Source organism: Pan troglodytes, chromosome 15 (genome assembly GCF_028858775.2).
Source record: "Pan troglodytes isolate AG18354 chromosome 15, NHGRI_mPanTro3-v2.0_pri, whole genome shotgun sequence".
NCBI classification, from domain to species: domain Eukaryota; kingdom Metazoa; phylum Chordata; class Mammalia; order Primates; family Hominidae; genus Pan; species Pan troglodytes.
This window is the reverse complement of record NC_072413.2, coordinates 8,463,123-8,535,211: the sequence shown is the minus strand read 5'-3', so window position 1 is coordinate 8,535,211 and position 72,089 is coordinate 8,463,123. Positions and strand designations below refer to the sequence as shown.

Genomic DNA, 72,089 nt, shown 5'->3' with positions numbered 1-72,089 from the left:
TGCACTGATCACCTAAGTGATGTAACTCTTGTGTTGGCACTGCATACAGGGGCATTTTCACATATCTCTGCACTGTTGAACGAGTTGATGTAACTCTTGTCTAGGTTGTGCCCACAGGGGGATTGAGACATATCTCTGCACTGATCCCAGGGTGATCTAACTTTTGCCTGGTCTCTGCCTACTTTGGATATTGTGACATATCTCTGCACTGATCCCCCAGGTGCAGTAATTTTAGTCTAGGCTCTGGCTACACGTCATTGTGACATACTACTGCACTGATCACCCAGGTGTTATAACTCTTGTCAAGGCTCTGCCTAGAGGGGCTTGTGACATATATCTGCACTGATCACCCAGGTGATATAACTGTTCTCTAGGATCTGCCTACAGGGTGCTTTGTGACATATCCCTGCAATGATCACCAAGGTGATATACCACTTGTCAAGGCTCTGCCTACAGGGGCATTGCGATGTATATCTGCAACGATCACTTAGGTCATGTAACTTTTGTCTAGGCTCTGCCTACAGTGGCATGGTGACATATATCTGCACTTATCACCCAGATGATGTAACTCTTTTCTAGGATCTGCCTACAGGGTGCTTTGTGACATAACCCTGAAATGATCACCCAGGTGATATAACACTTGTCAAGGCTCTGCATACAGGGACATTGTGATGTATGTCTGCACTGATCAACTAAGTCCTTTAACTCTTGTCTAGCCTCTGCTTACAGTGGCATTGTGACATATGTCTGCACTGATCATCCAAGTGATGTAACTCTTGTCTAGGATCTGCCTAAAGGGACTTTGTGGCATAAATCTGCACTGATCATCCAGGTGATGGGGCTGTTGTCTAGGCTCTGGAGTCATTGTGACATATCTCCACAATGATCACCCAGCTGATGTCACTATTGTCAAGGATATGGCTACAGGGACATTGTGACATGTCACTTCACTGATCACACAGCTGATGTAACTCTTGTCTAGGCTCTGGCTACAGGGTTCTTGTGACACATCTCTGCACTGATCACCAAGGTGATGTAACCCTTTTCTAGGCTCTGCCTACAGGGGTATTGTGACATATATCTGCAGTGATCACGTAGGTGATGTAACTCTTTTCTATATCTGCCTACTGGTGGCATTGTGACATATTTCTGCACTGATCACCCAGGTGACGGACTCTTGTCTTGGATCTGCCTATGGGGGCATAGTGACATATCTATGCACTGATCACTCATGTGATGTAACGCTTGTCTAAGCTGCGCCTAAAGGGGAATTGTGACAGATATCTCCACTGATCACCCAGGTGAGTTAACAATTTTCTGGGATTTGTCTACAGGGACTTTGTGACACATCTTTGCACTGATGACCCAGGAGATGTAACTCTTGTCTAGGCTCGGCCTACAGGGGCTTTGTGACATATTTCTGCACTGATCACCCAGGTGGTGTAACCATTGTTTTGGCTCTGCCTACAGGGGATTGGTGACATATCTCTGCACAGATCACCCAAGTGATGTAACTCTTGTCTAGGCTCCACCTACAGGGGGTATTGTGACGTATCTCTGCACTGATCATCCAGGTGATGTAACATTTATCTAGGCTCTGCCTCCAGGGGCGTTTTGACATAGCTCTGCACAGATCACCTAGGTAATGTTATTCTTGTCCACTCTCTGCCTACAGTGGGCATTGTGATTTACCTCTACACTGATCACCAGGTGATGGGACTCTTCTCTATACTCTGAGTAGAGGGGGATTTGTGACATATCTTTACACTGATCACCCAGGTGATGGAAGTCTTATCTAGGCTCTGTCTATGGGGTCATTGTGTCAAATATCTGCACTGATCACTCAGGTAATGTAACTCTTGTCTAGGCTCAGTCTACAGTGATTTTTGTGACATATCACTGCCCTGATCACCTAGGTGATGTAAGCCTTGTGTGGGCTTTGCCTACAGAAGGCTTTGTGACATATCTATGCACTGATCTCTGAGGTGATGCTACTCTTGTCTATGCACTACCTACAGCGGACATTGGTACATATCTCCGCACTGATCACCCAGGTGATGGACCTTGTCTTAGATATGCCTGCATGGGCATTGTGACACGTCTCTGAACTGATCAACGAAGTGATGAATCTCTTGTCTAGGCTCTGACTACAGGGGCTTTTTGAGACGTCTCTGCACTAATCACCCTGAGGAGGGAACTCTTGTTTACGTTCTGCCTACAGAAGGCTTTATGACTTATACCTGCACTGATAACCTAGGTGATGTAACTCATCTCTAGGCTCTGCCTACACGGGAATTCTCAAATATCTCTTCACCGTTCATCCACGTGATGCAACTCTCCTCTATGCTCTCCCTACAGGGGACATTGTGACATATCTCTGCACTGATCACCCAGGTGATGCAACTCTTCTCTATGATCTGCCTACAGGGGGCATTGTGACATATCTCTGCCGTGATCACCCAGGTGACGTAACTCTTTTCTAGTCTCTGCCTACAGAAGGCATTGTGACATCACTCTGCAAGGATCACCCGGGTTATATAACTCTTTTCTAGGCTCTGCCTATGGGGGCATTGTGACTTACATCTGCACTGATCACCCAGGAGATGTGACTCTTGTCTAAGCTCTGCCTAGAGGTACATTGGGACATATATCTGCACTGATCGCTGAGGTGATGTAAAATTTGTCTAGGCTTTGCCTACAGTGGGATTTATGACATATCTCTGCACTGATCACCCAGGTGATGTAACTCCTCTCTAGCTTCATCCTACAGGAGCGTTTTAACATATCTCTGCACTGATCACCCAGGTGATGTAACCCTTGTCTAAGCTCTGCCTACAGGGGCATTGTGACAGATCTCTCCACTGCTCACCCTGGTGATGTAACAGTTGTCTGGTCTTTGCCTACAGGGGGCTTTGTGACATACATTTCCACTGATCAAACAGGTGATGTAACCTTTGTCAAAGTTCTGGTTAGAGGGGCTTTGTGACATATCTCTGCACTGATCATCCCAGGGAGGAAACACTTGTCTACACTCTGCATATAGGGGGCTATACAACTTATCCCTGCACTGATCACTAGGTGATGTAACACTTGTCAAGGCTCTGTCTACACAGGGATTTTCACATATCTCTACACTGATCACTGAAGTGATGTAACCCTTGTCTAGGTTCAGCCTACTGGGGATATCTGATATACCTATACACTGATCACCGAGGTGATGTAAATCATTTCCAGGCTTTTTGTACAGGGGACATTGTGATATATCTCTGCACTGATCACCCAAATGATGCATATATTCTCTGATCTCTGCTGCGAGGGGGTATTGTGACATATATCTGAACTGATCATCCAGATGTAACTATACTCCAGGCTTTGACTAAAGAGCGTCAGAAGGTGTTGGGAGAGCCTCAGCCAGAATGTTACAGACGGACAAGGGCAGAGAGAGGCCACTGGGCTCCCTTGCACGTCAGCCAGGGTGCACAATGAGTGCAGGTCTAGAAAGGAGGCTGAAAAAGAGAGCGAGAAGTCTGCGTTCTGCCACCAGGCGCTCCATGGTGGCAGCTGGGAGGCAACAGGTTCACGGGCAGGCGGGCGATGGTGGCGCGGAGTCGCAGAGGAGGCGAGCCGCCGGAGGGGTGTCAGGCCGGGAGGCTACGCGGGCACGGTGTTTCGAGGGATGGGGGTTCCCTCCCAGCCCAGGGGAGGACGCATTTTCCGGGTGTGGGGGGTGGGGGTTTGGAGGGGGTGGTCAGGCGGAGGTGGGGTGGTGGAAAGGCATGAGAGTTCTGCCCGGGCTGCTCCCACAGCCCAGGCGGCAGCCCACAAACCCGCACATGCGCAGTAGGTGGCCCACTTGCTGGTATCTGGGCCGGTACCAGCTCTGGGATTCCCGGGATGCTGAGGAAAGAAAGGTGATCAGTGCAGAGATATTTCACAATGCCCCCTGTAGGTGCAGCCTAGACAAGAGTTACTTCACGTGGGGGATCAGTGCAGAGATATGTCACAAAGCCCCTGTAGGCAGAGCCTAAACAAGAGTTACATCATCTGTGTGATCAGTGCAGAAATATGTCACAAGCCCCTGTAGATCGTGCCTAGACAAGAGTTACATCTCCAGGGTGATCAGTGGAAAGATATGTCACAAAGCCTCCTGTAGACAAATCTCAGAACATTGTCACATCACCTGGGTGATCAGTGGAGATATCTCTCACAATTCCCCTTTAGGTGCAGCTTAGACAAGCATTACATCACATGAGAGATCAGTGCAGAGATATGTCACTATGCCCCTGTAGGCAGACCCAAGAAAAGAGTCCATCATCTTGGCGATCAGTGCAGAAATGTGCAATAATGCCGGCAGTAGGCAGATATAGACAAGAGTTACATCACCTGTGTGATCACTACAGAGATATGTCACAATACCCCTGTAGGTAGAGCCTAGACAAGGGTCCCATCACCTGCGTGATCAATGCAGAGTTATGTCACAATGCCCCCTTTTGGCAGAGCCTAGACAAGGGATATATCACCTGGGTGATCAGTGCAGAGATATGTCACAAGCCCCTGTAGCCAGAGCCTAGACAAGAGTTGCATCAGCTGTGTGATCAGTGCAGTGACATGTCATAATGTCCCTGTAGCCATATCCTTGAGAAAAATGGCATCACCTGGGTGATGAGTGTGGAGATATGTTACAATGTCTCCAGTAGGCAGAGACTAGACAATAGTTACATCACCTGGGTGTTCAGTGTAGAGATATGTTACAAAGCCCATGTAAGCAGAACCTTGAAAAGGGTTACATCACCTGTTTGATCAGTGGAAATGTATATCACAAAGCACCCTGTAGGCAAAGCCCAGACAATTGTTACATCACCTGGATGAGCAGTGGAGAGATCTGTCACAATGACCCTGTAGGCAGAGCTTTGACAAGGGTTACATCACCTGGGTGATCAGTGCAGAGATATGTCAAAACGCTCCTGCAGGCTGAACCTAGAGAGTAGTTACATCACCTGGGTGGTCAGTGCAGAGATATGTGAGAATTCCCTTATAGGCAGAGCCTAGACAAGTGTTACATCACCTAGGTTATCAGTGCAACTATAAGTCATAAAGCCTCCTGTAGGCAGAGCGTAGACAAGAGTTCCCTCCCCAGGGTGATCAGTGCAGAGATGTGTCACAAAGACCCTGTAGGCAGAGCCGAGACAAGAGTTTCATCATTTGTTGATCAGTTCAGAGATATGTCACAATATCCAGGTAGGCAGATCTAAGACAAGTGTCCATCACCTGAGTGATCAGTGCAGAGATAAGTACCAATGTCCCCTGTAGGCATTGCCTAGCCAAGAGTTGCATCACCTCAGAGATCAGTGCATAGATACGTCACAAAGCCTTCTGTAGGCAAAGCCCATGCAAGGCTTACACCAACTAGGTGATCAGTGCAGTGATATGTCCCAAAAATCCCTGTAGACAGAGCTGAGAAGAGAGTTACGTCAGCTGGGTGATCAGAGCAGATATTTGACACAATGCCCCCATAGACAGAGCCTACAAAAGACTTCCATCACCTCGGTGATCAGTGCAGAGGTATGTCACTACTCCCCCTCTAGGCAGAGTATAGAGAAGAGTGCCATCACCTGGGTGATCAGTGCAGAGATATTTCACAATGCACCCTGTAGGCAGAGAGTGGACAAGAGTTACATAACCTAGGTGATCTGTGCAGAGCTGTGTCAAAAAGCCCTAGTAGGCAGAGCCTAGATACATGTTACATCAGCTGGTTCATCAGTGCAGAGATAAGTCAAAATACACCCAGTAGGTAGAGCCTAGACAAGAGTTACATCACCTGGGTGATCAGTGCAGAGATACGTCACAATACACCCTGTAGGTGGAAACTAGACAAGAGTTACATCACCTGGCTGATCAGTACAGAAATATTTCACAAAGCCCCTGTGGGCAGAGCGTAAACAAGTGTTTCATCACCTGGGTGATCAGTGACAAAAAATGTCACAAAGCCCCTGTAGGCTGAGCATAGACAAGAGTTACATCTCCTGGGTGATCAGTGCAAAGATATGTCACAAAGCCTCCAGTAGAAAAATCCCAGAAAATTGTTACATCACCTGGGTGATCAGTGGATGTATCTGTCACAATTCCCCTTTAGGCGCAGCTTAGACAAGCGTTACATCACATGAGTGATCAGTGCGGAGATATGTCACTATGCCCCCATAGGCTGATCCAAGACAAGAGTCCATCACCTGGGTGACCAGTGCAGAAATATGCCACAATGCCGCCAGTTGGCAGATATAGACAAGAGTTACATCACCTGTGTGATCACTGCAGAGATATGTCACAATGCCACAGTAGGCAGAGCCTAGACAAGAGTCCTATCACCTGGGTGATCAGTGCAGAGTTATGTCACAATGCCCCCTTTTGGCAGAAGCTAGACAAGGGGTACATCACCTGGGTGATCAGTTCAGAGATGGGTCTTAAGCCCCCTGTAGCCAGAGCCTAGAGAAGTGTTACATCACTTGTGTGATCAGTGCAGTGACATGTCACAACGACCCTATAGCCATATCCTTGACAATAGTGACATCAGCTGGGTGATCATTGTGGAGATATGTCACAATGAGTCGAGTACGCAGAGCCTAGACAAGAGTTACATCACATGGGTGATCAGGGCAGAGATATGTCACAATGCCCTCTGTAAGCAGATCCCAGAAAAGAGTTGCATCATCTCGGTGATCCGTGCAGAGATATGTCTCAATGCCCCCTGTCGGCGAAGCCTATACAAGAGTTACATCATCTCGTTGATCAGTGCAGTGGTGTATTAAAATGTCGCTGCAGGAAGAGCCTAGACAAGAGTTACATCACCTGGGTGATCAGTGCAGTGATATCTCACAATACCACCTGTAAGCAGAGCCTAGAAAAGGGTTACATCACCTGGGTGATCAGTGCAGTGATATGTCATAAATCGCTCTGTAGGCAAAGCCTAGACAAGTTTTACATCACCTCAGCAATCAGAGCAGAAATATGTCCCAATGTCCCTCTAGGCAGAGCTTAGACAAGAGTCACATCTCCTGGGTGACCAGTGCAGAGATAAGTTACAATGTCCCCATAGGCAGAGCCTAGAAAATAGTTATGTAACCCGGGTGATCCATGCAGAGTGATGTCACAACGCCATTTGTAGGCAGAGACTAGAAAATAGTTACATCACCTGGGTGATCAGTGCAGAGATATATCACAATGCCCCCTGTAGGCAGAGCATAGAGAAGAGTTGCATCACCTGGGTGACCAGTGCAGAGATATGTCACAATTTCCCCCATAGGCAGAGCTTTGGGAAGAGTTGCATCACCTGGGTGATCAGTGCAGAGATATGTCACAATGTCCCCTGTAGGCAAAGCCTCGGCAAGAGTTACATCATCTTTGTCATCAGTTCAGGGGTATGTGAAAACGCCCCTGTAGGCAGAGCCTAGACAAGAATTACATCACCTAGTTGATCAGTGCAGAGATATGTCACAATACCCCCTGTAGGCAGATCCTAGACAAGAGTTGAATCACCAGGGTGATCAGTGCAGAGATATTTCACAATGCCACCTTTGGGCAGAGGGTAGACAATACTTACATCACCTAGGTGATCAGTGCAGAGGTTTTTCAAAATTCCCTGTAGGCAATGCTTATAAAAGCATTACATCACCTAAGTGACCAGTGCAGAGATATGTCACAAACCTCTTGTCGGCAGAAGTTAGTTGAGTTACATCACCTGGGTGATCAGTGCAAAGGTATTTCACAAAGCCTCCTGTAGGCAAGGCCTAGAAAATAGTTATATAACTTGCGTGGTCAGCGGCGAGATCTCTCAAAATTCTCCTGTAGGCAGAGCTTATACAACAGTTACATCACCTGGGTTATCAGTGCAGAGATTTGTCACAATGCCCCCATAGGCAGATCCAAGACAAGGGTCCGTCACCTGGGTGATCAGTGCAGAAATATGTCACAATGCCCCCTTAGGCAGAGCCTAGACAAAAGCCCCAACAGCTGGATGATCAGTGCAGAGTTATGTCACTAAGTCCCCTTAGGCAGATCCTAGACAAGTGTTACATCACTTGGATGATCAGTGCAGAGATATGTCACAATGCCATTGTAGGCAGAGCCTAGACAATAGTTACATGACCTAGGTGATCAGTGCAGAGATACATTGCAATGTCCCTGTAGGCAGAGCCTTGAAAAGTTGAACATCACCTGGGTGGTCATTGCAGGGATATGTCACAAAGCACCCTGTAGGCAGATCCCAGAAAAGAGTTACATCACCTGGGTGATCAGTGCAGAGATATGTCACAATGCTACTGTAGGCAGAGCCTAGACAAGAGTTACATGACCTAGGTGATCAGTGCAAAGATACATTGCAATGCCCCTGTAGGCAGAGCCTTGGCAAGTGGTATATCACCTGGGTGATCATTGCAGGGATATGTCATAAAGCAACCTGTAGGCAGATCCTAGAGAAGAGTTATATCACCTGGGTGTTCAGTGCAGAGATATGTCAAAAGCCCCCTGTAGGCAGGGCCTAGACAAGGGTTATATCACCTGGGTGACAGTGCAGTGATATGTCACAATGCAGTGTAGTCAGAGCCTAGACTAAAGTTACTGCACCTGGGAGATCAGTGCAGAGATATGTCACAATGTCCCTGTAGGCAGAGACCAGGTAATAGTTGGATCACCTCCGGATCAGTGCAGAGATATGTCTCAATCCCTCTGTGGGCACAGCCTAGACAAGAGTTACATCACCTCGTTTAACAATGCAGAGATATATCCATTTGCTCCAGTAGTCAGAGCCTACACAAGAGTTACCTCACTTAGGTGATCAGTGCAGATATGTCACAATGCACCCTGTAATCAGAGCCAACACAAGAGTTACATCACCTGGGTGATCAGTGCAGTGATATGTGACAAGGCCCCTTTAAGCAGAGCCTAGACAATAGTTACATCACCTGAGTAATCAGTGCAGAGATATGTCACAATGCCCCCATAGGCAAATAGAAGACAAGGGTCCGTCACCTGGGTGATCAGTGCAGAAATATGTGACAACACCCCCAGTAGGCAGAGCCTAGAGTAGAGTCCCATCACCTGGGTGATCAGTGCAGAGATATTTCACAATGCCCCTGCAGGCAGAGCGTAAGCAAGAGTTACATCACCTAGATGATCAGTGCAAAGATTTGTCACAATGCCCCCTATAGGCAGAGTCTGGACAAGAGTTACATCACCTCGGTGATCAATGAACTGATAAGTCACTATGCCCCATAGGCAGAGCCTAGTCAAGCGTTACATCACCTGGGTGATCAGTGCAGAGATATGTCACAAAGCCCCCATACACAGAGCCTAGACAATGGTCCCATCACCTGGGTGATCAGTGCAGAAATATGTCACAATGCCCCCATAGGCAGATCCAACACAAGGGTTACATGACCTGGGTGATCAGTGTAGACATATGTCACAATGCCCCCATACGCAGAGCCTAGACAAAGTCCCATCAACTGGGTGATCAGTGCAGAAATATGTCACAAACCCCCTGTAGGCAGAGGCTAGACAAGAGTTACATCACTTTGTTGACCAGTTCAGAGATGTGCCATGCTGACTGTTTGCTCCCAGAGCTCTGTGGTCACCCGGAAACATGCAGGGAAGGGTGGAAGACCGGCATGGTGCCTTCGCTCTCCTTGCCAGTTTCCAAACCGGCCACACTGCAGACTACCCATGTTGCCGCACGCGTGAATCCATCGTCAGGCCATCACGCCGTGGATTCATCTTCTCTCTGGTCTCCTACGTGGAAATGAATGAGAGCCAAACGCCTGCCTGTGTCAGACTGTCCCGGCAATGGCGACAATCACTGGCACTGCCTCCTTCACGGAAAGAGGTCATGGAACACTCCAGACTCCCACGGAGGTTCAGTTCCTCACTGCCCTCCACCCTCCCAGGCCAGTCTCTCCCTGCTGAAGACGCGTGGGAGCCCAGAGAATGGCTTCCATTTCTCGCGGGATTCCTGGGGAGGTCCGGAGAGCCAGCCCCCGAAACGCGCCCCACTCACCCCTTCTCCCTCGCCCCCTTCCTCTTCGTCTCTCCAGCCCCACCACAACCATCACCACGCCTGCACCCCCATACCACCATCCCTGGCCGTGGGCCTCGACTTCCTGTGACCCTTCCAGGGTGGGGCGGGCTGTCCCAGGGCTCACCGCTGTTCATGAAGGGGTGGAGCCTGCCTGCCTGCTGGCCTTTATAAGAGCCGCTGGCTGGCTGTCTCGGCAGGCCTCCTGGCTGCACCTGCCACAGTGTACAGGCCGGCTGAGGTGCATGGGAGCCTGGCGGCCTCTCTCTGCCCGTGTCCATCAGTGAAATTCCAGGTGGGGCTCACCGCAATGGCCCTCCCGACACTTTCGCACGGCACCTTCCCCGCAGAAGCCCGGGGACGTGGACGTCGAAGGAGTCTCTTTTGGACCCAGAGCCAAAGCGAGACCCTGCGAACCTGCTTTGAGCAGAACCCGTACCTGGGCATTGCCACCAGAGAACGGCTGGCCCAGGCCATCAGCATTCCAGAGCCCAGGGTCCAGATTTGGATTCAGAATGAGAGGTCACACCAGCTGAGGCAGCACCAGCAGGAAACTCGGCCCTGGCCCGGGAGACGCGGCCCGGAAGAAAGCGTGCGAAAGCAGACCACCGTCACCAGATCCCACACCTCCCTACTCCTCCGAGCCTTTGAGAAGGATCACTTTCCAGGCATCACTGCCAGGGAAGAGCTAGCCAGGGTGACGGCCCTCCCGGAGTCCAGGATTCAGATCTGGTTTCAGAATCGAAGGGCCAGGCACCGGAGAGAGGCTGGCAGGGCGCCCGCACAGGGAGGCGGCCTGTGCAACGTGGCCCCATGGCGGGTGTCACCCTATTCCCTTGTGGGTCACCTTCGCCCACACCGGCGCGTGGGGAAAGTGTCTTCCCGCACCCCACGTGCCCTGCGCGCCTGGGGCTTTCCCACAGGGCCTTTCGTGAGCCATGGAGTGAGGGCCATCCCCGTGCTCCAGCCCAGCCAGGCGGCTCTGGCAGAGAGGATCTCCAAACCTGCCGCGGCACGTGGGGATTTTGCCTACGCCGCCCCGGCTCCTCCGGAAGGGGCGCTCTCCCACCCTCAGTCTCCTTGGTGGCCTCCGCACCCGGGCAAAAGCCAGGAGGACCAGGACGCGCAGCGCGACATCCTGCCGGGCCCTTGCGCAGTGGGATAGCCTGGGCCCACTCAAGCGGGGCCACATGGCCAAGGTGAGCTTGTGCCACCCGCGTCCCAAGGGAGTCCGTGGTGGGGCTGGGGCCGGGGTCCCCAGGTCGCCGGTGCGGCATGGCATCCCCAAGTCAGGGCAGCTCCACCTCACCAGCCCATGCCCCAGGAGGCCCCCGCGTGGCAGGGGCAGATGCAGGGCATCCTGGGGCCCTCCCAGGCTCTCCAGGAGCTGGGGCGCTCGTCTGCATTCCCCTCTGGCCTGCTGCTGGATGAGCTCCCGGTGAGCCCGGAGTTTGTACAGCAGGTGCAACCTTTCCTAGAAACGGAGGCCCAGGGAGAGCTGGAGGCCTTGGAAGAGGCCGCCTCGCTGGAAGCTCCCCTCAGCGAGGACGAATACCGGGCTCTGTTGGAGGGCCTTTAGGACACGGGGTTGGGACGGGGTCTGGTCGGAGCAGGGCGGTGGCCTCTGTTTCCAGGGGAACACCTCGCTGGCTAAGGAGGGGCGTGTCTTCACCCCGCCCCCTCCAACGGGCTGATCGGCCTGTGATTCCTGCCTTCTAGGTCTAGTCCCTGTGAGAGACTCCACCCAGCAGAGAACTGCCATTCTTTCCTGGGCATCCCAGGGATCCCAGAGCCGGCCCAGGTACCAGCAGGTGAGCCACCTACTGTGCACGCACGGGTTTGCGGGCAGCCGCCTGGGCTGTGGGTGCAGCCCAGGCAGAGCTCTCATGCCTTTCCACCAACCCACCCCTGCCTGAACACCCCATCACCACACCCACCCCCAACCCACGAAAATGCATCCTCCCCTGGTCTGGGTGGAGACCCCGTCCTGCGAAACACTGGGCCCACGCAGCGTCCAGGCCTGATACCCCTCCGGCAGCTCCCCACCTCTGGGCTTCTGCGCCACCATCGCCTGCCCACCCGGGCCCCTGCAACTTCCCAGCTGTCACCCTGGAGCGCCTGGTGGCGGAACGCAGACCTCTAGCTCTCTTTGCCTGCCTCCTGGCTAGACCTGTGCTCATTGCGCACCCCGGCTGACGTGCAAGGGAGCCCGCTGCCTCTCTGTGCCCTTATCCGTCCATGAAATTCCGGCTGAGGCTCTCCCAACACCTTCTGACGCTCTTTAGTCAAAGCCTGGAGAATAGTTACATCTCGATGATCGGTTCAGAAATTTGTCAAAATGCCCCCTCCCTGCAGAGCCTAGAGAAGATTTGCATCATCTGGGTGATCAGTGTAGAGATATATCACAATGTCCCCTGTACAAAACCCTGGAAATCATTTACATCACCTCGTTGATCAGTGCATAGGTATGTCAGAAATCCCCGGTAGGCTGAACATAAACAACGGTTACATCACTTGGCTGATCAGTGTAGAGATATGTGAAAATTCCAGTGTAGACAGAGCCTAGACAAGTGTTACATCACTTAGTGATCAGTGCAGCGATAAATCGTAAAGCCTCATGTAGGCAGAGTGTAGACAGGTGTTTCTTCCCTGGGGTGATCAGTGCAGAGATATGTCTCAAAGCCCCTGTAAGCAGAACCTTGACAAGGTTTTCATCACCTGTTTGATCAGTGGAAATATATATCACAAAGCGCCCTGTAGGCAAAGCCCAGACAATTGTTACATCATCTGGGTGAGCAGTGAAGGGATCTGTCACAATGCCTCTGTAGGCAGAGCTTAGACAAGGGATACATCAACTGAGTGATCAGTGCAGAGATATCCCAAAACGCTCCTGTAATCTGAAACTAGAAAGGAGTTACATCACCAAGGTGATCAGTGCACAGATATGTGAGAATTCCCGTGTAGGCAGAGCCTAGAAAAGTGCTACATCACCTACGTTATCAGTGCAGGTATAAGTCAAAAAGCCTCCTGTAGGCAGAGCATAGACAAGAGTTCCCTCCCCAAGGTGATCAGTGCAGGTATAAGTCATAAAGCCTCCTGTAGGCAGAGCATAGACAAGAGTTCCCTCCCCAAGGTGATCAGTGCAGGTATAAGTCATAAAGCCTCCTGTAGGCAGAGCGTAGACAAGAGTTCCCTCCCCAAGATGATCAGTGCAGAGATGTGTCACAAAGCCCCTGAAGGCAGAGCCTAGACAAGAGTTTCATCACTTGATTGATCAGCTCAGAGAAGTGTCACAATGTCCATGTAGGCAGATCTAAGACAAGAGTCCATCACCTGAGTGATCAGTGCAGAGATATGTACCAATGTCCCCTGTAGGCAGTGCCTAGACAACAGTTGCATCACCTCAGAGATCAGTGCATAGATATGTCACAAAGCCTTCTGTAGGCAAAGCCCATACAAGGCTAACATCACCTAGGAGATCAGTGCAGTGATATGTCACAAAAATCCCTGGAGACAGAGCCTAGACAGGAGTTACATCACCTGCGTGATCAGTACAGATATTTGACACAATGCCCCCAAAGACAGAGCCTAGACAAGTCTTCCATCACCTGGGCGATCAGTGCCGAGATAAGTCACAAATCCCCCTCTAGGCAGACTATAGAGAAGAGTCCCATCACCTGGGTGACCAGTGCAGAGATATTTCACAATGTCCCCTGTAGGCAGTGAGTGGACAAGTGTTACATAACCTAGGTGATCTCTGCAGAGCTATGTCATAACGCCCATGTAGGCAGAGCCCAGATAAATGTTACATCACCTGGGTGATCAGTGCAGAGATACACCACAATAACCCCTGTAGGTGGAGCCTAGACAAGAGTTACATCATCTCGGTGATCAGTGCAGACATATGTCACAAGGCCCCTGTAGGCAGAGCCGAAAAAAGAGTTACATCTCCTGGGTGATCAGTGCAGAAATATGTCACAAAGACCCTGTAGGCCGAGACTAGACAAGAAATACATCTCCTGGGTGATCAGTGCAAAGATATATCACAAAGCCCCCTGTAGACAAATCACAGAAAATTGTTACATCACCTTGGTGATCAGTGGAGATATCTGTCACAATTCCCCTTTAGGCGCAGCTTAGACAAGCGTTACATCACATGAGTGATCAGTGCAGAGATATGTCACTATGCCCCCATAGGAAGATCCAAGTCAAGAGTCCATCACCTGGGTGATCAGTGCAGAAATATGCCACAATGCCACCAGTAGGCAGATACAGACAAGAGTTACATCTCCGGCGTGATCACTGCAGAGATATGCCACAATGACCCTGTAGGCAGAACCTAGACAACTGTTCCGTCACCTGGATGATCAGTGCAGAGTTATGTCACAATGACCCCTTTTGGCAGAGCCTAGAAAAGGGTTACATCACCTGGGTGATCAGTGCAGAGATGTGTCACAAGCCCCTGTAGCCATAGCCCAGACAAGTGTTACATCAGCAGTGGGATCAGTGCAGTGACATGTCACATTGTCCCTGTAGCCATATCCTTGACAAAAGTGACATCACCTGGGTGATCAGTGCGGAGATATGTCACAATTTCTCCACTAGGGAGAGCCTAGCCAAGAGTTACATAACCTGGGTGATCAGGGCAGAGATATGTCACAATGCCCCCTGTAAGCAGATCCCAGACAAGAGATGCATCACCTCAGTGGTCAGTGCAGAGATATGTCTCAATGCCTCATGTCAGCGAAGCCTATACAAGAGATACATCATCTCGGTGATCAGTGCAGTGATATGTTATAATGCCCGTGTAGGCAGAGCCCAGACTAGAGTTACATCACCTGGGTTATCAGTGCAGAGATATCTCACAATACCCCCTGTAAGCAGAGCCTAGACAAGAGTTACATCACCTGGGTGATCAGTGCAGAGATATGTCATAAATCCCACTGTAGGCAAAGACAAGACAAATTCTACATCACCTAAGTGATCAGTGCAGAGATATGTCCCAATGTCCCTCTAGGCAGAGCTTAGACAAGTGTCACAACTCCTGGGAAACAAGTGCAGAGATAAATCACAATGCCCCCATAGGCAGAGTCTAGACAAGGGTTACATAACCCGGGTGATCTGTGCAGAGTGATGTCACAGCGCCCTATGTAGGCAGAGACTAGAAAAGAGTTACATCACCTGGGTGATCAGTGCAGAGATATGTCCCAATGCCCCATGTAGGCAGAGCAGAGAGAAGAGTTGCATCACCTGGGTGATCAGTGCAGAGATATGTGACAATGTCCCGTGTATTCAGAGCATAGAGAAGAGTTGCATCACCTGGGTGATCAGTGCAGAGATATGTCACAATATCCCCTGTAGGCAAAGCCTAGTAAAGATTTACATCACCTTTGTCATCAGTTCAGGGATATGTGAAAACACACCTGTAGGCAGAGCCTAGACAAGAGTTACACCACCTAGTTGATCAGTGCAGAGATATTTCACAATAACCCCTATAGGCATATACTAGACAAGAGTTGAATCACCTGGGCGATGAGTGCAGAGATATTTCACAATGTCCCCTTTGGGCAGAGGGTAGACAAGAGTTACATCACCTAGGTGATCAGTGCAGAGATTTGTCAAAATTCCCTGTACGGAGTGGTTACAAAAGTGTTACATCACCTAAGTGATCAGTGCAGAGATATGTCACAAATCTCCTGTACGCAGAACTTAGATGAGTTACGTCACCGGGGTGGTCAGTGCAAACGTATGTCACAAAGCCCCCTGTAGGCAAAGCCTGGACAATAGTTACATCACTTGTGTGATCAGTGGCGAGATCTCTCACAATTCCCCTGTAGGCAGAGCTTATACAACAGTTACATCACCTGGTTGATCAGTGCAGGGATATGTCACAATGCCACCATAGGCAGATCCAAGAGCAGAGTCCGTCATCTGGGTGATCAGTCCGGAAATATGCCACAATGCCCCCTTAGGCAGAGCCTAGACGAAATACCCATCACCTGGATGATCAGTGCAGAGTTATGTCACAAAGTCCCTTTAGGCAGATTCTAGACAAGTGTTACATCACTTGGATGATCAGTGCAGAGATATGTCACAATGCCACTGTAGGCAGAGCCTAGACAAGAGTTACATGACCTATGTGATCAGTTCAGAGATACATCGCAATGCCCCTGTAGGCAGAGCCTTGGCAAGTGGTATATCACCTGGGTGATCATTGCAGGGATATGTCCCAAAGCACCCTATAGGCAGATCCTAGAGAAGAGTTATATCACCTGGGTGATCAGTGCAGAGATATGTCAAAAGCCCCCTGTAGGCAAAGCCTAGACAAGGGTTATATCACCTGGGTGATCAGTGCAGTGATATGTCACAAACCGTGTAGCCAGAGCGTAGACTAGTTACAGCACCTGTGTGATCAGTGCAGAGATATGTCACAATGTCCCCAGTAGGCAGAGACCAGGCATGAGTTGGATCACCTCAGGATCAGTGCAGATATATTTCTCAATCCCCCTGTGGGCACAGTCTAGACAAGAGTTACATCACCTTGTTTAACAGTGCAGAGATATGTCAAAATGCCCCTGTAGGCAGAGCCTACACAAGTGTTACGTCACTTAGGTGATCATTGCAGAGATATGTCACAATACCCCCTGTAAGCAGAGCCTAGACTAGAGTTACTTCACCTCGGTGATCAGTGAAGAGATATGTCACAATGCCCCCATAGGCAAATCCAAGACGAGAGTCCGTCACCTGAGTGATCAGTGCAGAAATATGTGACAATGCCCCCAGTAGGAAGAGCCTAGAGAAAAGTCCCATCACCTGGGTGATCAGTGCACAGGTATTTCACAATGCCCCTGCAGGCAGAGCGTAAGCAAGAGTTACATCACTTAGATGATCAGTGCAGAGATATGTCACAAGGCCGCTATAGTCAGAGCCTGGACAAGAGTTACATCACCTCGGTGATCAATGCAGTGAAATGTCACTATGCCCCGTAGGCAGAACGTAGTCACGCATTACATCACCTGGGTGAGAAGTGCAGATATATGTTACAAAGCCCCCATAACGGAGCCTAGACAAGAGTCCCATCACCTGGGTGATCAGTGCAGAAATATGTCACTATGCCCCCATGGGCAGATCCAACACAAGTGCTACTTCACCTGGGTGATCAGTGTAGAGATATGTCACAATGCCCCCATAGGCAGAGCCTAGACAAAAGTCCCATCACCTGGCTGATCTGTGCAGAGATATGTCACAAAGCACCTGTAGGCAGAGCTTAGAAAAGTGGTACATCATTTTATTCATCAGTTCAGAGATGCGTCTTGCTGACTGTTTGCTCCCGGAGCTCTGCGGGCACCCAGAAACATGCAGGGAACGGTGGAAGACCAGCATGGTGCCTTCGCTCTCCTTGCCAGTTTCCAAACCGGCCACACTGCAGAATCCCCATGTTGCAGCACACGGGAATCCATCATCAGGCCATCACGCCGGGGAGGCATCCTCTCTGGGGTCTCGCTCTGGTCTCCTACGTGGATATGAACGAGAGCCACACGCCTCCGTGTGTGAGACTGTTGCGGCAACGGCGACACCCACAGGCACTGCCTCCTTCACGGAGAGAGGGCCTGGAACACTCCAGACTCCCACGGAGGTTCAGTTCCACACTCCCCTCCACACTCCCAGGCCGGTTTCTCCCTGCTGAAGATGCGTGGGAGCCCAGAGAGCCTATTCCCGTTCCCACGGGAATCCTGGAGGGGTCCGGAGAGCCAGCCCCAGAAACGCGCCGCCCTCACCACTTCCCCTTCACCCCTTCCTCTTCGTCTCTCCGGCCCCATCTCCACCATCACCATGCCCTACCCCCCCACACCACCACACCCCCGGCCGCAGGCCTCCATGCCCTGGGACCATTCTGTGGTGGGGTGGGCTGTCCCAGGGCTCACCGCCATTCAGGAAGTGGTGGAGCCTGCCTGCCTGCAGGCCTTTATAAGAGCCGCTGGCTGGCTCTGCGGGCAGGCCTCCTGGTTGCTCCTTCTGCAGTGCACAGGCCGGCTGAGGTGCACGGTAGCCGCCGGCCTCTCTCTGCCCGTGTCCTTCCGTGAAATTCTGACTGGGGCTCCCAGTGATGGCCCTCCCGACACCTTCGGACGGCACCCTCCCCCAGGAAGCCCAGGGATGGGGACGGCGAAGGAGACTCTTTTGGAACCCGAGCCAAAGCGAGGCCCTGCGAACCTGCTTTTAGTGGAACCCGTACCCGGGCATCGCCACCAGAGAACGGCTAGCCCAGGCCATCAGCATTCCAGAGCCCTGCGTCCAGATTTGGTTTCAGAATGAGAGGTCACGCCAGCTGAGGCAACACCAGTAGGAATCTTGTCCCCGGCCCAGGAGACGCGGCCTGCAAGAAGGCAGGCAAAAGCGGACCGCCGTCACCAGATCCCAGACCGCCCTCCTCCAAGCCTTCGAGAAGGATCGCTTTCCAGGCATTGTCGCTAGGGAAGAGCTGGCCAGAGAGACGGGCCTCCCGGAGTCCAGGATTCAGATCTCGTTTCAGAGTCAAAGCGCCAGGCATCCGGGACAGGCTGGCAGGGCGCCTGCGTAGGCAGACGGCCTGTGCAACGCGGACCCTGGCGGTTGTCACCCAGCTCCCTCGTGGGTCGCCTTTACCCACACCGGCGCGTCGGGAACGGGGCTTCCCGCTCCCCACGTGCCCCGTGCACCTGGGGCTCTCCCACAGGGGGCTTTCGTGAGCCAGAGAACGAGGGCCATCCCCGTGCTCTAGCCCAGCCCCACCGCACCGGCAGAGGGGATCTCCGCACCTGCCCCGGCACGCGGGGATTTTGCGTACACCAACCCGGCTCCTCCAGAAGGGGCGCTCTCCCACCCTCAGGCTCCTCGGTCGCCTCCGCACCCGGGCAAAAGCCGGGAGGACCTGGAACCGCAGCACAAAGAACTGCCGGACCCTTGCGCGGTGGGACAGCCTGGGCCCGCACAAGCGGGGCCACAGGGCCAAGGTGTGTTCACGCCACTCGCGTCACAAGCGAGTCCATGGTGGAGTTAGGGCCGGGGTCCCAGGTCGGCAGGGCGGCATGGGAACCCCAAGCCGGGGCAGCTCCACCTAGCCAGCCCGAGCCCACGGAGGCCTCCTTGCAGCAGGGGCAGATGCAAGGCCTTCCGGGGCCTTCCTAGGCGCTCCAGGAGCAGGGGTGCTCCTCTGCACTCCCCTCCGGCCTGCTGCTGGATGAGCTCCTGGCGAGCCCGGAGTTTCTGCAGCAGGCACAACATTTGGTAGAAACGGAGGCCCCAGGGGAGCTGCAGGCCTTGGAAGAGGCCGCCTCGCTGGAAGCACCCCTAAGCGAGGAAGAATACGGGGCTCTGCTGTAGGAGATTTAGGACGCGGGGTTGGGACGGGGTCGGGTCGGGGCAGGGAGGTGTCCTCTCTTTCGCGGGGAACACCTGACTGGCTAAGAAGGTGCGTGTCTTCCGCCTGCCCCTTCCACAGGTCTGACCGGCCTAGGATTCCTGCCTTCTAGGTCTAGGCCCAGTGAGAGACTCCACAGAGCAGTGCAGAGATGTGTCACAAAGTCCCTGTAGGCAGAGCCTACACAAGTGTTTCATCACTTGGTTGATCAGTTCAGAGATGTGTCACAATGTCCATGTAGGCAGATCTAAGAAGAGTGTCCATCACCTGGGCGATCAATGAAGAGATATGTACCAATGTCTCTTGTAGGCAGTGTCTAGACAGGAGTTGCATCACCTCAGAGGTCAGTGCATAGATATGTCACAAAGACTTCTGTAGGCAAAGCCCATACAAGGCTTACATCACCTAGGTGATCAGTGCAGAGATATGTCACAAAAATCCCTGTAGACAGAGCCTAGAAAAGAGTTACACCACCTGGGTTATAAGTGCAGATATTTGACACAACACTCCCATAAAAAGAGCCTAGACAAGACTTCCATCACCTGGGTGATCAATGCAGAGATATGTCATAAATCCCCCTCTAGGCAAATTATAAAGAAGAGTCCCATTACCTGGGTGATCAGTGCCTGCCTGTGCGGGCGGTCTGCCAGCCTGTCCTGGATGCCTGGCCCTTCGATTCTGAAACCAGATCTGAATCCTGGAATCCGGTAGTCCCGTCTCTCTGGCCAGATCTTCCCTGGCAGCGATGCCTGGAAAGCCATACTTCTCATAGGCTTGGAGGAGCAGGGCGGTCTGGGATCCGGTGACGGCGGCCCGCTTTCGCCTGCCTTCTTGCGGGCCTCATCTTCCGGGCCAGGACCGAGTTTCCCGCAGGTGCTGCCTCAGCTGGCGTGACCTCTCATTCTGGAACCAAATCTGCACACTGGGCTCCAGAATGCCGATGGCCTGGGCCAGCCATTCTCTGGTGGCATTGCCCGGGTACGAGTTCCGCACAAAGCAGGCTCGCAGGGCCTCGCTTTAGAGCGGTGTTCAAACGTGTCTTCGCCGTCCCCGTCCCAGGGCTTCCGCGGGGAGGGTGCAGTCCGAAGGTGTCGGGAGGGCCATCGCGGGGATCCCCGGCTGGAATTTCACGGACCGACATGGGAAGAGAGAGTACGGTGGGCTCCCATGCACCTCAGCCGGCCAGTGCACTGTGGCAGGTGCAGCCAGGAGGCCTGCCCGGACAGCCAGACAGGGGCTCTTATAAAGGCCCTCATGCAGGCTGGCTCCACCACTTCATGAATGGTGTTGAGCCCTGGGGCAGCCCGCCCCACCACGGAGGGGTCCCAGGGCGTCGAGGCCTGCGGCCGTGGGGTGGTGTGGTGTGGGGGGAGGGCGTGGTGATGCTGGTGGTGGGGCCAGAGAGACGAAGAGGAAGGGGGTGAGGGGGAAGGGGTGAGACGGCAGCATTTCAGCGGCTGGCTCTCCGGACATCTCCAGGAATCCCACGGGAACTGGAAGTCGCTTTCTGGGCTCCCATGCGTCTTCAGCAGGGAGAAACCGGCCTGGGATGGTGGAGGGGAGTGTGGAATTCAACCTCCGTGGGAGTCTTGAGAGTTCCAGTCCCACACTCAGTGAAGGAGGCAGTGCCTGTTGGTGTCTCCATTGCCGGGACAGTCTCACACACACAAGCGTGTGGCACTAGTTCATTTCCACGTAGGAGACCAGAGCGAGAACCCAGAGAGAAGATGCCTCCCCAGCGTGATGGCCTCACAATGGATTCCCGTGTGCGGCAACATGGGGAGTCTGCAGTGTGGCTGGCTTGGAAACTGGCAAGGAGAGCGAAGGCACCATGCCGGCCTTCCCCCATTCCATGCAAGTTTCCGGGTGCCCGCAGAGCTCCGGGAGCAAACAGTCAGCATGACACATCTCTGAACTGATCAACAAAGTGTTGTAATAATTGTCTAGGCTCTGCCTACAGCGGCTTTGTGACAGATCTCTGCACTGATCACCTAGGTGATGGGACTTTTGTGTAGGCTCTGCCTATGGGAGCATTGTGACATATCTGTATACTGATCACCCAGGTGATGTAACTCTTGTGTTGAATCTGTCTATGGGGGCATTGTGACATATTTCTGCACTGATCACCCAGGTGATGGGACTCTTGTCTAGGTTCTGCCTACAGGGGCGTTTTCACATATCACTGAACTGATGACAAAGGTGATGTCACTCTTTCCTAGGCTTTGCCTACAGGGGACATTGTGACATATCTCTGCACTGATCACCCAGGTGATGCAAGTCTTCTCTATGCTCTGCCTACAGGGGGCATTGTGACATACCTCTGCACTTATCACCCAGGTTTTGTAACTCTTTTCTAGTGTCTGCCTACAGAGGACGTTGTGACATCACTCTGCACGGATCACCCGCATTATGTAACACATGTCTAGGCTCTGCCTACTGGAGACATTATGACATATCTCCACACTGATCACCAAGGTGATGTAACTCTTGTCTAGGCTCGGCCTACTGGAGACATTGTGACATATCTCCGCACTGATCACCCAGGTGACGTCACTTTTGTCAAGGATATGGCTACAGGGACCTTGTGACATGTCACTGCACTGATCACACAGCTGATGTAACTTGTCTAGGCTCTGGCTACAGGGAGCTTGTGACACATCTCTGCACTGATCACCCAGGTGATTTCACCCTTGTCTAGGCTCTGCCAAAAGGGGGCATTGTGATATAACTCTGCACTGATCACCCAGGTGATGGGACTCTTGTCTAGGCTCTGCCTACGGTGGCATTGTGACATATCTCTGCAGTGATCATGCAGGTGATGTAACTCTTGTCTATATCTGCCTACTGGCGACATTGTGGCATATTTCTGCACTCATCACCCAGGTGATGGGCTCTTGTCTTGGATCTGCTTATGGAGGCATATTGACATACCTCTGCACTGATCACTCATGTGATGTAACGCTTGTCTAAGCTGCGCCTAAAGGGGAATTGTGACAGATACCTCCACTGATCACCCAGGTGATGTAACAATTTTCTAGGATTTGTCTACAGGGGGCTTTGTGACATATCTTTGCACTGATCACCCAGGAGATGTAATTTTTTTCTAGGCTCGGCCTACAGGGGCTTTGTGACATATTTCTGCACTGATCACCCAGGTGATCTAACTCTTATTTAGGCTCTGCCTACAGGGGCTCTGTTACATATATCTGTACTGATCACCCATGTGATGTAACTCTTGTCTAGGCTCCACCTACTGGGGTATTGTGACGTATATCTCCGCTGATCAACCAGGTGAGGTTACTCTTGTCTAGGTTCCACCTGCAGGGGATATTGTGATGTAACTCTACACAGATCACCTTGGTTATGTAACTCTTGTCTACTCTCTGCCAACAGTGTCATTGTGAACTATCTCTGCACTGATCACCCAGGAGATGGGGCTCTTCTCTATATTCTGCCTAGAGGGGGATTTGTGACATAACTCTGCACTGATCATCCAGGTGATGGAAGTCTTGTCTAGGCTCTGTTTATGGGAACATTGTGTCAAATATCTGCACTGATCACCCAGGTGATTTAACTCTTGTCTAGGCTCTGTCTACTGGGATTTTTGTGACATATCACTGCACTGATCACACAGGTGATGTAACACTTGTCTAAGCTCTGCCTACAGGGGCATTGTGACAGATCTCTCCACTGCTCACCCAGGTGATGTAACAACTGTCTGGGCTTTGCCTACAGGGGGCTTTGTGATATACATTTCCCCTGATCAAACAGGTGATGTAACCCTTGTCAAGGTTCTGCTTACAGGGGCTTTGTCACATACCTCTGCACTGACCACCCCAGGGAATAAACACTTGTCTACACTCTGCCTACAGGAGGCTTTACGACTTATCCATGCACTGATCACTAGGTGATGTAACACTTGTCAAGGCTCTGTCTACACGGGAATTTTCACTTATCTCTACACTGATCACCTAAGTGATGTAACCCTTGTCTAGGTTCAGCCTACTGGGGATTTCTGACATACATATGCACTGATCACCGAGGTGATGTAAATCATTTCCAGGCTTTTTGTACAGGGGACATTGTGATATATCTCTGCTCTAATCACCCAAATTATGCAAATCTTCTCTAGGCTCCGCTGGGAGAGGGCATTGTGACATATTTCTGAACTGATCATCCAGGAGATGTAACTATTCTCCAGGCTTTGACTAAACAGTATCAGAAGGTGTTGCGAGAGCCTCAGCCGGAATTTCACGGATGGACAAGGGCACAGAGAGGCCAGCGGGCTCCCTTGCACGTCAGCCATGGTGCACAATGAACGCAGGTCTAGCCAGGAGGCTGGGAAAGAGAGCTAAAGTTCTGCGTGCCCAGGAAAGAATGGCAGTTCTCCGCTGGGTGGAGCCTCTCACCGGGCCTAGACCTAGAAGGCAGGAATCCCAGGCCCGTCAGCCCAGTGGAGGGGTTGGGGAGAACACACGCCCCTCCATATTCAGCCAGGTGTTCCCCGTGAAAGAGAGGCCACCGCCCTGCCCCGACCCGACCCCTTCCCAACCCCACGTCCTAAATCTCCTCCAGCAGAGCCCGATATTCTTCCTCGCTGAGGAGTGCTTCCAGCGAGGTGGCCTCTTCCAAGGACTCCAAGTCCCCTGGGGCCTCCGTTTCTAGGAAATGTAGAGCCTGCTGCAGAAATTGCGGGCTCGCCAGGAGCTCACCCAGCAGCAGGCCGGAGGGGAGTGCAGATGAGCGCCCCAGCTCCTGGAGCACCTGGGAGGGTGCCGGGAAGCATTGCATCTGTCCCTGCCGTGCGGAGGCATCAGGGGGCACGGGCTGGCGAGGTGGTGCTGCCCCGGCTTGGGGTTCCCACGCCGCCCCGGTTACCTTGGGACCCCGGCCCCAGCCCCACCACGGACTCTCCTGGGACATGGGTGGCGCAAGCACACCTTGGCCCTGTGGCCCCGTTTCAGCAGGCCCAGGCTGTCCAACCGCGCAAGGGCCTGGCAGGCTGTCCCGCTGCGGGTCCCGGTCCTCCCGGCTTTTGCCCGGGTGGGGAGGCCACCAAGGAGCCTGAGGGTGGGAGAGCGCCCCTTCCGGAGGAGCCGGGGAGGCTTAGGCAAATTCCCCGCGTGCCGGGGCAGGTTGGGAGATCCCCTCTCCCGGCGCGGCCTGGCTGGGCTGGAGCATGGGGACGGCCCTTGCTCCCTGGCTCACCAAAGCCCCCTGTGGGAGATTCCCAGGCACACAGGGCACGTGGGGTGCGGGAAGCCCCGTTCCCCACACGCCTGTGTGGGCAAAGGCGACCCACGAGGGAGCAGAGTGACACCTGCCAGGGGCCGCGTTGCACAGGCCGTCTGCCTGCGCGGGTTCCCTGCCAGCCTGTCCCGGGTGCCTGGCCCTTCGATTCTGAAACCAGATCTGAATCCTGGACTCCGGGATGCCCGTCTCTCTGGCCAGCTCTTCCCTGGCGGCGATGCCTGGAAAGCGATCCTTCTCAAAGGCTTGGAGGAGAAGGGCAGTCTGGGATCCGGTGACGGTGGTCCGCATTTGCCTGCCTTCTTGTGGGCCACGTCTCCCAGGCCAGGGCAGAGATTCCTGCCGGTGCTGCCTCAGCTGGCATGACCTCTCATTCTGAAACCAAATCTGGACCCAGGGCTCCGGAAAGCTGATGGCCTGGGCCAGCCATTCTCTGGTGGTGATGCCTGGGTACGGGTTCCGTTCAAAGCAGGCTCACAGGGCCCCACTTTGGCTCTGGGTCCAAACGAGTCTCCTTCGCCGTCCCCGTCCCCAGGCTTCCACGGGGATTGTGCTGTCCAAAGGTGTTGGGAGGGCCATCGCGGGGAGCCGCGGCTGGAATTTCATGGATGGACACGGGCAGAGAGAGGCCGGCAGGCTCCCGTGCACCTCAGCCAGCCTGTGCACTGCGGCAGGTGCAGCCAGGAGGCCTCCCCGGACAGCCAGCCAGCGGCTCTTATAAAGGCCTGCAGGCAGGCAGTCTCCACCACTTCATGAATGGCGGTGAGACCTGGGACAGCACACCCCACCCCGGAAATGTCCCAGGACATCGAGGCCTGAGGCCGGCTGGTGGTGGTGAGTGGTGGGTGGGCGTGGTGATGGTGGTGGTGGGGCTGGAGAGACAAAGAGGAAGGGGGCGAGGGGGAAGGGGTGAGGGGTGTGCGTTTCGGGGGCTTGTTCTCTGGACCTCTCCAGGAATCCCGTGGGAACTGGAAGAGGCTCTCTGGGCTCCCACGCGTCTTCAGCAGGGAGAAACCTGCCTGGGACGGTGGAGGGGAGTGTGGATATGAACTTCCCTGGGAGTCTTGAGTGTTCCAGGACCTCTCTCCCTGAAGGAGGCAGTGCCTGTGTGTGTCGCCATTACCGGGACAGTCTCACACGCACAGGCGTGTGGCTCTCCTTCATTTCCACGTAGGAGACCAGAGCGAAACCCCAGAGAGAAGATGCCTCCCCGGCGTGATGGCCTGATGATGGATTCCCGTGTGCGTCAACATGGGGAGTCTGCAGTGTGGCCGGTTTAGAAACTGGCAAGGAGAGCGAAGGCACCATGTCGGTCTTCCACACTTCCCTGCATGTTTCTGGGTGCCCGCAGAGCTCCGGGAGCAAACAGTCAGCATGACACATCTCTGAACAAATCAACAGTGTGATGTAATCCTTGTCTAGGCTGTGCCTACAGGGGCTTTGTGAAATATCTCTGCAATGATCACCCAGGTGATGGGACATTTGTCTAGGCTCTGCCTACGGGGTCATTGTGACATATCTCTACACTGATCACCCAGGAGACGTAACTCTTGTGTTGGATCTGCCTATGGGGCATTGTGACATATTTCTGCAGAGATCACCCAGGTGATGGGACTCTTGTCTAGGCTCTGTATATGGGGGCTTTCAGACATATCTCTGCACTGATCACCCAGGTTATGTAACGCGTGATTAGGCTCTGCCTACCGAGCATAGTGACATATCACTGCATTGATCACCAAGGTGATGTAACACTTGTCCAAGCTCTGCCTACAGGGGGCCTTGTGACATATCTCTGCCCTGATCATCTAGGTGATGTAACACTTGCTTACGCTCTGCCTGCAGGTGCATTGTGAAATATCTCTGCACTGATCACCCAGGTGATGGGACTCTTCTCTAGGCTCTGCCTACTGGGGGCATTGTCACATATTTCTGCACTGATCACCCACGTAACGAACTCATGTCTTGGATTTGCCAATGGGGGCGTTCTGACATATCTCTGCACTGATCATCCAGGTGATGTAACTCTGGCCTAAGCTCTGCCTAAAGGGTCATTGTGACAGATCTGTGCACTGATCACTCAGGTGATGTAACTATTGTCTAGGCTCTGCTTAAAGGGGCCTTGTCATATATCTCTGCACTGATCACCCAGGTGATGTAACTCTGGCCTAGGCTCTGCTTAAAGGGGGTATTGTGACATATCTCTGCCCTGATCACATAAGTGGTGGAACACTTGTGTAGGCTCTGCCTACATGGGCATTTTGACATATCTCTGCACTGTTAAACGAGGTGATGTAACTCTTGTCTAGGCTGTGCCCAGAGGGGGATTGACACATATCTCTGCACTGATCCCAAGGTGATCCAACTCTTGCATGGTCTCTGCCTACTGGGGACATTGTGACACCTCTCTGCACTGATCTCCCCGGTGCGGTAACTTTAGTCTAGGCTCTGGCTACACGGCATTGTGACATATCACTGCACTGATCACCCAGGTGATATAACTCTTGTCTAGGCTGTGCTTACAGGGGGCTTGTGACATATCTCTGCACTGATCACCCTGATGATATAACTCTTCTCTAGGATCTGCCTACAGGGTGCTTTGTGACATATCCCTGCAATGATCACCCAGGTTATATACCACTTTTCAAGGCTCTGCCTAGAGGGGCATTGCGATGTATCTCTGCACTGATCACCTAGGTATTGTAACTCTTGTCTAGGCTGTGCCTACAGTGGCATTGTGACATATCTCTGCACTGATAACCCAGGTGATATAACTATTTTCTAGGATCTGCCTACAGGGTGATTTGCGACATATCCCTGCAATGATCACACAGGTGATGTACCACTTCTCAAGGCTCTGACTATAGGGACATGGTGATGTATCTCTGCACTGATGACCTAGGTCATTTAACTCTTCTCTACGCTCTGCCTACAGTGGCATTGTGACATATCTCTGCACTCGTCATCCAAGTGATGTAACTCTTGTCTAGGATCTGCCTACAAGGGTCATTGTGACATATCTCTGCACTGATCACCCAGGTGATGTAACTATTTTCTAGTCTCTGCCTAGAGAGGATGTTGTGACATTACTCTGCACGGATCACCCGGGTTATGTAACTCTTGTCAAGGCTCTGCCTATGGGGGCATTGTGACTTATCACTTCCCTGATCACCCAGGAGATGTGACTCTTGTCTAAGCTCTGCCTAGAGGGACATTGGGACATATCTCTGCACTGATCGCTGAGGTGATGTAAAAGTTGTCTAGGCTTTGCCTAAAGTGGGATTTATGACATATCTCTGCACTGATCACCCAGGTGATGTAACCCTTGTCTAGGCTCTGCTTGCAGGGGGTATTTTGAGATATCTCTGCACTGATAAACCAGGTGATGTAACCCTTTTCTAGGCTCTGCTTGCAGGGGGTATTGTGAGATATCTCTGCACTGATAAACCAGGTGATGTAACTCTTGCCTAGCCTCTGCCTACAGGGGCATTTTAACATATCACTGCACTGATCACCGAGATGATGTAACTCTTGCATAGGCTTCACCGACAGCGGGCATTGAGACATATCTCTGCACTGATCACCGAGGTGGTGCAACTCTTGTCTGGGATCTGCTAACAGGGGACATTGTGACATATCTCTGCCCTGATCACCCAGGTGATGTAACTCTTGTCTAGGCTCGGCCTACTGGAGACATTGTGACATATCTCCACGCTGATCACCCAGGTATTGTCACAGTTTCAATGACTTGGCTACAGGGACATTGTGACATGTCACTTCACTGATCACACAGCTGATGTAACCCTTGTCTAGGCTCTGCCTACAATGGCATTGTGACATAACTCTGCACTGATCACCCAGGTGATAGGACTCTTGTTTAGTCTCTGCGTACAGGGGCATTGTGACATATCTCTGCAGTGATCACGCGGGTGATGTAACTGTTGTCTCTATGTGCCTACTGGAGGCATTGTGGCATATTTCTGCACTGATCACCCAGGTGATGGACCCTTGTATTAGATCGGTCTGCATGGACATTGTGACACATCTCTGAACTGATCAACCAAGTGATGAAACTCTTGTCTAGGCTCTGTCTACAGGGGATTTGTGACACATCTCTGCATTGATCACCCTGGGGAGGGAACTCTTGTCTATGCTCTGCCTACAGGAGGCTTCATGACTTATACCTGCACTGATAACCTAGGTGATGTAACACTTGTCTAGGCTCTGCCTACACAGGAATTCTCACATATCTCTGCACTGATCACCCGGGTGATGTAACTACTGTCTTGGTTCAGCCTGCAGGAGCGTTTTGACTTATCTCTGCACTGATCACCCAGGTGATGTAACCCTTGTCTAAGCTCTGCCTACAGGGGCATTGTGACAGATCTCTCCACTGCTCACCCAGGTGATGTATCAATTGTCTTGGCTTTGCCTTCAGGGGGCTTTGTGATATACATTTCCACTGATCAAACAGGTGATGTAACCCTTCTCAAGGTTCTGCTGACTGGGGCTTTGTGACATATCTCTGCACTGATCTCCCCAGGGAGGAAACACTTGTCTACACTCTGCCTACAGGAGGCTTTACGACTTAGCCCTGCATTGATCCCTAGGTGATGTAACACGTGTCTAGCCTCTGTCTGCACGGGAATTTTCACATATCTCTACACTGATCACCTAAGTGATGTAACCCTTTTCTTTGTTCAGCCTACTGGTGATTTCTCACATACCTATGCACTGATCACTGAGGTGATGTAAATCATTTCCAGGCTTTTTGTACAGGGGACATTGTGATATATCTCTGCACTGATCACCCAAATGATGCAAATCTTCTCTAGGTTCCGCAGGGAGGGGGCATTGTGACATATTTCTGAACTGATCATTGAGGAGATGTAACTATTCTCCAGGCTTTGACTAAAGAGCGTCGGAAGGTGTTGGGAGAGCCTCAGCCGGAATTTCACTAATGGACAAGGGCACAGAGAGGCCAGCGGGCTCCGTTGCACGTCAGCCGGGGTGTGCAATGAGCGCAGGTCTAGCAAGGTGGCCGGCAAAGAGAGCTAGATGTCTGCGTTCCTCCACCAGGCGCTCTATGGTGGCAGCTGGAAAGCTGCAGGGGCAAGAGCGGACCAGCAACGGTGGCGCGGAGACGCAGAGGAGGCGAGCCGCCGAAAGGTTGTCAGACCTGGACGCTGCGTGGGCCCGGTGTTTCGCGGGACGGGGGTCTCCAACCAGCCCAGGGGAGGATGCATTTTCCGGGGGTGGGGTGTGGGTGCGTGAGGGGGTCTTCAGGCGGGGGTGGGGTGGTGGAAAGGCATGATAGCTCTGCCTGGGCTGCTCCCACAGCCCAGGCGGCTGCGCGCAAACAGAAGTGTCCACACTATGCGGGCCACCTGCTGTTACCTGGGCCCGCTCTGCAATACCCGGGATGCCCAGGAAAGAATGGTAGTTCTCCGCTGTGTGGAGTCTCTCACCGAGCCTAGACCTAGAATGCAGGAATCCCAGGCCGTTCAGCCCGGTGGAGAGGGCGGGGGGAAGACACACCCCTCCATAGCCAGCCAGGTGTTCCCCGCGAAAGAGAGGCCACCGCCCTGCGCCGACCCGACCCCATCCCAACACTGGGTCCTAAAGCTCCTCCAGCAGATCCCGGTATTCTTCCTCACTGAGGGGTGCTTCCAGCGAGGCAGCCTCTTCCAAGGCCTCCAGCTCCCCTGGGGCCTCCCTTTCTAGGAAAGGTTGCACCTGCTACAGAAACTCCAGGCTTGCCAATAGCTCATCCAGCAGCAGGCCGGAGGGGAGTGCAGACGAGCGCCCGGCTCCTGGAGCGCCTGGGAGGGCGCGGGGATGCATTGCATCTGCCCCTGCTGCTCGGACGCCTCCAGGGGCGCTGGCTGGCTAGGTGGATATGCCCCGGCTTGGGGTTCCCACGCCGCCATGGCGACCTGGGGACCCCGGCCCCAGCCCCACCACGGACTCCCCTGGGACGCGGGTGACGCAAGCACACCTTGGCCCTGGGGCCCGGCTTGAGCAGGCTCAGGTTGTCCCACCGTGCAAGGGCCTGGCAGGTCGTCGCGCTGTGTGTCTCAGTTCTCCTGGCTTTTGCCGGGGTGCAGAGGCCACCGAGGGGCCTGAGGGTGAGAGAGTGCCCATTCCGGAGGAGCCGGGGTGGCATAGTCAAAATCCCCGCCTGCCGGGGCAGGTTGGGAGATCCCGTCTGCTGGCACGACCTGGCTGGGCTGGAGCACAGGGACAGCCCTCGCTCCCTGGCTCAAGAAAGCCCCCTGTTGTAGAGCCCCAGGCACGCAGGGCACGTGTGGTGCAGGAAGCCCCATTCCCCACGCGCCGGTGTGGGTGAAGGCGACCCCCGAGGGAGCAGGGTGACAGGCGCCCGGGGCGGTGTTGCACAGGCCGCCTGCCTGTGCGGGCACCCTGCCAGCCTGTCCCGGGTGCCTGGCCCTTCGATTCTGAAACCAGTTCTGAATCCTGGACTCCGGGAGGCCCGTCTCTCTCACCAGCTCTTCCCTGGCAGCGATGCCTGTAAAGTGATCCTTCTCAACGGCTCAGAGGAGAATGGTGGTCTGGGATCCGGAGACGGTGGTCTGCTTTCACCTGCCTTCTTGCAGGCCATGTCTCCCGGGCCAGGGCCAAGATTCCCGCCGGTGCTTCCTCAGCTTGTGTGCCCTCTCATTCTGAAACCGAATCTGGACCCTGGGCTCTGGAATGCCGATGGCCTGGGTCAGCCGTTCTCTGGTGGTGATGGCCGGGTAGGGGTTCCATTCAAAGCAGGCTCCCAGGACCTCGCTTGGCTCGGGGTCCAAGCAAGTCTCCTTCGCCATCCCCATCCCTTGGCTTCTGCCGGGAGGGTGCCGTCCGAAGGTATCGGGAGGGCCATCGCGGAGAGCCCGGGCCGGAATTTCACGGACGGACATGGGCAGAGAGAGGTCAGTGGGCTCCCGTGCACCTCAGCCTGCCTGTGCACTGCGGCAGGTGCAGCCAGGAGGCCTGCCCGGACAGACAGCCAGCGGCTCTTATAAAGGACCGCATACAGGCAGGCTCCACCACTTCATGAATGCTGGTGAGCCCTGGAACAGCCCGCCGAACCCTGGAAGGGTCCCAGGGGTCGAGGCCTGCGGCCGGGGGGTTTTGGGGTGGGGGGGAAGGGCGTGGTGATGGCGGTGGTGGCGACAGAGGCACGAAGAGAAAGGGGGTGAGGGGGAAGGGGTGAGGGGTCGCTTTTCCAGGGCTGGCTCTCGGGACCTCTCCAGGAATCCCGCGGGAAGTGGAAGCCGCTCTGTGGGCTCCCACGCATCTTCAGCAGGGAGAAACTGGCCTGGGAGGGTGGAGGGGAGTGTGGAACTGAACTTCCATGGGAGTCTTGAGTGTTCCAGGCCCTCTCTCCGTGAAGGAGGCAGTGCCTGTGGGTGTCGCCGTTGCCGGGACAGTCTCACACACGCAGGCGTGTGGCTCTCGTTCATTTCCACGTAGGAGACCAGAGCGAGACCCCAGAGAGAAGATGCCTCCCAGGCGTGATGGCCTGACGATGGATTCCCGTGTTCGGCCACATGGGGAGTCTGCAGTGTGGCCGGATTGGAAACTGGCAAGGAGAGCGAAGGCACCATGCCGGTCTTCCACCCTTCCATGCATGTTACTGGGTGCCCACAGAGCTCCGGGAGCAAACAGTCAGGATGACACATCTCTGAATTGATCAACAAAGTGATGTAAGACTTGTCTAGGCTCTGCCTACAGGGGCTTTGTGACATATCTCTGCACTGATCACTCAGGTGATGTAACTATTGTCTAGGCTCTGCTTAAAGGGGCCTTGTCATATATCTCTGCACTGATCACCCAGGTGATGTAACGCTTGACTAGGCTCTGCCTATGGGGCATAGAGACATATCACTGCATTGATCACCGAGGTGACATAACTCTTGTCCAGGATCTGCCTATAGGGGGCCTTGTGACATATCTCTGCACGGATCATCTAGGTGATGTAACTCTTGCTTACGCTCTGCCTGCAGGAGCATTGCGAAATATCTCTGCGCTGATCACACAGGTGAAGGGACTCTTTTCTAGGGTCTGCCTACTGGGGGCATTGTCACATAATTCTGCACTGATCACACAGGTGATGGACTCTTGTCTTGGATTTGCCTATGGTGGCATTGTGACATATCTCTGCACTGATCACCCAGGTGATGTAACTCTGGTCTAAGCTCTGCCTAAAGGGGAATTGTGACAGATCTCTGCACTGATCACTCAGGTGGTGTAACTATTGTCTAGGCTCTGCTTAAAGGGGCCTTGTCACACATCTCTGCACTGATCACCAAGGTGATGTACCTCCTGTCTAGGCTCTGCTAACAGGGGGTATTGTGACATGTCTCTGCACTGATCACCCAAGTGATGTAACACTTGTGTAGGCTCTGCCTACAGGGGCATTTTGACATATCTCTGCACTGTTAACCGAGGTGATGTAACTCTTGTCTAGGTTGTGCCACCAGGGGGATTGAGACATATTTCTGCACTGATCCCAAGGTGATCCAACTCTTGCCTGGTCTCTGCCTACTGGGGACATTGTGACATATCTCTGCACTGATCTCCCAGGTGCTGTAACTGTATTCTAGGCTCTGGCTACACGACATTGTGACATATCACTGCACTGATCACCCAGGTAATATAACTCTTGTCTAGGCTCTGCCTACAGGGGGCTTGTGACATATCTCTGCACTGATCACCCAGGTGATGTAACTATTGACTAGGCTCCACCTAGATGGGGTATTGTGACGTATCTCTGCACTGATCTCCCAGGTGATGTAACTCTCGTCTAGGTTAAACCTACAGGTTGTATTGTGACATATCTCTACACAGATCACCTAGGTTATGTAACTTTGTCCACTCTCTGCCTACAGGAGACATTGTGAAATATCTCTGCACTGATCACCCAGGTGATGGAACTCTTCTCTATAGTCTTCCTAGAGGGCGATTTGTGACATATCTCTTGACTGATCACCCAGGTGATGGAAGTCTTGTCTAGGCTCTGTCTATGGGGCCTTTGTGTCAAATATCTGCACTGATCACCCAGGCAATGTAACTCTTTTCTTGGCTCTATCTACAGGGATTTTTGTGACGTATCACAGCACTGATCACCCAGGTGATGTAAGCCTTTTATGGGCTTTGCCTACAGAAGGCTTTGTGACATATCTATGCACTGACTTCTGAGGTGATGCAACTCTTGTCTAGGCACTGCCTACAGGGGACATTGGTACATATCTCTGCACTGATCACCCAGGTGATGGACTCTTGTCTTAGATCTGCCATCATGGAAATTGTGACACATCTATGAACAGATCAACCTAGTGATGAACTCTTTTCTAGGCTCTGCCTTCATGGGCTTTCTTACACATCTCTGCACTGATCACCGTGGGGAGCGAACTCTTGTATATGCTCTGCATACAGGAGACTTTATGACTTATACCTGCACTGATAACCTAGGTGATGTAACACTTGTCTAGTCTCTGCCTACACGGGCATTCTCACATATCTCTGCACTGATCAACCAGGTGATGTAACTCCTGTCTAAGTTCAGCCTACAGGAACGTTTTGACATATCTCTGCACTGATCAACCAGGTGATGTAACCCTTGTCTAAGCTCTGCCTACAGGGGCATTGTGACAGATCTCTCCACTGTTGCCCAGGTGATGTAACAATTGTCTGGGCTTTGCCTACAGGGGGCTTTGTGATGTACATTTCCACTGATCAAACAGGTGATGTAACACTTGTCAAGGTTCTGCTTACAGGTGCTTTGTGACATATCTCTGCACCGATCACCCCAGGTAGGATACACTTTTCTACACTCTGCCTACCGGAGGCTTTACGACTTTTCCCTTCACTGATCAGTAGGTGATGTAACACTTGTCTAGGCTCTGTCTACACGGGAATTTTCACATACCTCTACACTGATCACCTAAGTGATGTAAGCCTTGTCTAGGTTCAGCCTACTGGGGATTTCTGACATACCTATGCACTGATCACCGAGGTGACATAAATCATTTCCAGGCTTTTTTACAAGGGACATTGTGAGATATCTCTGCACTGATTACCCAAATGATGGAAGTCTTCTCTAGGCTCCTCAGGGAGGGGCATTGTGACAGATTTCTGAACTTAACATCCAGGAGATGTAACTATTCTCCAGGCTTTGACTAAAGAGCATCGGAAGGTGTTGGGAGAGACTCAGCTGGAATTTCACGGATGGACAAGGGCACAGAGAGGCCAGTGGGCTCCCTTGCACGTCAGCCGGGGTGCACAATGAGCGCAGGTGTAGCCAGGAGGCTGGCAAAGAGAGCTAGAAGTCTGCGTTCCCACACCAGGCGCTCCATGGTGACAGCTGGGAGGCTGCAGGGTTACGGGCAGGCTGGCGACGGTGGCACGGAGGCACAGAGGAGACGAGCCGCCGGAAGGGTGTGAGGCCTGGACGCTGCGTGGGTGCGGTGTTTCGCGGAACGGGGGTCTCCACCCAGCCCAGGAGAGGACACATTTTCCGGGTGTCAGGGGTGGGTGTGGGGAGGGGTTGGTCAGGCTGGGGTGAAGTGGTGGAAAGGCATGAGAGCTCTGCCCGGGCTGCTCCCACAGCCCAGGTGGCTGCCCGCAAACCTGCCGTATGCAGTAGGTGGCCCATCTGCTGGTACCTGGGCCTGTTATGGGATCCCCAGGATGCCCAGGAAAGAATGGCAATTCTCCGCTCTGTGGAGTCTCTCACTGGGCCTAGACCTAGAAGGCAGGAATCCCAGGCCTGTCAGCCCGGTGGAGGTGGTGGTGGGAAGACACGCCACTCCATAGCCAGCCAGGTGTTCCCCTTGAAAGAGAGGCCACCGCCCTGCCCCGACCCGACCCCGTCCCAACCCTGGGTCCTAAAGCTCCTCCAGCTGAGCCCGGTATTCTTCCTCGCTTAGGGGTGCTTCCAGCGAGGCGGCCTCTTCCAAGGCCTCCAGCTCCCTCGGGGCCTCTGTTTCTAGGAAAGGTTGCGTCTGCTGCAGAAACTCCGGGCTCGCCAGGAGCTCATCCAGCAGCAGGCCAGAGGGGAGTGCAGACGAGCGCCCCAGCTCCTGGAGAGCCTGGAAAGGCGCCGGGATGCCTCGAATCTGCACCTGCCATGCGGACACTTCTGGGGGAGCGGGCTGGCGAGCTGCATCTGCCCCGGCTTGGGGTTCCCACGCCGCCCTGGTGACCTGGGGACCCTGGCCTCAGCCCCACCATGGACTCCCCTGGGACGCAGGTGGCGCAAGCACTCCTTGGCCCTGTGGCCCCCCTAGAGCAGGCCCAGGCTGTCCCACCACACAAGGGCCCGGCAGGCCGTCGCGCTGCGGGTCCCGGGCCTCCCGGCTTTTGCCCGGGTGCAGAGACCACCGAGGAGCCTGAGGGTGGGAGAGCACCCCTTCTGGAGGAGCCGGGGCAGCGTACGCAAAATCCCTGCTTGCCGGGGCAGGTTTGGAGATCTCTACACTGATCATTCAGGTGATGTAACTATTGTCTAGGCTCTGCTTAATGGGGCCTTGTCACATATCTCTGCGCTGATCACCCAGGTGATGTAACTCTTGTCTTGGCCGTGCCCACAGGGGGATTGAGACATATCTCTGCAGTGATACCGAGGTGATCCAACTCATGCCTGGTCTCTGCCTACTGGGGACCTTGTGACATATCTCTGCACTGATCTCCCAGGTGCTGTAACTTTAGTCTAGGCTCTGGATACACGGCATTGTGACATATCACTGCACTGATCACCCAGGTGATATAACCCTTGTATAGGCTCTGCCTAAAGGGGGCTTGTGACATATCCCTGCACTGATCACCCAGGTGATATAACTCTTCCCTAGGATCTGCCTACAGGGTGCTTTGTGACATATCCCTGAAATGATTACCCAATTGATATATAACTTGTCAAGGCTCTGCCTTCAGGGTCATTGCGATGTATCTCTGCACTGATCACCTAGCTCATGTAACCCTTGTCTAGGCTCTGCGTACAGTGGCATTGTGACATATCTCTGCACTGATCATCCAAGTGATGCAACACTTGTCTAGGATCCGCCTAAAGGGACTTTGTGACATAACTCTGCACTGATCATCCAGGTGATGGGGCTTTTGTTTGTCTCTGCATAACGGGGCATTGTGACGTATTTCTTCACTGATCACCCAGGTGACAGACTCTTGTCTTGGATCTGCCTATGGGGGCATTGTGACATATGTCTGCACTGATCACCCAGGTGATATAACTGCTGTATAAGCTCTGCCTACAGGGGAATTGTGAGAGATCTCACCACTGATCACCCAAGTGATGTAACTATTGTCTAGGCTTTGCCTACAGGGGGCTTTGTGACATAACTTTGCACTGATCACCCAGGTGATGTAACTCATCTAAGTTCTGCCTACAGGAGCTTTGTGACATATCTCTGCACTGATCACTTAGGTGATATAAAAATTTTATAAGCACTGCCTACAGGGAATTTTGACATATCTCTGCACTGATCACATAGGTGATGTAACTCCTTTCTAGGATCTGCCTACAGGGTGCTTTGTGACATAACCCAGCAATTATCACGCAGGTGATGTACCACTTGTGAAGGCTCTGCCTACAGGGACATTGCGATGTATCTCTGCACTGATCACCTAGGTCATGTATCTATTGTCTAGGCTCTGCCTGCAGTGGCATTGTTACATATCTCTGCACTGATCACGGAGGTGATTCAACTCTTTTCTAGGAACTTGCTACAGGTGGGATTGTGAAATATCACTGCACTGATCAACTAGGTGGTGTAACTCTTGTCTAGGCTCTGCCTACAGGGGCGTTTTCACATATCCCTGAACTGATGACAATGGTGTTGTAACTCTTGCCTAGTCTTTGCCTACAGGGGACATTGTGACATATCTCTGCACTGATCACCCAGGTGACGCAACTCTTATCTATGCTCTGCCTACAGAGGACATTGAGACATATCTCTGCACTGATCACGCAAGTGATGCAACTATTCTCTATGCACTGCCTACAGGGGGCATTGTGACATATCTCTGCACTGATCACCCAGGTGATGTAACTCTTGTCTAGGCTCTGCCTACAGGGGTATTTTGACATATCACTGCACTGATCACCGAGATGATGTAACTCTTGTATAGGCTTTGCCGACAGGGGGCATTGAGACATATCTCTGCACTGATAACCGAGGTGATGCAACTGTTGTCTGGGATCTGCTTACAGGGGGCGTTGTGACATATCTCTGCCCTGATCACCCCGGTGATGTAACTCTTGTCTAGGCTCTGCCTACTGGAGACATTGTGACATATCTCCGCACTGATCACCCAGGTGATGTCACTTTTGTCAAGGATATGGCTACAGTGACATTGTGACATGTCACTGCACTGATCACACAGCTGATGTAACTCTTGTCTAGGCTCTGGCTACAGGGGGCTTGTGACTCATCTCTGCACTGATCACCCAGGTGATGTTACCCTTGTCTTGGCTCCGCTAAAAGACAGCATTGTGACATAACTCTGCACTGATCACCCAGTTGATGGGACTCTTGTCTAGGCTCTGCCTACAGGGGCTTTGTGACATATCTCTGCAGTGATCACGCAGGTGATGTAACTCTTGTCTATATCTGCCTACTGGCGGCATTATGGCATATTTCTGCACTGATCACCCAGGTGATGGACTCTTGTGTTGGATCGGCCTATGGGGGCATAGTGACATATCTCTGCACTGATCACTGATGTGATGTAACGCTTGCGTAAGCTGTGCCTAAAGGGGAATTGTGACAGATATCTCCACTGATCACCCAGGTGATGTAACAATTTTCTGGGATTTTTCTACAGGGGGCTTTGTGATATATCTTTGCATTGATAACCCAGGAGATGTAACTCTTGTCTAGGCTCTGCCTACAGGGGCTTTGTGACTTATTTCTGCACTGATCACCCAGGTGATGTAACTCTTCTCTAGTCTCTGCCTACAGGGGCTTTGTGACATATTTCTGCACTGATCACCCAGGTGACGTCACTCTTGTCTAGGCTCCACCTACAGGGGAGATTGTGAAGTATCTCTACACAGATCACCTAGGTTATGTAACTCATGTCCACTCTGTACCTACAGGGGTCATTGTGAAATATCACTGCACTGATCACCCAGGTGATGGGACTCTTCTCTATCCTCTGCCTAGAGGGGGATTTGTGACATATCTCTGTACTGACCAACCAGGTGATGGAAGTCTTGTCTAGGCTCTGTCTACAGAGATTTGTGTGATATATCACTGCACTGATCACCTAAGTGATGTAAGCCTTGTATGGGATTTGGCTATAGAAGGCTTTATGACATATCCAGACACTGACCTGTGAGGTGATGCAACTCTTGTCTAGGCACTGCATACAGGGGACATTGGTACATATGTTGCACTGATCACCCAGATGATGGACTCTTGACTTGGATCTGCCTACATGTTCATTGTGAGACATCTCTGAACTGATCAAACAAGTGATGAATCTCTTGTCTACGCTCTGCCTACAGGGGATTTGTGACACTTCTCTGCACTAATCACCCTGGGTAGGGAACTTTTATCTATGCTCTGCCTACAGGAGGCTTTATGACTTATACCTGCACTGATAACCTAGGTGATGTAACACTTGTCTAGGCTTTGCCTACCCGGGAATTCTCACCTATCTCTGCACTGATCGCCCTTTGGTGTAACTCCTGTCTAGGTTCAGCCTACAGGAGCGTTTTGACATATCTCTGCACTGATCACCCAGGTGATGTAACCCTTGTCTAAGCTCTGCCTACAGGGGCATTGTGACAGATCACTCCACTGCTCACCCAGGTGCTGTAAAAATTGTCTGGGCTTTGCCTATTGGGGGCTTTGTGATATACATTTCCACTGATCAAAAAGGTGATGGAACCCTTGTCAAGGTTCTGCTTTCAGTGGCTTTGTGACATGTCTCTGCACTGATCACCCCAGGGAGGAAACATTTGTCTACACTCTGCCTATAGGAGGCATTATGACTTATCTCTGCACTGATCACTAGGTGATGGAACACTTGTCTAGGCTCTGTCTACACGGGAATTTTCACATATCTCTCGACTGATCACCTAAGTGATGTAACCCTTGTCTAGGTTCAGCATACTGGGGATTTCTGACATACCTATGCACTGATCACCGAGGTGATGTAAATCATTTCCAGGCTTTTTGCAAAGGGGACATTGTGATATATCTCTGTACTGATCACCCAAATGATGCAAATCTTCTTTAGGCTCCACAGGGAGGGGGCATTGTGACATATTTCTGAAGTGATCATCCAGGGGATGAAACTATTCTCCAGGCTTTGAACAAAGAGCGTCGGAAGGTATTGGGAGAGCCTCAGCCAGAATTTCACGGATGGACAAGGGCACAGAGAGGCCAGCAGTCTCCCTTGCATGTCAGCCGTGGTGCTCAATGAGCGCAGGTCTAGCCAGGAGGCCGGTAAAGAGAGCTATAGGTCTGCATTCCACCGCCAGGAGCTCCATGGTGGCAGCTGGGAGGCTGCAGGGACACGGGCAGGCCGGCGACAGTGGTGCGGAGGCACAGAGGAGGCGAGCCGCTGGAGGGGAGTCAGGCCTGGGTGCTGCGCGGGCCGGGTGTTTTACAGGACAGGGGTCTCCACACAGCACAGCTGAGGAGGCCTATTCAGGGGGTGGGGGGTGGGGTGGGGAGGGGATGGTCAGGCGGTGCTGGGGTTTTGGAAAGGTATGAGAGCTCTGCCCGGGCTCCTCCCACAGCCCAGGCAACTGCCCGCAAACCCGCGCGAGCACAGTAGGTTGACCACCTGCTGGTACCTGCGCCGGCTCTGGGATACCCGGGATGCCCAGGAATGAATGGCAGTTCTCTGCTGTGTGGAGTCTCTCACTGGGCCTAGACCAAGAAGGCAGGAATCCCAGGCCCGTCAGCCCGGTGGAGGGGGCAGGGGTAAGACACGATCTCCATAGCCAGCCATGTCTTCCCAATGAAAGAGAGGCCACCACCCTTCCCGTGCCCGACCCCGTCCCAACCCCGCATCTTAAAGCTCCTCCAGCAGAGCCCAGTATTCTTCCTCACTGAGGGGTGCTTCCAGCGAGGCGGCCTCTTCCAAGGCCTCCAGCTCCCCCAGGGCCTCCGTTTCTAGGAAAGGTTGCGCCTGCTGCAGAAACTCCGGGCTCGCCAGGAGCCCATCCAGCACCCGGCCGGAGGGGTGTGCAGATGAGCGCACTGGCTCCTGGAGCGCCTGGGGGGGTGCCGGAAGCCTTGCATCTGACCTTACCGCGTGGAGGCCTCAGGGGACGCAGGCAGGCGAGTTGGAGATGCCGCAGCTTGGGGTACCCACACCGTCCTGGGGACCTGTGGACCCCGGCCTCAGCACCACCACAGACTCCCCTGGGATGCAGGTGGCGCAAGCACACCTTGACCCTGTGGCCCCGCTTGAGCGGGCCCAGGCTGTCCCACCGCGCATGGGCCCGGCAGGATGTCAGGCTGCGAGTCCGGGTCATCCCGGGTTTTCCCTGGGTGCGGAGGCCACCAAGGAGCCTGAGGGTGGGAGAGCGACCCTTCCGCAGGAGACGGGGCTGCCTAGGGAAAATACCCACTTGCCGGGGCAGGTTGGGATATCCCCTCTGCCGACGAGGCCTGGCTGTTCTTGAGCACGGTGACGGCCCACGCTCCCTGGCTCACGAAAGCCCCCTGTGGGAGAGCCCCAGGCGCACAGGGCATGTGGGGTGCGGGAAGCCCCGTTCCCCACTCGCCAGTGTGGGCGAAGTCGACCCACAAGGGAGCAGGGTGACACCCGACGGGGGCCGCGATGCACAGGCCGCCTACCTGCACTGGCGCCCTGTCAGCCTGTCCCGGGTGCCTGGCCCTTCGATTCTGAAACCAGATCTGAATCCTGTACTCTGGAAGGCCCGTCTCTCTGGCCAGCTCTTCCCTGGCAGCGATGCCTGGAAAGCGATCCTTCTCAAAGGCTCGGAGGAGCAGGGCGGTCTGGGATCTGGTGACGGTGGTCCGCTTTTTCCTGCCTTCTTGTGGGCCACGTCTCCCAGGCCAGGGCCAAGATTCCCGCCGGTGCTGCCTCAGCTGGCATGACCTCTCATTCTGAAACCAAATCTGGACCCTGGGCTCCAGAATGCTGATGGCCTGGGTCAGTCGGTCTCTGGTGGCGATGCCCGGCTATGGGTTCCACTCAAAGCAGGCTCGCAGGGCCTAGCTTTGGCTCTGGGTCTAAATGAGTCTCCGTCGCCATCCCCATCCCCGGGCTTCTGCGGGGAGGGTGCAGTCCGAAGGTGTCAGGAGGGCCATCGCGGGGAGCCCCAGCCAGAATTTCTAGGACGGACAGGGGCAGAGAGAGGCTGGCAGGCTCCGGTGCACCTCAGCCAGCCTGTGCACTGTGGCAGGTGCAGCCAGGAGGCCTGCCGAGACAGCCAGCCAGTGGCTCTTATAAAGGCCCTCAGGCAGGCAGGCTCCACCCCTTCATGAATGGCGGTAAGCCCTGGGACAGCACGCCCCACACCGGAAGGGTCCCAGGGCGTCAACGGGTGGTGGGGTGTGGGAAGAGGGCGTGGTGATGGCGGTGGTGGGGCCGGAGAGACGAAAAGGAAGGGGGCCAGGGGGAAGTGGTGAGGGGGGTGCGTTTTGGGGGCTGGCTTTCTGGACCTCTCTAGGAAACCCGCGGGAACTGGAATCCACTCTCTGGGCTCCCACGCATCTTCAGCAGGGAGAAACCGGCCTGGGAAGTTGGAGGGGAGTGTGGAAGTGAACCTCCGTGGGAGTCTGGAGTGTTCCAGGCCCTCTCTCTGTGAAGGAGGCAGTGCCTGTGGTTGTCGCCGTTGCCGAGACAGTCTCACACACGCAGGCCTGTGGCTCTCATTCATTTCCACGTAGGAGACCACGGCGAGACCCCAGAGATAAGATGCCTCCCCGGCGTGATGGCCTGACGATGGATACCCATGTGCCGCAACATGGGGAGTCTGCAGTGTGGCTGGTTTGGAAACTTGCAAGGAGAGCGTTGGCACCATGTGGGTCTTCCACCCTTTCCTGCATGTTTCCGGGTGCCCGGAGAGCTCTGGGAGCAAACAGTCAGCATGACACATCTCTGAACTGATCAACAAAGTGGTGTAACTCTTGTCTACGATCTGCCTACAGGGTCTTTGTGACATATCTCTTCACTGATCACCCAGGTGATGGGACTTTTGTATAGGCTCTGCCTATGGGGACATTGTGACATATCTCTACACTGATCACCTAGGTGATGTAACTCTTGTGTTGGATCTGCCTATGGGGGCATTGTGACATATATCTGCACTGATCACCCAGGAGATGTAACTCGTGTCTAGGCTCGGCCTACAGGGGCTTTGGGCCATATTTCTGCACTGATCACCCAGGTGATGTAACTCTTGTTTAGGCTCTGAATACAGGGGCTTTGCGACCTATTTCTGCACTGATCACCCAGGTGATGTAACATTTACCTAGGCTCTGCCTACAGGGGCGTTTTGACATAGCTCTGCACAGATCACCTAGGTTATGTAACTCTTGTCCACTCTCTGCCTACAGGGGGCATTGTAAAATATCCCTGCACTGATCACCCAGGTGATGGGACTCTTCTCTATACTCTGCCTAGAGGGGGATTTGTGAGATATCTCTGCACTGATCACCCAGGTGATGGAAGTGTTGTCAAGTCTCTGTCTATGTGGGCATTGTGTCAAATATCTGCACTGATCACCCAGGTGATGTAACTCTTGTCTAGGATCTGTCTACAGGGATTTGTGTGACATATCACTGCACTGATCACCTAGGTGATGTAATCCTTGTATGTGCTTTGCCTACAGAAGGCTTTGTGTCATATGTATGCACTGATCTCTGAGGTGATGCAACTCTTGTCTAGGAACTGCCTACAGGGGACATTGGTATATATCTCTGCACTGATCACCCAGATGATGGACTCTTGTCTTAGATCTGCCTACATGGACATTGTGACACATCTCTGAACTGATCAACCAAGTGATGAAACTCTTGTCTTGGCTCTGCCTACAGGGTCTTTGCGACACCTCTCTGCATTGATCACCCTGGGAGGGAACTCTTGTCTATGATCTGCCTACAGGAGGCTTTATGACTTATACCTGCACTGATAACCTAGGTGATGTAACACTTGTCTAGGCTCTGCCTACACGGGAATTCTCACATATCTCTGCCTTGATCGCCCAGGTGACAGATTCTTGTCTTGGATCTGCCTATGGTCGCATTGTGACACATCTCTGCACTGATGACCCAGGTGATGTAACCCTTGTCTAAGCTCTGCCATCATGGGCATTGTGACAGATCTCTCCACTGCTCACCGAGGTGATGTAATAATTGTCTGGGCTTTGCCTACAGGGGCCTTTGTGATATACATTTCCACTGATCAAACAGGTGATGTAACACTTGTCAAGGTTCTGCCTACAGGGGCTTCATGACATATCTCTGCACTGATCACCCCAGGGTGGAAACACTTGTCTGCACTCTGTCTACTGGAGGCTTTATGTCTTATCCCTGCACTGATCACTAGGTGATGTAACACTTGTGTAGGCTCTGTCTACACGGGAATTTTCACATATCTCTACACTGATCACCTAAGTGATGTAACCCTTGTCTAGGTTCAGCCTACTGGGGATTTCTGAAATACCAATGCACTGATCACCGAGGTGATGTAAATCATTTCCAGGCTTTTTGTACAAGGGACATTGTGATATATATCTGCACTGATCACCCAAATGGTGGAAATTTTCTCTTGACTCCGCAGGGAGGGGCATTGTGACATATTTCTGAAGTGATCATCCAGGAGATGTAACTACTCTCCAGGCTTTGAATAAAGAGCGTCTGAAGGTGTTGGGAGAGCCTTAGCCGGAATTTCACTGATGGACAAGGGCACAGAGAGGCCAGTGGTCTCCCTTGCATGTCAGCTGGGGTGCGCAATGAGTGCAGGTGTAGCCAGGAGGCCAGCAAAGAGAGCTAGAGGTCTGCATTCCACCGCCAGGTGCTCCATGGTGGCAGCTGGGAGGCTGCAGGGGCACGGGCGGGCCAGCGATGGTGGCGCGGAGGCGCAGAGGAGGCGAGCCGCCGGAGGCGTGTCAGGCCTGGACGCTGCGCGGGCCTGGTGTTTCACGGGACGTGGGTCTCCACCCATCGCAGGGGAGGATCCATTTTACGTGGGTGGGGTGTGGGGGTGGGGACGGGTTGGTCAGGCAGTGGTGGGGTGGTGGAAAGGCCTTAGAGCTCTGCCCGTGCTTCTCCCACAGCCCAGGCGGCTGCCACCAAACCCACGAGTGCACAGTGGTCTGCCCACCTGCTGGTACCTGGGCCGGCTCAGGGATCCCCAGGATGCCCAGGAAAGAATGGCAGTTCTCCGCTGTGTGGAGTCTCTCACTGGGCGTAGACCTAGATTGCAGGAATCCCATGCCAGTCAGGCTGGTGGAGGGGGCGTTGGGAAGACACGCCCCTGCATAACCAGCCAGGTGTTCCCCGCGAAAGAGAGGCCACCGCCCTGACCCTACACGACCGTACCCCATCCCAACCTGACGTCCTAAAGCTCCTCCAGCATTTCCCGGTATTCTTCCTCGCTGAGGGGTGCTTCCAGCGAGGCGACCTCTTCCAAGGCCTCCAGCTCCTCCAGGACCTCCGTTTCTAGGAATGTTTGTGCCTGCTGAAGAAACTCCGGGCTCGCCAGGACCTCATCCAGCAGCCGGCTGGAGGGGAGTGCAGACGAGCGTCCCGGCTCCTGGATCGCCTAGGGGGGCACCAGGATGCCTTACATCTGACCCTGCTGCGTGGAGGTCTCAGGGGGCATGGGCAGGCAAGTTGGAGATGCCCCGGCTTGGGGTTCCCATGCCACCCTGGAGACATGGGGACCCCGGGCCCAGCCCCACCACAAACTCCCCTGGGACGCGGGCAGCGCAAGCACACCTTGGCCCTGTGGCCCCGCTTGAGTGGGCCCAGGCTGTCCCACCGTGCAAGGGCCTGGCAGGCTGTCGCGCTGCGGGTCCTGGTCCTCCTGGATTTTGACCGGGTGCAGAGGCCACCAAGGAGCCTGAGGGTGGAAGAGCGACACTTCTGGAGGAGCCGGCGCGGCGTAGGGAGAATCCCCGCGTGCCAGGGCAGGTTGGGAGATCTCCTCTACTGGCGCGGGCTGGCTGGGCTGGAGCACGGTGATGGCCATCGCTCCCTGGCTCATGAAAGCCCCCTGTGGGTGAGCCCCAGGTGCGCAGGGCACGTGGGGTGTGGGAAGCCCCGTTACCCACGCGCCGGTGTGGGCGAAGGCGACCCACGAGGGATCTGGGTGACACCCACCAGGGGCCGTGATGCACAGGCCGCCTGCCTGCGTGGGCGCCCTGCCTCCCTGTCCCCGGTGCCTGGCCCTTCGATTCTGAAACCCGATCTGAATCCTGGACTCTGGGAGGCCCGTCTCCCAGGCCAGCTCTTCCCTGGCGGCGATGCCTGGAAAGCGATCCTTCTCAAAGCCTTGGAGGAGCAGGGCGTTCTGGGATCCGGTGATGGCGGTCCGCTTTCACCTGCCTTCTTGCAGGCCTCGTCTCCCGGGCCACGGCCGAGATTCCCTCCGGTGCTGCCTCAGCTGGCATGACCTCTTATTCTGAATCCAAATCTGGACCCTGGGCTCCGGAATGCCGATTGCCTGAACGAGCCGTTCTCTGGTGGCAATGCCCGAGTACGGGTTGCACTCAAAGAAGCCTCTTATGGCCTCGCTTCAGAATGGGGTCCAAAAGAGTCTCCTTCGTCTTCACCGTACCTGGGCTTCCGTGGTGAGGGTACTGTCTGAAGTTTTGGGGAGGGCCACCGCGGGGAGCCCCAGCCGGAATTTCAGAGATGGACACCGGCAGAGAGAGGCTGGCAGGATCCCGTGCACCTCAGCCGGCCTGTGCACTGCGGCAGGTGCAGCCAGGAGGCCTGCCCAGACACCCATCCAGCGGCTCTTATTAAGGCCAACAGGCAGGCAGCCTCCATCCCTCCATGAATGGCGGTGAGCCCTGGGACAGCCTGCCCCACCCTGGAAGGGTCCCAGAGCATCCAGGCCTGTGGCCGGGGGATGGTGGGTTGGGGCGGACAGCATGGTGATGGTGGTGGTGGGGCCAGAGAAACAAAGAGGAAGGGGGCGAGGGGGAAGGGGTGACGCTGGCGCGTTTCGGGGGCTGGCTCTTCGGACCTCTCCAGGAATCCCGTGGGAACTGGAAGCCCCTCTCTGGGCTCCCACGCATCTTCAGCAGGGACAAACCGCCCTGGGAGGGTGGAGGGGAGTGTGGAACTGAACCTCCGTGGGAGTCGAGTGTTCCAGGCCCTCTCTCCGTGAAGGAGGCAGTGCCTGTGGGTGTCGCCATTGCCGGGACAGTCTCACAGGCACAGGCGTGTGGCTCTCGTTCATTTCCAGGTATGAGACAAGAGCGAGACCCCAGAGAAAAGATGGCTCCCCGGCGTGATGGCCTGACGATGGATTCCCATGTGCAGCAACATAGGGAGTCTGCATTGAGACCGGTTTGGAAACCGGTAAGGAGAGCAAAGGCACCATGCCGGTCTTCCACCCTTCCCTGCATGTTTCCGGGTGCCTGCAGAGCTCCGGGAAAAAACAGTCAGCATGACACATTTCTGAACTGATCAAAAAAGTGATGTAACACTTGTCTAGGCTCTGCCTACCGGGGCTTCGTGACATATCTCTGCACTGATCACCCAGGTGATGGGACTGTTGTCTAGGCTCTGCCTATGGGGGGATTTTGACTTATCTCTACACTGATCTCCCAGGTGATGTAACTGTTGTTTTGGATCTGCCTATGGGGGCATTGTGACATATTTCTGCACTGATCACCCAGGTGATGGGACTCTTGCCTAGGCTCTGTGTATGGTTCCTTTGTAACATATCTCTGCACTGATCATGCAGGTGATTTAAAGCTTGACTAGGCTCTGCCTACGGGGCATAGTGACATATCACTGCATTGATCACCGAGGTGATGTAACTCTTGTCCAGGCTCTGCCTATAGGGGGCCTTGTGACATATCTCTGCACTGATCACCGAGATGATGTAACTCTTGCTTATGCTCTGCCTGCAGGGGCATTGTGAAATATATCTGCACTGATCAACCAGGTGATGGGACTCTACTCTAGGCTCTGCCTACTGGGGGCATTGTCACATATTTCTGCACCGATCACCCAGGTGGAGGACTCTTGTCTTGGATTTGCCTATAGGGGCATTGTGACATATATCTGCACTGATCACCAAGGGGATGTAACTCTGGTCTAAGCTCTGCCTAAAGGAGCATTGTGACAGATCTCTGCACTGATCACTCAGGTGATGTAACTATTGTCTAGGCTCTGCTTAAAGGGGCCTTGTCACATATCTCTGCACTGATCACCCAGGTGATGTAACCCTTCTCTAGTCTCTGCTTACAGGGGGTGTTGTGACATATCTCTACACTGATCACCTAAGTGATGTAACACTTGTGTAGGCTCTGCCTACAGGTGCATTTTGACATATCTCTCCACTGTTAACCAAGGTGATGCAACTGTTGTCTAGGCTGTGCCCACAGGGGGATTGAGACATATCTCTGCACTGATCCTGAGTTGATCCAACTCTTGCATGGTCTCTGCCTACTGGGGACATTGTGACATATCTCTGCACTGATCTCCCAGGTGCTGTAACTTTAGTCTAGGCTCTGGCTACACAGCATTGTGACATGTCACTGCACTGATCACCCAGGTGATATAAATGTTGTCTAGACTCTGCCTACAGGGGGCTTGTGATATATCTCTGCACTGATCTCCCAGGTGACATAACTCTTCTCTATGACCTGCCTACAGGGTGCTTTGTGACATATCCCTGCAATGATCACCCAGGTGATATACCAGTTGTCAAGGCTCTGCCTACAGGGGCATTACGATGTATCTCTGCACTGATCACCTGGTTCATGTAACTCTTGTCTAGGCTCTGCCTACAGTGGCATTGTGACATATCTCTGCACTGTTCAAACAGGTGATGTAACTATTGTCTAGGATCTGCCTACAGGGTGCTTTGTGACATATACCTGCAATGATCACCCAGGTGATGTACCGCTTGTCAAGGCTCTGCCTACAGTGACATTGCGATCTATCTCTGCACTGATCACCAAGGTCTGTAACTCTTGTCTAGGCTCTACCTGCAGCGGCATTGTGACATATCTCTGCACTGATCATCCAATTGATGTAACACTTCTCTAGGATCTGCCTAAAGGGACTTTGAGACATAACTCTTCACTGATCATCCAGGTGATGGGGCTTTTGTCTAGGCTCTGATAAGGGGGCATTGTGACATATTTCTGCACTGATCACCCAGGTGACGGACTCTTGTCTTGGATCTGCCTATGGGGGCATTGGGACATATCTCTGCACTGATCACCCAGGTGATGTAACTTTTGTATAAGCTATGCCTACAGGGGAATTGTGAGAGATCTCGCCACTGATCACCCAAGTGATGTAACTATTGTCTAGGCTTTGCCTACAGGGGGCTTTGTGACACAACTTTGCACTGATCACGAATGTGATGTAACTCATCTAAGTTCTGCCTACAGGAGCTTTGTGACATATCTCTGCACGGTTCACTTGGGTGATGTAACGCTTTTATAAGCACTGCCTACAGAGAAGTTTGACAAATCTCTGCACCGATCACCCAGGTGATGTAACTCTTTTCTAGGATCTGCCTACTGGGTTCTTTTTGATATATCACTGCAAAGATCACCCAGGTGATGTACCTCTTGTCAAGCCTCTGCCTACAGGGACATTGCGATGTATCTCTGCACTGATCACCTTGGTCATGTAACTCTTGTCTAGGCTCTGCCTACAGTGGCATTGTGACATATCTCTGCACTGATCATCCAAGTGATGTAACTCTTGCCTAGGATCTGCCTAAAGGGACTGTATGACATAACTCTGCACTGATCATCAAGGTGATGGGGCTTTTGTCTAGGCTCTGTTTAAGGGTGCATTGTGACATATTTCTGCACCGATCACCCAGGTGACGGACTCTTGTCTTGGATCTGCCTATGGGGGCATTGTGACATATCTCTGCACTGATCACCCAGGTGATGTAATCGTTGTATAAGCTCTGCCTACAGGGGAACTGTGAGAGATCTCGCCAGTGATCATCCAAGTGAAGTAACTATTGTCTAGGCTTTGCCAACAAGGGGCTTTGTGACATACATTTGCACTGATCACCCAGGTGAAGTAACTCATCTAAGTTCTGCCTACAGGAGCTTTGTGGCTTATCTCTGCACTGATCGCTTAGGTGATGTAACATTTTTATAAGCACTGCCTACAGGGAATTTTAACAAATCTCTGCACTGATCAACTAGGTGATGTAACTCTTGTCTACCCTCTGCCCAAAGGGGGCATGGTGAAATATCTCTGCACTGATCACCCAGGAGATTCAACTTTTGTCTAGGATCTGCCTACAGGGGATATTGTGAAATATATCTGCACTGATCAACTAGGTGATTTAACTCTTTTCTAAGCTCTGTTTAAGGGGCGTTTTCACATATCCCTGAACTGACGAGAAAGGTGATGTAACCTTTGCATAGGCTTTGCCTACAGGGGACATTGTGACATATCTCTGCACTGATCACCCAGGTGATGCAACGCTTCTCTATGCTCTGCCTACAGGGGACATTGTGACATATCTCTGCACTGATCACCCAGATGATGCAACTCTTCTCTATGTTCTGCCTACAGGGGCATTGTGACTTAGCTCTGCACTGATCACCCAGGAGATGTGTCTCTTGTCTGAGCTCTGCCTGGAGGGACATTGGGACATATCTCTGCACTGATCGCTGAGGTGATGTACAACTTGTCTAGGCTTTGCCTTCAGCGGGATTTATGAAATATCTCTGCACTGATCACCCAGGTGATGTCACTTTTGTCAAGGATATGGCTACAGGGACATTGTGACATGTCACTGCACTGATCACACAGCTGATGTAACACTTGTCTAGGCTCTGCTTACAGTGGGTTTTCTGACTTGTCTCTGCACTGATCACTTAAGTGATGTAACACTTGTGTAGGCTCTGCCTACTGGGGCATTTTGACATATCTCTGCACTGTTAACCGAGGTGATGTAACTCTTTTCTAGGCTGTGCCCACAGGGGGATTGAGATGTATCTCTGCACTGATCCCGAGGTGATCCAATTCTTGCCTTGTCTCTGCCTATTGGAGACATTGTGACATGTTTCTGCACTGATTTCCCACGTGCTGTAACTTTAGTCAAGGCGCTGGCTACACGGCATTGTGACACATCAGTGCACTGATCACCCAGCTGATATAACTCTTGTCTGGGCTCTGCCTACAGGGGGCTTCTGACGTATCTCTGAACTGATCACCCAGGTGGTGTAACTCATCTAAGTTCTGCCTACAGGAGCTTTGTGACATATCTCTGCACTGATCTCTTAGGTGATGTAACATTTTTATAATCACTGCCTACAGGGAATTTTTTCAAATCTCTGCACTGATCACCTAGGTGATGTAACTCTTTTCTAGGATCTGCTACAGGGAGCTTTGTGACATATCCCTGCAATGATCACCCAGATGATGTACCACTTGTCAAGGCTCTGCCTACAGGGACATTGCGATGTATCTCTGCACTCATCACCTAAGTCATGTAACACTTGTCTAGGCTCTGCTTACAGTGGCATTGTGACATATCTCTGCACTGATCATCTAAGCGATGTAACACTTGTCTAGGATCTTCCTAAAGGGAGTTTGTGACATAACTCTTCACTAATTATCCAGGTGATGGGGCTTTTTTCTAGGCTCTGCCTAAGATGGCATTGTGACATATTTCTGCACTGATCACCCAGGTGACGGACTCTTGTCTTGGATCTGCCTATGGGGGCATTGTGACATATCTTTGCACTGATCACTCAGGTGATGTAACTCATCTAAGTTCTGCCTACAGGAGCTTAGTGACATATCTCTGCACTGATCACTTAGGTGATTTAACACTTCTATAAGCACTGCCTACAGGGAATTTTGACAAATCTCTGCACTGATCACCTAGGTGATGTAACTCTTTTCTACACTCTGCCCAAAGGGGGCATTGGGAAATATCTCTGCACTGGTCACCCAGGTGATTAAACTCTTGTCTAGGTTCTGCCTACAGGGCGTACTGCGAAATATCTCTGCACTGATCAACTAGGTGATGCAACTTTTGTCTGGGATCTGCTTACAGGGGGCATTGTGACACATATCTGCCCTGATCACCCAGGTGATGTAACTCTTGTCTAGGCTCGGCCTACTGGAGACATTGTGACATATCTCCGCACTGATCACCCAGGTGATGTCACTTTTGTCAAGGATATGGCCAGAGGGACATTGTGACATGTCACTGCACTGATCACACAGCTTATGTAACACTGGCCTAGGCTCTGGCTACAGGGGGCTTGTGACACATCTCTGCACTGATCACCCATGCGATGTAACCCTTGTCTAGGCTCTGCCTAAAGGGAGCATTGTGACATAACTCTGCACTGATCACCTAGGTGATGGGACTCTTGTCTAGCCTCTGCCCAAAGGGGGCATGGTGAAATATCTCTGCACTGATCACTCATGTGATGTAACGTTTGTCTAAGCTGCGCCTAAAGGGGAATTGTCACAGATATCTCCACTGATCACCCAGGTGATGTAACAATATTCTAGGATTTGTCTATGGGGGCTTTGTGACGTATCTTTGCACTGATCCCCGAGGAGATGTAACATTTGTCTAGGCTTGGCCTACAGGAGCTTTGTGACATATTTCTGCACTGATCACCCAGGTGATGTAACTCTTGTTTAGGTTCTGCCTACAGGGGCTTTGAGACATATTTCTGTACTGATCATCCAGCTGATGTAACTCTTCTCTAGGCTCCACCTACAGGGGATACTGTGACGTATCTCTGCACTGAACACCCAGGTGATGTAGCTCTTTTCTAGGCTCCAACTACAGGGGGTATTGTGACGTATTTCTGCACTGATCACCCAGGTGATGTAACATTTATCTAGGTCTGTGTACAGGGATGTTTTGACATAGCTCTGCACAGATCAACTAGGTTATGTAACTCTTGTCCACTCTCTGCCTACACGGGGCATTGTGAAATATCTCTGCACTGATCACCCAGGTGATTCAACTCTTGTTTAGGATCTGCCTAAAGGGGGTATTGTGAAATATCTCTGCACTGATCAACTAGGTGATGTAACTATTGTGTAGGCTCTACCTACAGGGGCGATTTCACATATCTCTGAACTGATGACAAAGGTGATGTAACTCTTGCCTAGACTTTGCCTACAGGGGACATTGTGACATATCTCTGCACTGATCACCCTGGTGATGCAACTCTTCTCTATGCTCTGCCTACAGGGGACTTTGTGACATATCTCTGCACTGATCACCCAGGTGATGTAACATTTTTCTAGTCTCTGCCTACAGAGGGCGTTGTGACATCACTGTGCATGTATCACAAAGGTTATGTAACTCTTTTCTAGGCGCTGGCTATGGGGGCATTGTGACTTATCTCTGCACTGATCACCCAGGAGATGTGACTCTTGTCTAAGCTCTGCCTAGAGGGACATTGGGACATATGTCTGCACTGGTCGCTGAGGTGATGTAAAACTTTTCTTGGCTTTGCCTACAGTGGGATTTATGATATATCTCTTCACTGATCACCCAGGTGATGTAACTCTGTCTAGGATCTGCTTACAGGGTGTATTGTGTGATATATCTACACTGATCACACAGGTGATGTAACTCTTGTCTAGGCTCTGCCTACAGGGGCATTTTCACATATCACTGCACTGATCACCGAGATGATGTAACTCTTGTATAGGCTTCGCTGACAGGGGGCATTGAGACATATCTCTGCACTGATCACCGAGGTGATGCAACTCTTGTCTGGGGTCTGCTTACAGGGGGCATTGTGACATATCTCTGCCCTGATCACCCAGGTGATGTAACTCTTGTCTAGGCTCTGCCTATCGGAGACATTGTGACATATCTCCGCACTGATCACCCAGGTGATGTCACTTTTGTCACGGATATGGCTACAGGGACATTGTGAAATGTCACTGCACTGATCACACAGTGATGTAACTCTTGTCTAGGCTGTGGCTACAGGGGCTTGGGACACATCTCTGCACTGATAATCCAGGTGATGTAACCCTTGTCTAGGCTCTGCCAAAAGGGGGCATTGTGACATAACTCTGCACTGATCACCCAGGTGAAGGGACACTTGTCTTCGCTCTGCCTGCAGGGGCATTGTGACATAACTCTGCAGTGATCACGCAGGTGATGTAACTCTTGTCTATATCTGCCTTCTAGTGGCATTGTGGCATATTTCTGCACTGATCACCCAGGTGATGGACACTTGTCTTGGATCTTACTGTGGGGGAATAGTGACATATCTCTGCACTGATCACTCATGTGATGTAACGCTAGTATAAGCTGCGCCTAAAGGGGAATTGTGACAGATATCTCCACTGATCACCCAGGTAATGTAAAAATTTTCTGGGATTTGTCTATAGGGTGCTTTTTGACATAGCTTTGCACTGATCACCCAGGAGATGTAACTCTTGTTTAGGCTCTGCCTACAGGGGCTTTGTGACATAATTCTGCACTGATCACCCAGGTGATGTAACTCTTGTTTAGGCTCTGCCTACAGGGGTTTTGTGAAATATCTCTGCACTGATCAACCAGTTGATGTAACTCTTTTCCAGGCTCTACCTACAGTTTGTATTGTGACGTATCTCTGCACTGATCACCCAGGTGATGTAACAATTATCTAGGCTCTGCCTACAGGGGGCTTTTGCCATAGCTCTGCACAGATCAACTAGGTTATGTAACTCTTGACCACTCTCTGCCTACAGGGGACATTGTGAAATATCTCTGCACTGATCTCCCAGATGTTGGGACTCTTCTCTATACTCTGCCTAGAGGGAGATTTGTGACATATCTCTGCACTGATCACCCTGGTGATGGAAGTCCTGTCTAGGCTCTTTCTATGGGGGCATTGTGTCAAATATCTGTACTGATCACTCAGGTGATGTAACTCTTGTCTAGGCTCTGTCTACAGGGATTTGCGTGGCATATCACTGCACTGATGACCTAGGTGATGTAAGCATTGTATGGGCTTTGCCTACAGAAGGCTTTGTGACATATCTATTCACTGATCTCTGAGGTGATGCAACTCTTGTCTAGGCACTGCCTACAGGGGACATTGGTACATATCTCTTCACTGATCACCCAGGTGATGGACTCTTGTCTCAGATCTGCCTACATGGAGATTATGCCACATATCTGAACTGATCAACCAAGTGATGAAACTCTTGTCTAGGCTCTGCCTGCAGGGGCTTTGTGACACATCTCTGCACTGAACACCGTGGGGAGGGAACTCTTGTCTACGCTCTGCCCACAGGAGGCTTTATGACTTATACCTGCACTGATAACCTAGGTGATGTAACACTTGTCTTGGCTCTGCCTACACGGGAATTCTCACATATCTCTGCACTGATCACCCGGGTGATGTAACTACTGTCTTGGTTCAGCCTACAGGAGGGTTTTGACATATCTCTGCACTGATCCCCGGGTGATGTAATCCTTTTCTAAGCTCTGCCTACAGGGGCATTGTGACAGATCTCTCCACTGCTCACCCAGATGATGTAACAATTGTCTGGGCTTTGCCTACAGGGGGCTTTGGGATATACATTTCCACTGATCAAACAGTTGATGTAACCCTTGTCAATGTTCTGCTTACAGGGGCTTTGGGACATATCTCTGCACTGATCACCCCAGGGAGGAAACACTTGTCTACACTCTGCCTACAGGAGGCTTTATGACTTACCCCTGCACTGATCACTAGGTGATGTAACACTTGTCTAGCCTCTGTCTACACGGGAATTTTCACATATCTCTACACTGATCACCTAAGTGATGTAACCCTTGTCTAGGTTCAGCCTACTGGGGATTTCTGACATACCTATGCACTGATCACTGAGGTGATGTAAATCATTTGCAGGCTTTTTGTACAGGGGCCCTTGTGATATATCTCTGCACTGATCACCCAAATGTTGCAAATCTTCTCTAGGCTCTGCAGGGAGAGGGCATTGTGACATACTTCTGAACTGATCATCCAGGAGATTTAAGTATTCTCCAGGCTTTGACTTAAGAGCATCACTAGGTGTTGGGAGAGCCTCTGCCGGAATTTCACGGACAGACAAGGGCAAAGATGGGACAGCGGGCTCCCTTGCACGTCATCCAGTGTGCACAATGAGCGCAGGTCTAGCCAGGAGGCCGGCAAAGAGAGCTAGAGGTCTGCGTTCCGCCGCCAGGCGCTCCATTGTGGAAGCTGGGAGGCCGCTGGGCCACGGGCGGGCCGACGACAGTGACGCAGAGGCGCAGAGGAGGCGAGCTGCAGGAGGGGTGTCAAGCCTGGACGATGCGTGGGCCCAGTGTTTCGCGGGACGGGGGTCTCCACCCAGCCCAGGGAAAGACGCATTTTTCAGGGGTGGGGGGTGGGGGTGGGGATTGAATGGTCAGGCGGGGATGGGTTGGTGGAAAGACATGAGAGCTCTGCCCGGGCTGCTCCCAAAGCCCAGGCGGCTGCCCACAAACCCGCGCGTGTACTGTAGGCGACCCACCTGCTGGTACCTGGGCTGGCTCTAGGATCCCCGGGATGCCCAGGAAAGAATGGCAGTTCTCTGCTGTGTGGAGTCTCTCACCGGGCCTAGACCTAGAAGGCAGGAATCTGAGGCCTGTCAGCACGGTGGAGGGGGCGGGGGGAAGACACCTCCCTCCATAGCAAGCCAAGTGTTCCCCGCAAAAGAGAGGCCACAGCCCTGCCCCAACTTGACCCCGTCCCAACCCCGAGTCCTAAAGCTCCTCCAGTAGAGCCCGGTAATCTTCCTCGCTGAGGGGTTCTTCCAGCGAGGCGGCCTCTTCCAATGCCTTGATGTCCCCCATGGCCTCCGTTTCTAGGAAAGGTTGTGCCTGCTGCAGAAAGTCCTGGCTCGCCAGGAGCTCATCCAGCAGCAGGCCAGAGGGGAGTGCAGACGAGCTCCCCGGCTCCTGGAGCACCTGGGAGAGCGCTTGGATGCCTTGCATCTGCCCCTGCCGAGCGGAGGCGTCCGGGGGCGTGGGTTGGCGAGGTGGAGCTGCCCTGGCTTGGGGTTCCCACGCCGTCCCGGTGACCTGGGGACCCCAGACCCAGCCCCACCACGGACTCCCCTGGGACGCGGGTGGCGCAAGATCACCTTGGCCTTTTGGCCCCGCTTGAGTGGGCCCAGGCTGTCCCACCATGTGAGGGCCCAGCAGGCCGTTGCGCTGCGGGTCCCAGTCCGCCCGGTTTTTGCCCGGGTGCGGAGGCCACCGAGGAACCAGAGGGTGGGAGAGCGCCCCTTCTGGGGGAGCAGGGGAGGGTTAGGCAAAATCTCTGCATGCCGGGGCAGGTTGGGATATCCACTCTGCCGGCCCGGCCTGGCTGGGCTGGAGCTCGTGGACAGCCCTCCATCCCTGGCTCACGAAAGCCCCCTGTGGGAGAGCCCCAGGTGCGCAGGGCATGTGGGGTGCAGGAAGCACCATTCCCCACGCTCCGGTGTGGGCGAAGGCGACCCAAGAGGGAGCAGGGAGACACCCGCTGGGGGCCGCGTTGCACAGGCTGCCTGCCTGCGTGGGCGCCCTGCCTCCCTGTACCCGGTGCCTGGCCCTTCGATTCTGAAACCAGATCTGAATCCTGGACTCCGGTAGGCCCGTCTCTCTGGCAAGCTCTTTCCTGGCGGCGATGCCTGGAAGGCGATCCTTCTCCAAGGCCTGGAGGAGAAGGGGGGTCTAGGATCCGGTGACGGCGGTCTGCTTTCGCCTGCCTTCTTGCGGACTGCGTCTCCCGGGCCAGGGCCGAGATTCCCCCCGGTGCTGCCTGAGCTGGCGTGACCTCTCATCCTGAAACCAAATCTGGACCCTGGGCTCCGGAATACCGATGACCTGGGCCAGCCCTTCTCTGATGGTGATGCCCGGTTACGGGTTCCGCTCAAAGCATTCTTGCAAGGCCTAGCATTGGCTCTGGGTACAAACGAGTCTACTTCGCCGTCCCCATCCCTGGGCTTCCGAGGGGAGGGTGCCGTCCGAAGGTGTTGGGAGGGCATCGTGGGGAGTCCCAGCCGGAATTTCACGGACGGACACGGGCACAGAGAGGCCGGCGGGCTCCCGTGCACCTCAGCTGGCCTGTCCACTGTGGCAGGTGCATCCAGGAGGCCTGCCTGGACACCCAGCCAGCAGCTCTTATAAAGGCCAGCAGACAGGCAGGCTCCACCCCTTCATGAATGGCGGTGACCCCTGGGACAGCCTGCCACACACCAGAATGGTCCCAGGGCTTCGAGGCCTGCGGCCGGGGGGTGGTGGGGTGAGGGGGAGGGCGAGGGGATGGCGGTGTTGGGGCCGGAGAGACAAAGAGGAAGGGGGCGAGGGGGAAGGGGTGAGGGGTGTGCGTTTCGGGAGCTGGCTCTCTGGACCTCTCTAGGAATCCCGCGGGAACTGGAAGCCACTCTCTGGGCTCCCACGTGTCTTCAGGAGGGAGAAACCGGCCGGGGAGGGTGGAGGGGAGTGTGGAACTGAACCTCCGTGGGAGTCTTGAGTGTTCCAGGCCCTCTCTCCGTGAAGGAGGCAGTGCCTGTGGGTGTCGCCGTTGCCGAGACAGTCTCACACACGCAGGCGTGTGGCTGTCGTTCTTTTCCACGTAGGAGACCAGAGCGAGACCCCAGAGAGAAGAAACATCCCGGGCATGATGGCCTAACGATGGATTCCCGTGTGTGGCAACATGGGGAGTCTGCAGTGTGGGCGGTTTGGAAACTGGCAAGTAGAACAATGGCACCATGCGGGTCTTCCACCCTTCCCTGCATGTTTCCGGGTGCCCGAAGAGCTCCGGGAGAAAACAGTCAGCATGAAACATCTCTGAAGTGATCAACAAAGTGATTCAACTCTTGTCTAGGATGTGCCAGCGGGGGCTTTGTGACATATCTCTGCACTGATCACCCAGGTGATGGGATATTGTCTAGGCTCTGCCTATGCGGGCATTGTGACTTATCTCTACACTGATCACCCAGGTGATGTAACTTTAGTCTAGGCTCCACCTACGGGGTGTATTGTGACGTACCTCTGCACTGATCACCCAGGTGAAGCAACATTTATCTAGGCTCTGCCTACTGGGGCATTTTGACATAGCTCTGCACAGATCACCTAAGCTACGTAACTCTCTTCCACTCTCTGCCTACAGAGGGCATTGTGAAATATCTCTGCACTGATCACCAAGGTGATGTAACTATTGTCTAGGCTCTGCTTACAGGGGGTATTGTGACATATCTCTGCACTGATAACCTAAGTGATGTAACACTTGGGTAGGCTCTGTCTACAGGGGCATTTTGACATATCCCTGCACTGTTAACCGAGGTGATATAACTCTTGTCTAGGCTGTGCCCACAGGGGGATTGACACATATCTCTGCACTGATCCCGAGGTGATCAAACTCTTGCCTAGGCTGTGCCCACAGGGGGATTGACATATATCTCTGCACTGATCCCGAGGTGATCCAACTCTTGCCTGGTCTCTGCCTACTGGGGACATTGTGACATATCTCTGCACTGATCTCCCAGGTGCTGTAACTTTAGTCTAGGCTTTGGCTACACGGCACTGTGACATGTCACTGCACTGATTACCCAGGTGATATAACACTTGTCTAGGCTCTGCCTACAGGGGGCTTGTGACACATCTCTGCACTCGTCACCCAGGTGATTTAACTCTTCTCTAGGATCTGCCCACAGGGTGCTTTGTGACATATCCCTGCAATGATCACCCAGGTGATATACCACTTGCCAAGGCTTTGCCTACGGGGGCATTGTGACATAACTCTGCACTGATCACCCAGCTGATGGAACTCTTGTCTACGCTCTGCCAACAGTGGCATTGTGACATATCTCTGCACTGATCACCCAGGTGATGTAACTATTTTCTAGGATCTGCCTATAGGATGCTTTGTGACATATCCCTGCAATGATCACCCAGGTGATGTACCACTTTTCAAGGCTCTGACTACAGGGACTTTGTGAAGTATCTCTGCCCTGATCACCTAGGTCATGTAACTCTTGTCTAGGCTCTGCCTGCAGTGGCATTGTGACATGTCTCTGCACTGATCATCCAAATGATGTAACTCTTGTCTAGGATCTGCCTAAAGAGACTTTGTGACATAACTCTGCACTGATCACCCAGGTGATGTCACCTTTGTCAAGGATATGGCTACAGGGATATTGTGACATGTCACTGCACTGATCACACAGCTGATGTAACACTTGTCTAGGCTCTCGCTACAGGGGCTTGTGACACATCTCTGCACTGATCACCCAGGTGATGTAACACTTGTCTAGGCTCTGCCAAAAGGGGGCATTGTGACATAACTCTGCAGTGATCACCCAGGTGATGGGAATCTTGTCTAGGCTCTGTCTACAGGGGCATTGAGACATATCTCTGCACTGATCACACAGATGATGTAACTCTTCTCTATATCTGTCTACTGGTGGCATTATGGCATCTTTCTTCACTGATCACCCAGGTGATGGACTCTTGTCTCGGATCTGCCTATGGGGGCATAGTGACATATATCTGCACTGATCACTCATGTGATGTAACTCTTGTCTACGCTGCGCCTAAAGGGGAATTGTGACAGATATCTCCGCTGATCACCCAGGTGATGGACTCTTGTCTTGGATCTGTCTATGGGGGCATAGTGGTATATCTCTGCACTGATCACTCATGTGATGTAATGCTTGTCTAAGCTGCGCCTAAAGGGGAATTGTGACAGATATCTCCACTGAACACCCAGGTGATGTAACCATTTTCTGGGATTTGTGTACAGGGGGCTTTGTGACATATCTTTGCACTGATCGCCCAGGAGATGTAACTCTTGTCTAGGCTCGGCCTACAGGGTCTTTGTGACATATTTCTGCACTGATCCCTTAGGTGATGTAACTCTTGTTTAGGCTCTGCCTACAGGGGCTTTGTGATATATTTCTGTACTAATCACCCAGGTGATATAACTCTTGTTTAGGCTCTGCCTACAGGGGCTTTGTGATATATTTCTGTACTAATCACCCAGGTGATGTAACTCTTCTCTAGGCTCAACCTACAGGGTGTATTGTGACGTATCTCTGCACTGATCACCCAGCTGATGTGACATTTATCTAGGCTCTTCCTACTGGGGAATTTTGACATAGCTCTGCACAGATCACCTGGGTTATGTAACACTTGTCCACTCTCTGCTACAGTGGACATTGTGAAATATCTCTGCACTGATCACCCAGGTAATGGGACTCTTCTCTATACTCTGCCTACAGGGGGATTTGTAACATATCTCTGCACTGATCACCGAGGTGATGGAAGTCTTGTCTGGGCTCTGTCCATGAGAGCATTGTGTCAAATATCTGCACTGATCACCCAGGTGATGTAACTCTTTTCTAGGCTCTGTCTACATGGATTTTTGTGACATATCACTTCACTAATCACCTAGGTGATGTAAGCCTTGTATGGGCTTTGCCTGCAGAAGTCTTTGTGACACGTTCATGCATTGATCTCTGAGGTGATGCAACTCATGTCTAGGCACTGCCTACAGGAAACAATGGTACATGTCTCTGCACTGATCACCCAGGTGATGGACAGTTGTCTTAGATCTGCCTACATGGACATTGTGACACATCTCTGATCTGATCAACCAAGTGATGAAACTCTTTTCTAGGCTCTGCCTACAGGGGCTTTGTGACACATCTCTGCACTGATCACCCTGGGGAGGGAACTCTTGTCTACGCTCTGCCTACAGGAGGCTTTATGACTTATACCTGCACTGATACCCTAGGTGATGTAACACTTGTCTAGACTCTGCTTACACGGGAATACTCACATATCTCTGCACTGATCACCCAGTTGATGTAACTCCTGTCTAGGTTCAGCCTACAGGAGCATTTTGACATATCTCTGCACTGATCACCCAGGTGATGTAACCTTTGTCTAAGCTCTGCCTACAGGGGCATTGTGACAGATCTCTCCACTGCTCACCCAGCTGATGTAACAATTGTCTGGGCTATGCCTACAGGGGGCTTTGTGATATACATTTCCACTGATCAAACAGGTGATGTTATCGTTTTCAAGGTTCTGCTACAGGTGCTTTGTGACATATCTCTGCACTGATCACCCCAGGGAGGAAACGTTTGTCTACAGTCTGCCTATAAGAGGCTTTATGACTTATCCCTGCACTGATCACTAGGAGATGTGACACTTGTCTAGCCTCTGTCTAAGGGAATTTTCACATATCTCTACAGTGATCACCTAAGTGATGTAACCCTTGTCTAGATTCAGCCTACTGGGGATTTCTGACATAACTATGCACTGATCACCCAGGTGAAGTAAATCATTTCCAGGCTTTTTGTACAGTGGACATTGTGATATATCTCTGCACTGGTCACCCAAATGATGCAAATCTTCTCTAGGCTCTGCAGGGAGGGGGCATTGTGACATATTTCTGAATGGATCATCCAGGAGATGTAACTATTCTCCAGGCTTTGACTAAAGAGTGTCGGAAGGTGTTGGGGGAGCCTCAGCTGGAATTTCACGGATGGACAAGGGCACACAGAGGCCAGCGGGCTCCCTTAAACGTCAGCCACGGTGCGCAATGAGCGCAGGTCTAGCCAGGAGGATGGCAAAGAGAGCTAGAGGTGTGTGTTCTGCCGCCAGGCGCCCCATGGTGTCAGCTGGGAGGCTGCAGGGGCAGGGGCAGGCCGGCGACGGTGACGTGGAGGCACAGCAGAGGCGAGCCTCCGGAGGTGTGTCAGGCCTGGACACTGCACGGGCACAGTGTTTCGCGGGATGAGGGTCTCCACCCAGCCCAGGGGAGGATGCATTTTCCAGGGGGTGTGGGGGTGGGGAGGGGGTGGTCAGGCGGGGGTGGGGTGGTGGAAAGGCATGAGAGCTCTACCCGGGCAGCTCCCACAGCCCAGGCGGCTGCCCACAAACCCACACGTGCGCAGTAAGGTGCCCACCTGTTGGTACCTGGGCCGGCTCTGTGATACCTGGGATGCCCAGGAAAGAGTGGCAGTTCTCCACTGTGTGGAGTCTCTCACCGGGCCTGGACCTAGAAGGCAGGAATCCCAGGCCGGTCAGCCTGGTGGAGGGTGGGGGGAGGACACACCCCTCCATAGCCAGCCAGTTGTTCCCCGAAAAATGGAGGCCACCACCCTTTCCCGACCCGACCCTGTCCCAAACCCGCGTCCTAAACTCCTCCAGCAGAGCCCGGTATTCTTCCTCGCTGAGGGGTACTTCCAGCGAAGCGGCCTCTTCCAAGGCCTCCAGCTCCCCTGGGGCCTCCGTTTCTAGGAAATATTGCGCCTGCTGCAGAAACTCCGGGCTCGCCAGGAGCTCATCCAGCAGCAGGCCAGAGGGGAGTGCAGATGAGCGCCCCAGCTCCTGGAGTGTCTGTGTGGGCGCCGGGATGCCTTGCGTCTGCCCCTGCCGCGCGGATGTTTCCGGGGGCGCGGGCTGGTGAGGTGGAGCTGCCCTGGCTTGGGGTTCCCACGCCGCCCCGGCGACCTGGAGACCCCGTCCCCAGCCACACCATGGAATCCGCCGGGATGCGGGTGGCACAAGCACACCTTGGCCCTGTGGCTCCACTTGAGCGGGCCCAGGCTGATCCACCACGCAAGAGCCCAGCAGGCCATCGCGCTGTGGTTCCTGGTCATCCTGGCTTATGCCTGGGTGCGGAGGCCACCGAAGAGCCTGAGGGTGGGAGAGCGCCCCTTCTGTACGAGCCGGGGCAACGTACACAAAATCCCTGCGTGCCGGGGTATGTTGGGAGATCCCCTCTGCCGGCGCGGCCTAGCTGGGCTGGAGCACGGGGACGGCCCTTGCTCCCTGGCTCAAGAAAGCCCCCTGTGGGAGAGCCCCAGGCGCGCAGGGCACGAGGCATGCATGAAGCATCTTTCCCCACACGCCGGTGTTGGCGAAGGCGACCCACGAGAGAGCTGGGTGACACCCGCCGGGGCAGCGTTGCACAGGCCGCCTGCCTGCACGGGCGCCATGCCAGCCTATCCCGGTCACCTGGCCCTTCGATTATGAAACCAGATCTGAATCCTGGACTCCGCGAGGCCAGTCTCTCTGGCCAGCTCTTCCCTGGCGTCGATGCCTGGAAAACGATCCTTCCCAGAGGCTCAGAGGAGCAGGGCTGTCTGGGATCCAGTGACGGCGGTCCGCTTTTGCCTGCCTTCCTGCGGGCCTCGTCTCCCAGGCCAGGGCCGAGATTCCCGCCGGTGCTGCCTCAGTTGACGTGACCTCTCATGCTGAAACAAAATCTGGACCCAGGGCTCCGGAATGCTGATGGCCTGGGTCAGACATTCTCTGGTGGTGATGCGCGGGTACGGGTTCCGCTCAAACCAGGCTCGCAGGGCCTCCCTTTGGCTTCAGGTCCAAACGAGTCTCCTTCGCCTTCCCTGTCCCCGGGCTTCCGCGGGGAGGGTGCCGTCCGAAGGTGTCGGGAGGGGCATCGCGGGGAGCCCCGGTCGGAATTTCACGGACAGACACGGGCAGAGAGAGGCCGGCGGGCTCCCATGCACCTCAGCCTGCCTTTGCACTGCACAAGGTGAAGCCAGGAGGCCTGCCGGGACAGAGAGCCAGCGCCTCTTATAAAGGCCCGCATGCAGGCAGGCTCCACCACTTCATGAATGGCGGTGAGCCCTGGGACATCCCACCCCACCCCGGAAGGGTCCCAGGGCGTTGAGACCTGCAGCGGGGCGATGGTGGTTTGGGTGGTGAGGGTGTCGTGATGGCGGTGGTGGGGCTGGAGACACTAAGAGGAAGGGGGAGAGGGGGAAGGGGTGAGGGGGGCGTGTTTCGGGAGCTGGCTCTCCGGAACTCTCCGTGCCCCTGCAGCCTCCCAGCTGCCACCATGGAGCGCCTGGCGGCGGAATGCAAACCTCTAGCTCTCTTTTCTGGCCTCCTGGCCTGACCTGCACTCATTGCGCCCCCAGGCTGTCGTGCAAGGGAGACCGCTGGCCTCTCTGTGCCCTTGTCCATCCATGAAATTCTGGCTGAGTTTCTCGCAACACCTTCCGACGCTCTTTCGTCAAAGCCTGGAGAATAGTTACATCTCCTGGATGATCAGTTCAGAAACATGTCACAGTGCTCACTCCCTGCGGAGCCTAGAGAAGATTTGCATCATTTGGGAGATCAGTGCAGAGATATATCACAATGTCCCCTGTACAAAAAGCCTGGAAATTATTTACATCACTTCAGTGATCAGTGCATAGGTATGTCAGAAATCCCCAGTAGGCTGAACCTAGACAAGGCTTACATCACTTAGGTTATCATTGTAGAGCTATGTGAAAATTCCCGTGTAGACAGAGCCTAGACAAGTGTTACAACACCTAGAGATCAGTGCAAGGATAAGTCGTAAAGCCTCCAGTAGGCAGAGTGTAGACAAGTGTTTCCTCCCTATGGTGATCAGTGCAGTGATATGTCACAAAGCCCCTGTAAACAGAACCTTGACAAGGGTTACATCACCTGTTTGATCAGTGGAAATGTATATCACAAAGCCCCCTGTAGGCAAAGCCCAGACAACTGTTACATCACCTGGGTGAGCAGTGGAGAGATCTGTCACAATGCCCCTGTAGGCAGAGCTTAGACAAGGGTTACATCTCCTGGGTGATCAGTGCAGAGATATGCCAAAACGCTCCTGTAGGCTGAACCTAGTCAGGAGATACATCACCCGGGTGATCAGTGCAGAGATATGCGAGATTTTCCGTGTAGGCAGAGCCTAGACAAGTGTTACATCACTTAGGGTATCAGAGCAGGTATAAGTCATAAAGCCTCCTGTAGCCAGAGTGTAGACAAGAGTTCCCACTCCAGGGTGACCAGTGCAGAGATTTGACACAAAGCCCCTGTAGGCAGAGCCTAGACAAGAGTTTCATCACTTGATTGATCATTTCAGAGATGTGTCACAATGTCCATGTAGGCAGATCTAAGACAAGATCCATCACCTGGGTGATCAGTGCAGAGATATGTACCAATGTCCCCTGTAGGCAGTGCCTAGACAACAGTTGCATCACCTCAGAGATCAGTGCATAGATATGTCACAAAGCCTTCTGTAGGCAAAGCTCATAAAAGGCTTACATCAAGTAGGTGATCAGTGCAGTGATATGTCACAAAAATCCCTGTAGACAGAGCCTAGAAAGCAGTTACATCACCTGGGTGATCAGTGCAGATATTTGACACAATGCCTCCATAGAAAGAGCCTAGAGAAGACTTCCATCACCTGGGTTATCAGAGCAGAGATATGTCTCAAATCCCCCTATAGGCAGTGAATAGAGAAGAGTCCCATCACTTGGATGATCAGTGCAGAGATATTTCACAATGACCCCTGTAGGCAGATAGTGGAAAAGAGTTACCTAACCTAGGTGATCTGTGCAGAGCTATGTCAAAACGCCCCTGTAGGCAGAGCCTAGATAAATGTTAGATCACCTGGGTGATCAGCGCAGAGATTCGTCACAATACCCCCTGTAGGTGGAGCCTAGACAAGAGTTACATCACCTGGGTGATCAGTGCAGAGATATGTCACAAAGACCCTGTACGCAGAGCCTAAACAAGAGTTACATCACCTGGGTGATCAGTGCAGAAATATGTCACAAAGCCCCTCTAGGCCGAGCCTAGACAAGAGTTACATCTCCTGGGTGATCAGTGCGAAGATATGTCACAAAGCCCCCTGTAGACAAATCCCAGAAAATTGTTACATCACCTGGGTGATCAGTGGAGATATCTGTCACAATTCGCCTTTAGGCGCAGCTTAGACAAGCGTTATATCACATGAGTGATCAGTGCAGAGATATGTCACTATGCTCCCATAGGCAGATCCAAGACAAGAGTCCATCACCTGGGTGATCAGTGCAGAAATATAACACAATGCTGCCATTAGGCAGACAGAGACAGGAGTTACATCACCTGCATGATCACTGCAGAGATATGTCACAATGCCCCTGTAGGCAGAGCCTAGACACGAGTCCCATCACCTGGGTGATCAGTGCAGAGTTATGTCACAATGCCCCCTTTTGGCAGAGCCTAGACAAGGGTGAAATCACCTGGGTGATCAGTGCAGAGATGTGTCACAAGCCCCCTGTAGCCAGAGCCTTGACAAGAGTTACATCAGCTGTGTGATCAGTGCAGTGACATGACACAATGTCCCTGTAGCCCTATCCTTGACAAAAGTGACATCACCTGGGTGATCAGTGCGGAGATATGTCACAATGTCTCCGATAGGCAGAGCCTAGACAAGAGTTACATCACCTGGGTGATCAGGGCAGAAATATATCCCAATGCCCCCTGTAAGCAGATCCCAGACAAGAGTTGCATCACCTAGGTGATCATTGCAGAGATATGTCTCAATGCCCCCTGTAGGCGAAGCCTATACAAGAGTTACATCATCTCGGTGATCAGTGCAGTGATATGTTAAAATGCCCCTGTAGTCAGAGGCTAGACAAGGGTTACATCACCTGGGTGATCAGTGTATAGATCTCTCACAATACCCCCTGTAAGCAGATCCTAGACAAGAGTTACATCACCTGGGTGATCAGTGAAAAGATATGTCATAAATCCCACTGTAGGAAAAGCCTAGATAATTTTACATCACCTCAGCGATCAGTGCACAGTTATGTCCCAATGCCCCTCGAGGCAGAACTTCGAAAAGTGTCACATCTCCTGGGTGATCATTGCAGAGATAAGTCACAATGCCCCCGTAGGCAGAGGCTAGACGAGTGTTACATAACCCGGGTGATCCTTGCAGAGTGATGTCACAATGCCTTCTGTAGGCAGAGACTACAAAAGAGTTACATCACTTGGGTGATCAGTGCAGAGTTATGTCACAATGCCCCCTGTGGGCAGAGAATAGAGAAGAGTTGTATCCCCTTGTTGATCAATGCAGAGATATGTCACAATGTCCCCCGTAGGCAGAGCATAGAGAATAGTCGCATCACCTGGGTGATCAGTGCAGAGATATGTCATAAATCCCACAGCAGGCAAAGCCTAGACAAGTTTTAAATGACCTCAACGATCAGTGCAGAGATATGTCACAATGCCCCTCTAGGCAGAGCCTAGACAAGAGTTACATAACCCGGGTGGTCCCTGCAAAGTGATGTCACAATGCCCCCTGTAGGCAGAGACTAGAAAAGAGTTACATCACCTGGGTGATCAGCGCAGAGATATGTCACATTGACCCCTGAAGGCAGAACATAGAGAAGAGTTGCATCACCTGGATTAACAGTGCAGAGATATGTCACTATGTCCCCTGTAGGCAAAGCCTAGGCAAGAGTTACAATACCTTTGTCATCATTTCAGGGATATGTGAAAATGCCCCTGTAGGCAGAGCCTAGAAGAGAGTTACATCACCAAGTTGATCAGTGCAGAGATATTTCACAATACCCCCTTTAAGCAGATCCTACACAAGAGTTGAATCACCTGGGTGATCAGTGCAGAGATATTTCACAATGCCCACTTTGGGCAGAGGGTAGAGAAGAGTTACATCACCTAGGTGATCAGTGCAGAGATTTGTCAAAGTTCCCAGTAGGCAGTGCTTATAAAACTGTTACATCACCTACGTGATCAGTGCAGAGATATGTCACAAAACTCCTGTAGGCAAAACTTAGATGAGCTGCATCACATGTGTGATCAGTGCAAATGTATGTCACAAAGCCCCCTGTAGGCAAAGCCTAAATAATACTTACATCACTTGGGTGATCAGTGGCGAGATCTCTCACAATTCCCCTTTAGGCAAGGCTTATACAACAGTTACATCACCTGGGTGATCAGTGCAGAGGTATGTAACAGTGCCCCCATAGGCAGATCCAAGACAAGAGTCCGTCACCTGGGTGATCAGTGCAGAAATATGTGAAAATGCCCACAGTAGGCAGAGCCTGGAGAAGAGTCCCATCACCTGGGTGATCAGTGCAGAGATATTTCACAATGCCTGTGCAGGCAGAGCGTAAGCAAGAGTTACATAACCTAGATGATCAGTGCAGAGATGTGTCACAAGGCCCCCTACCGTCAGAGCCTGGAGAAGAGTTACATCACCTCAGTGATCAATGCAGTGATATGTCACTATGCCCCGTAGGCAGAGCTTAGTCAAGCGTTACGTCACCTGGGTATCAGTGCAGAGATATGTCACAAAGCCCCCATACACAGAGCCTAGACAAGAGTCCCATCACCTGGGTGATCAGTGCAGAAATATGTCACAATGCCCCCATAGGTAGAGCCTAGACAAAAGCCCCATCACCTGGATGGTCAGTACAGAGTTATGTCACAAAGTCCTTTAGGCAGATAATATAAAACGTTTACATCACTCGGATGATCAGTGCAGAGATATGTCACAATGCCACTGTAGGCAGAGCATAGACAAGAGTTACATGCCCTAGGTGATCAGTGCAGAGATACATCACAATGTACCTGTAGGCAGAGCCTTGACATGTGTTACATCAACTGGGTGATCATTGCAGGGATATGTCACAAAGCACCCTGTAGGCAGATATTAGAAAAGAGTTACATCACCGGGGTGATCAGTGCAGAGATATGTCACAATGCCACTGTAGGCAAAGCCTAGACAAGAGTTACATGACCCAGGTGATCAGTGCAGAGATACATCGCAATGCCCCTGTAGGCAGAGCTTTGACAAGTGGTATATCACCTGGGTGATCATAGCAGGGATATGTCACAAAGCACCCTGTAGGCAGATCCTAGAGAAGAGTGATCAGTGCAGAGATATGTCACAAGCCCCTGTAGGCAGAGACTAAACAAGAGTTACATCACCTGGGTGATCAGTGCAGAAATATGACACAAAGCCCCTGTAGACCGATCCTAGACAAGAGTTACATCTCCGGGGTGATCAGTGCAAAGATATTTCGCAAAGCCCCCTGTAGACAAATCCCATAAAATTGTTACAACACCTGGGTTATCAGTGAAGATATCTGTCACAATTCCCCTTTAGGCGCAGCTTAGACAAGCGTTACATCACATGAGTGATCAGTGCAGAGATATGTCACTATGCCCCCAGAGGCAGATCCAAGACAAGAGTCCATCACCTGGGTGATCAGTGCAGAAACATGCCACAATGCCGCCAGTAGGCAGATATAGACAAGAGTTACATCACCTGGGTGATCAGTGTAGAGATATGTCACAATGCCCCCATAGGCAGAGCCTAGACAAGAGTCCCATCACCTGGGTGATCAGTGCAGATATATGTCACAAAGCCCCTGTAGGCAGAGGCTAGACAAGAGTTACATCACTTTGTTGATCAGTTCAGAGATGTGTCATGCTGACTGTTTGCTCCCAGAGCTCTGCGGGCACCCGGAAACATGCAGGGAAGGGTGGAAGACCGTCATGGTGCCTTCGCTGTCCTTGCCAGTTTCCAAACCGGCCACACTGCAGACTCCCCATGTTGCCGCACACGGAAATCCATCGTCAGGCTATCACGCTGGAGAGGCATCTTCTCTCTGGGGTCTCGCTCTGGTCTTCTACGTGGAAGTGAACGAGAGCCACACGACTGCGTGTGTGAGACTGTCTGGGCAATGGCGACACCCACAGGCACTGCCTCCTTCATGGAGAGAGGGCCTGGAACACTCATGACTCCCACGGAGGTTCAGTTCCACACTCCCCTCCACCCTCCCACTTCGGATTCTCCCTGCTGATGACGCGTGGCAGCCCAGAGAGCGGCTTCCAGTTCCAGCGGGATTTCTGGAGAGGTCCAGAGAGCCAGCATCCGAAACGCGCCCCCCTCACCCTTTCCCCATCGCCCCCTTCCTCTTCGTGTCTTTGGCCCCACCACCGCCATCACCACGCCCTCACCCCCAACCCACCACCCCCCGGCCGCAGGCCTCGATGTCCTGGGACCCTGCCGGGGTGGGGCGGGTTGTCCCTGGGCTCACCACCATTCATGAAGGGGTGGAGCCTGCCTGCCTTCGGGCCGTTATAAGAGCCGCTGGCTGGCTGTCCGGGCAGGCTTCCAGGCTGCACCTGCCGCACTGCACAGGCCGGCTGAGGTGCACGGGAGCCCGCCGGCCTCTCTCTGCCTGTGTCCGTCTGTGAAATTCTGGCCAGGGCTCCCCGTGATGGCCCTACCGACACCTTCGGAAGGCACACTCACCGCGGAAGCCCGGGGATGGGGATGGTGAAGGAGACTCATTTGGTCCCCGAGCCAAAGCGAGGCCCTGCGAGCCTGCTTTGAGTGGAACCCGTACCTGGGCATAGCTGCCAGAGAACGGCTGGCCTAGGCCATTGCCATTGAGGAGCCCAGTGTCCAGATTTGGTTTCAGAATGAGAGGTCACGCCCTCTGAGGCAGCACCAGTGGGAATCTCAGCTCTGGCCCGGGAGACGCGGCCCGCAAGAAGGCAGGTGAAAGCGTACCACCGTCAACGGATCCCAGACAGCCCTGCTCCTCTGAGCCTTTGAGAAGGATCGCTTTCCAGGCATTGCCGCCAGGGAAGACCTGGCCAGAGAGACGGGCTTCCCAGAGTCCAGGATTCAGGTCTGGTTTCAGAATCGAAGGGCCAGGCACCCGGGACAGGCTGGCAGGGCGCCCGCGCAGGCTGGCGGCCGGTGCAACCCGGCCCCTGGCGGGTGTCACCCTGCTCCCTCGTGGGTCGCCTTCGTGCACACCGGCGCATGAGGAAAGGTGCTTCCCCCACCCCACGTGCCCTACGCGCCTGGGGCTCTCACACAGGGGACTTTTGTGAGCCAGTGAGCGAGGGCCATCACCGTGCTCCAACCCGGCCAGGCCGCGCTGGCAGAGGGGATCTCCCAAACAACCCTGGCACGCAGGGATATTGCCTACGCCACCCAGTCTCCTCCGGAAGGGGTGCTCTCCCACCCTCAGGCTGCTTGGCGGCTTCCGCACCCAGGCAAAAGCCGGGAGGACCAGGACCCACAGCGCGACAGCCTGCCGGGCCCTTGCGTGGTGGGACCGACAGGGCACGCTCAAGCGGTGCCACAGGGCGAAGGTGTGCTTGTGCCACCCATTTCCCAAGGGAGTCCATGGTGGGGCTGGGGCCCGGGTCCCCAGGTCGCTGGGGCGGCATGGGAACCCCAAGCCGGGGCAGCTCCACTTCACCAGCCCACGCCCCCGGAGGCCTCCGCGCGGCAGGGGCAGATGCAAGGCATCCCGGCACCCTCCCAGGCGTTCCAGGAGCCGGGGCGCTCGTCTGCTCTCCCGTCAGGCCTGCTGCTGGATGAGCTCCTGGCGAGCCTGGAGTTTCTGCAGCAGGCACAACCTTTCC

General features: G+C 53.2%; 4 pseudogenes; 1 reads left to right on the top strand and 3 right to left on the bottom strand.

The window, feature by feature from the left end:
* The first annotated feature begins 17,386 nt into the window (after nt 1-17,386).
* Nucleotides 17,387-19,334, top strand: LOC134808422 (uncharacterized; annotated as a pseudogene).
* A 4,689-nt stretch (nt 19,335-24,023) lies between these two features.
* Nucleotides 24,024-25,292, bottom strand: LOC134808402 (double homeobox protein 4-like protein 4; annotated as a pseudogene).
* Nucleotides 25,293-35,605: 10,313 nt separating this feature from the next.
* Nucleotides 35,606-42,031, bottom strand: LOC134808421 (double homeobox protein 4-like protein 4; annotated as a pseudogene).
* Nucleotides 42,032-56,627: 14,596 nt separating this feature from the next.
* LOC134808420 (double homeobox protein 4-like protein 4) lies at nt 56,628-58,698 on the bottom strand (annotated as a pseudogene).
* Between the last annotated feature and the right edge of the window lie 13,391 nt (nt 58,699-72,089).